The sequence below is a fragment of the Dermacentor silvarum genome, chromosome 2, assembly GCF_013339745.2.
Source record: "Dermacentor silvarum isolate Dsil-2018 chromosome 2, BIME_Dsil_1.4, whole genome shotgun sequence".
NCBI classification, from domain to species: domain Eukaryota; kingdom Metazoa; phylum Arthropoda; class Arachnida; order Ixodida; family Ixodidae; genus Dermacentor; species Dermacentor silvarum.
This window is the reverse complement of record NC_051155.1, coordinates 184,011,791-184,083,879: the sequence shown is the minus strand read 5'-3', so window position 1 is coordinate 184,083,879 and position 72,089 is coordinate 184,011,791. Positions and strand designations below refer to the sequence as shown.

General features: G+C 45.7%; 2 protein-coding genes across 2 annotated transcripts; one reads left to right on the top strand and one right to left on the bottom strand.

Moving 5' to 3' along the window:
• Nucleotides 1–32,310: 32,310 nt before the first annotated feature.
• LOC119440603 (uncharacterized) lies at nucleotides 32,311–34,492 on the bottom strand (the record flags this gene model as incomplete). Its single annotated transcript, XM_037705500.2, has 1 exon — nucleotides 32,311–34,492. A coding segment is annotated over one exon (591 nt), but the record flags the coding sequence as incomplete, so codon positions are not given.
• A 299-nt stretch (nucleotides 34,493–34,791) lies between these two features.
• LOC119442276 (WAS/WASL-interacting protein family member 3-like) lies at nucleotides 34,792–70,081 on the top strand. The gene is made up of 7 exons (XM_037707092.2): nucleotides 34,792–35,066; nucleotides 38,430–38,674; nucleotides 41,821–41,946; nucleotides 45,363–46,000; nucleotides 51,920–52,244; nucleotides 54,949–55,038; nucleotides 63,278–70,081. The coding sequence occupies exons 2-7, from the start codon at nucleotides 38,509–38,511 to the stop codon at nucleotides 63,367–63,369; spliced, it is 1,437 nt and encodes a 478-aa protein (XP_037563020.1). The 5' UTR covers nucleotides 34,792–35,066; nucleotides 38,430–38,508; the 3' UTR covers nucleotides 63,370–70,081.
• Nucleotides 70,082–72,089: the final 2,008 nt, after the last annotated feature.

Here is a 72,089-nt window from a genome sequence, read left to right as displayed (position 1 = left end):
TTCGCTGTAAAAAAAGAAAAAGAAAGAGGAAACGCACGTATATTCAATTTCGCACATATAATGGAGCGCCTAATGCTTGAACGTTTCCTGCAGGAAACGTTCTAAAAGCTTTTTGTGTGAGTGCTAGCATACTTATCACGCAATCTTTCTTTGTTTATCAACACTGATTTACACTCGACGAAGTGACATTCCACCCGCCGCGGTACCCCGGTGTATATACAGAGTGTTCACAATTAAGCTTTACGGAATTTTTAGAAATCGCCTGTGGCAGGTAGCATAATTCTTATCATTGAGCTGGGTTATTCGATGAGGCGGACATTAGTGGCACGAGAAATCGAAATACATATTTAACTAATTAACGCAAATTCACTAATTAACTTCTTACTTAATTACTTTACGACACATATTCTAATTTACGAATTGTAGCCGGAGAGTTTGCAAGACGCATCCACTTGAAATGAATTTCCAGGATGACACCTCTTTCGAGATATTATTTCCCAAAGTGTGCTACGAAATACATGGGCGGTACAGTCACTTATGTGCTTCAATGTATAAAATAGTATAAATAGTATAAATAAAATGTATAAACAAAAGTAAATGGAACAACAGTGCATTTTTGCGGTGAATTTGATGGCGCATATCTCCAAACTGGTGTCAATCTGGAAATTCATGGTTTTGTTGATGCATGATGGACCCGCCGTGGTTGCTCAGTGGTTACGGTGTTGGGCTGCTAAGCACGAGGTCGCAGAATCGAATCCCGGCCACGGTGGCCGCATTTCGATGGGGGCGAAATGCAGAAAACACCCGTGTACTTAGATTTAGGTGCACATTAAAGAACCCCAGGTGGTCCAAATTAATCCGGAGTCCCCCCACTACGGCGTGCCTCATAATCAGGTGGTGGTTTTGGCACGTAAAACCCCATAATTTTTTTGATGCGTGATGGAAAGACGCCATCCCGTTTGTCGTCTGGTATGCGTTCGACGAGCGCGTGATTTTCTCGGTAGCCGCAAGAGGAAACGAGCAGGAGTTGAGTTTGCTTTTGCAACCTGTTTTGTTCTAAGAGCTGCCGTATTCAGCCTCTTTCTTCTTGTAACGACAATTGGTTTATTGTGCGTGGGGTTGTTCCAATGAAGTTTAAATTTTTTTTAAACCTCCTTGGGTTGTTCACGCATTAAGTGCCAGCCAGCAGCGCCACCCGTGTTTCTTCAACCTTTACCCTATTCCGTCAAGATACGTGAGCTATATAAATAGCACGCCATAGCGCGCGGCTATTGCGTTTAGGCAATACATTAATAGGCAGAGAAATGTGCTTTATTTCGCTTTTTTTTATACTAGCAACTTTTGCACTGCGAGAGATACAATATACAAAACAACATTGCAGAGTGTGAGCTCGTGAGTATAAACTGCACGTTTTATTGGTGCATACGTACACAACAAAGCTTCTCGGACGCTCTTCTGGTTGACTTTCCTTTCCTTGCTCTCTCTCTCTTTCTCTTCTTAGAATAGCAAAAGATATGTTCTTTTGCATGCTTTGCGTATGACAACCTTGTAAAGCAAATCGTTTGCGTCAACAGTTATTTGTGATTACTTATGCAAGCAACTATCGGCGAGCAAGACCGCTTGAAAGGATGAAGACTGCGCACTTCGCGTACCCTGACCCAAACGAGACAGCGATTCAGGGAAAGTGGAGTTTTCCATAGAGGTAATAAGTTATTACCTTACACACAGCACAACTGCTGGAACAAATTTCAGCACTGTTTCCACAAAACAGCGCTTTCAATTTATATAGGGCAAGTCTCATCATATTTTGTTGTAAATTTTATCCTAAATATATGACAAAAAATTAACAAGCCAAGTTCTAACTTTATAAGTGCTATGCTATATTGAAGTAACAGGCTTGGTAATGCTGCTTTCCCAACAGCTGTCAGAGAATACTTGTTATCAGATTCTTACAGCTAAATTATCTTGACTCATGAATTTTTCATTCACCTCTTAAATGAGGCATCTGACGGATTAGTTTGTTCAACCTTTCTTTACCTCATGTATTCCTCGTTCGGCAGAATGCCTATATTACAGGAAGACTAGCTTCCAAAAGTTGGAATCCTCTGGTCAACAGTCTACGAGCATTTCATATTCTAGAAGAATCTGTGCTGCACAGGAAGAGCAAAACTTTACGGGAGCACCGGAGCGCGTGGGTCGCAAAGCACCGACGCCTTGCGCGGCAGTGCGAATTGCTGCGATGGTAAATTCGCTCGTTCTCAGCAAAATCTGCTCGGCTACTTAGCTCTGGGTTAAAGAAGTAGCGTAGCTTGCACTGGAGGCGCAATGCTAAAGAGGCAGCGGAACTGATGGGCACCTAACTATAGTCCTGGCTTTTGGGCTACAGCTAAGCACTATCAAGTCATCCCCAGGATTTTCCGGAATTTATTGATTATTGATCGATCATCGATTAGCTATTGATTGGCTATCGATTGGCTATCGCAAGGTATTGGCCACATATTTGACCTGGGCTAAGCACTACCAAGTCATCCCCAGCATTTTCCAGGATTTATTGATTATTGATCGATTATTGATTAGCTATTGATTGGTTATCGCGAGGTAATATTGGCCACGTATTTAGGCTAGGCTAAGCATTACCACTCAACCCCAGCATTTTCCGGAATTTATTGATTATTGATCGATTATCGGTTAGCTATTCATTGGCTATAGATCGGCTATCGATGACTGACTAAGCTTAAGTACTCCAAGCCATGCTTAGCTAGACTTAGCCAGGCTCAGCTTCGCTAGTTCACAGGGGTATGTGCCATTGCGCTTACCCCCTTTTGCACTACCGCCAGGATCGGCCCACATTTTTTGTGGACGACTAACAGAATAACGGCCGGCTTAAGCAGCTCCGCTGTTAAAACCGCAAATCGCACATTGCATATGAATATCCGATAGATAGGAACAAACAAGCAGACAGTTCTTTTGGCGACACGTAAAAAGCGCTCGGCGCCAGCAGACAAAGCGGAGAAAACAGCGCCTGCAGGTAGCGATCATCTATTTATTCCACAAGAAAACGAACAGCAGTCGACGAGATATAACGACGCGCGATTTCAGTTAGCGGGATATAGCAAGCACTCACTCGACTCGGGTGCTGCATGGAGTCGATTGGTAGTTTCAATGTCTTTACACACCGCAGACATCGGTATATATACCGCGTACGGAAGACCCTTCATTTCGTCTTATAGACGTTTCAACAACATTAACGGCTATATTCACTATACATAACCACTGCATAAAGAACGTTCTTACCTTTTGGAAGAGGATAGAAGTGGCCTTATTTTTGTCCCTCCCCGTGCTGGCCATCATAGAGCCGTGCAGAACGCATTGTGACTTTTCTTCAGTTTTCCTTACATTGCTGCAACAAACGCATGGCCGATACAGACGCGTCCACCAGAAGACGAACAGAATGGCAGCCGAAGCGATAACTAGCGATAGCGCCGGCCGTTGGGCTAACGAATAAAGCGACCAAATGCAAAAACGTACGCCAAAGAGAGAAAATTGGAGGAATCACATTTTATTTTTACACACAATTCCGTCATTTTACTTTAATTATTCGTATACGTTCCAAAGATTCAGCCAAATATACAAAGGGTATTTAATTATCCGCTGGCCACCACAAACATGGCGACGCTAATTGCCAGAACCGGAACTATAGCCCTGTATCCGCCTACCCAGTGTGTTAACCTCCCGACGAGCCAAAGCTTTCGCGTGACAGCATGCGTGCGAAAGAGCAAGAAAATATTAATAATAAGAAAAGCTATTTGCTTTAAAAATTACGCAGGTCTCACGCAATGTGGGAATCTATATGTTAATGCGAAGAATTCGATCGCAGAATGCATGTGATGAAGTGTTTTAACGTTTTCGCTATGCGTGTATAATTCACATAGTTGCGTGTTGACCGCGTCCGGTTGCTCGATCGTGTCGACCGTTTGTGTATTTGCGGCACTATGCGACTGTGTTCAAACTTCACGACACCATCCGTGCACCGTGGGGACGTATATTGGCGTTGGCGTTGCACTGCTAAGCCCGATTGAGGTCGCGGGATCAAATCCCTGCAGGCCGTGGCGGCCGCATTTCGAATGCGGCGAAATGCAAAAAATTGGGCTCCAATCCACGCTGTGAAAATGGTTGGCCAGCGAGGCTGTGGTATCACCTGATCCGTTAGACCAATGTCACGTAGTCTTGAACTGGGTCCTGCCGAGCCTGAGCACGACGCCGTTGTGCATAGTGACGTTGCTGTTCCTTTCGTCGCTCATCGTATTCGCACTGCTAACTGCCACGCAGTCCTAACTATGCGTGGCTTGCTTTGGGCAGGAACCGCCGCGTATACTGCCTAGCCTGAGCACGACGCCGTTGGGCATAGTGACGTTGCTGTTCCCGACGCCGCTTCTCGTGTTCACGCTACTGTTCGGGAGTCCTAACTATGTGGGTCCTTTCCATAGCGTTATCAAAACACAGATGAAATCAGTTATAGGCAGTTTCTTCTACTACGTATGCAAGCGTAGTGACGTCACTCCCTGCTTCGTATGCTACGTACAGCTTATAATGCAACCGTAATCTTTACCGAAAACGCTTGCGGCGAACGCTATGCGCGAAGGCGAGCTTTCTGGTTCTTTTTTGTTTCTTGCCCCCTCACGGCCGGCGCCGCCGCTGTCGCGGTGATTATGATGATTCATTGGCATCTCCTTTGAAACGGGGCGGCGACCAATAATCACCCAGCCTGCTTGAGTTACCCGGGTATGTTATACATGCTTTTCATTCTAGCATTTTTGTGCACATCTCTTTAATATGTTTTTCTCTAAAAACTTCTCTATCTACCTTGTACCACTACCTATGCCTGTAACGGATCCGGTCGCGGCTGCACGGAGCGAGCGCCATCTAGTAGTGCTACAAGGAACTCAGCCGCGCACGCGGCGCTCGCCTTCCGCTGTGATTGGTTGAGTTTTCTGTCGACAGACACGAATGAATCCCGGTCTCCTAGTCATATGCAGCTTCGCTGTAAAACACCCATGTGCTACATGTGCGTTGGGCACACGTTAAATATTCCCTTGTGGTCAAAATTATTCCAGAGTCTCCCCAGAATTAAAAAAAAAAAATCACGACACAGCGGCAGACACGTTAAAAGCGATGCTTGAAATACGAAAGCGACAAAATCTTCATACGGAGTACACGCATTGTCGCGAGTGACAACAGGAAGTAAGAATCTAAGACTGGGCGTGTTGGTTGAGCATATTCTGAAGAGCGAGGCGCGAAGACGACGACACACAAAGTGGGAGAAAACACACATATACACCCCCACGGGTGCCACTTCCAACATAGTTTATTCAGAAAAAAGAACCGTGCATAAGCTCAAACCACTATCACAGTTTTATCATTGTGCAGCCGCATTCAGGTAGTTCAACTCTTTTGATGACAGTGAAACCGAAGCCACGCTGACGCGCCTGCTTAGATAATTCTCCTGGCTTCAATGATTAACCGAACCCACTTATCGCGGCTTCTGGCGACAACAGAGCAGGCACGAAGATTTGGTTTACACTTGTGAACGCAATCTCGATCGGCAATGAATTTCCAGGTGACCCTCTGTGCCATTCCTGATGTTATTGTTGTGCTGTCTTAACTTATCATTCAAGCATTGCTCAAATGACAAATTCTGACAATGACATTGCTCATTGACAAATGTCGACTATAAGATCTTCATGAAAATCTTAGCAGCCAGGCTTCAGATTGTTATGCCCGAAATTGTAGGCGACCATCACACTTGTGGTGATGGTCGGTAAAATATCTTGGTGTGCCGCTTGAATTATACAAAGATAATGATCGGTACTGGCAACAACAAGTGAAAGAGATGCGTGAGAAGGTGGACAGATGGAAAGTGGCTAATCTATCCATCTTCTCCAGAGCAACAGTGTGTAATTTGTTCTTTATCAGTAAGAATTGGTACACAATGCAGGTGTTATACTGTTCTCAGTTAAACAGTCAGAAATTTCACCGCATATTTGCCGTGTTTGTGTGGGCCTCGAGTTGGGAGAGGTGTAGTCGGACGAACCTATATATTCAGGCGCGTCAAAGATGGGGGAATAGGTCAGGGACACCTCTTAGTGCGTCAGCTCGTAAACAGATTTATATTTTTTCGGGACGTCAGGGACCCTTTCTTGCGCACTGTGTGTCAGATGAGAATATGCAAAGCGCTGCCAGATTTTATTGTTGCCACAAGCAGTATTCCCGGAACGCTTACGGGTTTTTTTAAGGAGGTTGTCTCCACTGTGCGCTTCCTGAGCGTACGTTTTTCAAAAGATTACCTGAGTTCTGTCCAAAGAAAAAAGCTGTACAGGGATCTGTGTGACACAGAAGTTCCTGTTCGTTTATATAGATCCCTTTACAGAGGTAGCCAGGGCCAGAATGTACTAAAAAGGGTAAAGTGTATGCAAATTCCACCAGGGGTAAAAACATTTTTTCTTCAGGGTTCATACAGGAACGCTTTCAGTAAAGACAGTTTTGAAAGATTTTTTTTTTTTTTTTTTGTACCGTGGTGAACACATTGCTTAATCTGTAATCAACCCGAGACAATTGACCACGTTTTCCTACATTGTCGGGAGGGAGTGTTCTTTGGGATGTTTTACAAAGGACAGTTAAAAAAGAATTCCCTCTAATAGATCCCCACGGTATCAGATATCTAGGGATTGAAAACGACGATGGGCTTCCTTTTGATCTGGTAATGCTCGTTGGCCTTCACAGCCTCTGGCGCGCCAGAATGGCTGGGTATTACTGTGACCCAGACGCACGACCTGCATGCGCGAATGCACAGTCTGTTTCACACTTATGGGAAATCTCGGAGCGCATTGCATCGCGATGCAATGCGCTCCGAGATTTCCCCTAAGTGTGAAACAGACTGTACTTCCGAGAGAGTATAAACGCCTTTCTGGAGGTGCAGAAAGCGCATGAATGCGCCCCGGAATGGTTGTCGAGGTTCGAACCCTTGGCAACATTAAGAGATGATGTGATTTTGATGTGAGTGCAATCATGCTGGTTGGTAAATGTTACATATGCTTTTCACATGCTACTTCGTTGAACTGGGTTGTTGATAAATGAGTGAATTTTGCACATGAGACAATAAAGAAAAAAAAAATGTGGGAATGATTTTCTCGGCCGCGGGCGCCGATGCCGACGCCGGATTTTCTGTGACACGGGGCTTTCTCGCCTGTAGTTTTAAATCAATAATGAAAAAAAAAAGAACTAAATAAATAAGCTTCTATACAAACTTCACAAAGGCAAAATACAACTGAAGCCTGCTTGTATAGCACAAAATGCGACAACAGAGAACGGTTCGTCTATTCGAGAGTGCAAACACACTCGAGTGAACCTCGATCGGTAGCAGGGCGGCTTGATATTTTTCTTTGCTTCGTTCATTCATGAAGAGCGTTAAGCTCAAAGGCGTGTTACACTTTCTGAACCTTTTGTTTTGTACTTTGCTATAGTCATCTGCTTGAAATCCCGCGTATATAAGAACGAAAAAAGGTATTCGCCGCTTCCGGCTCCGCGTTCTCTATCTGCGGAAGCCATAAAAAAAAAAAAATCAGAAACGCGCGCAGCTTAGCCCTCCAACGAAGTGCACATCTCGTTCTGCGCCAAGTCGAGCGCAATATCCCGGCTGTATGGAGCGCCGAGGAGAAATCGATGGGGTTGCAGCGCATGCGCAATGCCAAGCGGCAGAAGCGCTATTCCTTCTATCGATCGCGCTCCTTGGCAGAAGGAAACAGAAAGAAGGACAAGTACGCACATTAGTCCATGATGGAACCCAGGTCAAGAACGAAAGATATAAAAGAAGGTGGAAAAGGGAGCTTCGACGCAGGAACGACGCCATCCTATGCCGCGCTGGCAAAGCGAGTGCAGCGGCGACAGTGGTTAAAGCCCGCAGGGCTATAGGCGCAAGACGGTAGGGGTGTGTTAGGCCTAATCTGGAGGAGTTGTTGGTGAGGCGAAGGAGGAGGAACGCGCCGAGAAAAGTGCGCGGCGAAGTACCTACGGCGTCGGAGCGTAAAGAGGAGGAAGCGTAATTGAAGGGTGAAAACGTAATTCCGACTCCCGCGCCCATCTCCTATTCAACGCTCCCCCACCAACGCCCTCCCTCCCTCCCTTCGGATAACTCTCTTCCAAGCGCTTGCAAAAGGGCGGCAGAGGAAAGAAAACTAAAGAGGCACATAACGGTGCTCGTATATGCCGCGCGCCTCCGACGAGCCCGCCACGATCGAGTATCTCGCCCGCTGGGGCTACTAGTGCGCTGGCAGCGTACGCACGCGCGGAAGCCGCAGCAAAACTAAAGAAAGAGAAAAGCGCAACAAAACGGAGCCGTCGTTTGGGCACGCCGCCAGACCTTCCTCCGCCCATTGGACGGCTCCCGATATGGGGCCGCCATGGCAACGTCGTCTCTGCTCGCGCCGCACGATGACGGCTGCCTGCCGAGCCTCGCTTCCTGCTCGGCAGCCGATCGATTGCGGTCTGCGCACAGCTCAATCAGGCCGCCTTCGAGCCGTTTGGTTTCGCCTCGATTATCAATGTCGTTTCTTTTTTTCACCGTTGCCGCACGCGCGCACATGTAGTCAAGAGAAAGGCCTCCCGACTTCCGTGGAGCTCGCTTTCTGGGCTAATTTAATTCGAAGGCGGAAGCGTTATTCGTGCCTGTCGTGAGTGTTCTTTGCACGGTACTCAGACCGCAGTTACGACAATGTTGAGAGGGAACGAGCGCAACTACTGCGCTGACACGATTTTTGAGCTGCTCGACGCTTGATCAGTGGTAATAACTTGAGAGGCGACTTTTCCTGTAGGCCCGCGTACAGCATTTGGAATGATTACCCTTGCTGCCGCGCACCATGATTGGTCGCTACTTGTCATGCAGGCACGCCATGGCACGCATGAAAGTGACCGGCGTCAAAAGCGGACTCAGTGAAGTCACAAGTAGGAGGTGCCACTGCATACCTTTTGAAAAGCTCCCCATACAATCAAGAACCAACTTTGAGCACCCTCTGAAATAACCGCCACAGTGGCGGTCATTCCAGAGAGTGAGTAAAAAGTAAATTTTGTCCATCTTGCCCCCAACGCAATCTACCGGGCAATTCTAATGACATTTCATGTTTGTCATTCTTCTAAGTTCTAATATGAAGTTCAGTTTTCGTACGTTGTTTCATTATAAAAAGTCGGTCGAGAGTATTTCGTAAAATGAAAAGATGTTGCTAGAGGTGTTTTGAGTTGCAGTGATCAGTGCGATAATATGAGACGCTTTCTCATACACTAGCACTTCAAAAAAATGCTAACGGTGCTAACGTGCTGGTCAACGCCAAGAACATTCTGAAAAAGTAAAGAAATAGCATTATTGACCACTTCAATTGAGCCACATGCAAGTAACTAACAGCGCCGATCGCACCTACACAAATGCACCCCATTCGGCTGAAGTGACGACGAAAGGCTCCGCTTCTACGCAAAAATAAACCGGCGAAGAGGGGAAAAAATACATAAAACGAAAGAAGAGAACACGGGCAAAGGGATGGCAGAAGGAAGGAGGAGAACTAAGCAGAACTTCGGTGACCCGCTTGTGTGAATGACAGGCAGACGCTACTGGTGGCGCCATCTGGAGGAAGGCGCCGCAACTCGGCGTATTTTTCTTCTTTCATCGTTTTGTAGGCTTTGTGCTGCGCGCACGATGCAAACAAGGCGAGCAGGAGGAAAGGGGGGTCGCGAGTTAGTTGGGGGGTGCATGTTGTGTAGCAGTCCTCGCGGGGTTCCTTTAGTTCGGGTTAGCTAGCTAGCTGCACGGTCGGTCGTTGGGAATGTATGCGCGGCGCCTAGTACAAACAACGAGGGCCGAAGTGGAATGAGAAAGCGGTGTCGAGAGGTCAGAGGGTGGGGGGGCTCGGTAGTGCAGGGCAGACGCGGAGAGGAATTCGCAAGCCGTGCGAAGCGCGATGGTAAGAGGATCCCGCCGGGGGTGTTTCGGGCGCCTCACAAAGGCCCCGGCGAAGCACGGCGGCGGTAGCCCGAGTGTAGTAAGGCCTAAAAGAGGGGGGGGGGGGGGGGGTGTACCGATCCTTTAGCGGTTGCTCCGATGAGGGAAAGGGGGGGGGGGGGGGGATCGCGGAACACGCCTTCTTTGAAGAGCGCCGAGGTGCGCCTTTTGCTTGCTGCTCCCGGCGTGGTGGTGGTGCTGGTGGTTTCGCCCACATAAGTAGGGTGCCCCCCCTTGTGCCACTGTGCTGGGCGCACATTGGAGCCCGGGGGGAGGACGCCGCCGTCGGTGGTGGGGTGGCCGCGCCTCGCGGCGGCAGTTGAAGAGCCCCATTTGACAACACTTTATGACCGCGCGAGGGGAGAAGAAAAGCGCGCAGAGAATTAGCGGGGCGAGTCAGCCCGACCGTCCGCCGGCAATAACTCACCACTCAATCGGCGAACAGTGCGTACAGCGCTTCGGCGGCGGCACCCGAGAGCACAGGACGGAGGAGGATGAGGGAGGTGAGTAAAAGGCGGTCTGTGTGGTCAACCTGGCTCCGCGACTTCTCCGTCCTAGTCGTGCTTCGCGGGACAAAGGGGTGCCCGTGGCGTTAAATAGGAATGTTTCAATATGAAAGAACTCGGACTAAAACGGCCAAGATCAGTGGGTCGTTCGTGTATGGGATTGTGGTGAGAAGATGGTGGCCTTTGTTTCTACTGTCCCTTTGTCGGGAAGTCGTTCATGATGTTTGAACGCGGTCTTGTGTAGATAACCTTGTGTACATGAAACACACAACACACACACACACAACCTACGACCGCTCGCGTAGGTTTTAGTTTTTGTAAATACTTAATCTTTCTTTGCAGGCTTAATCTTTCTTTTCAGACGTCAAAAACCTGCATTACACATTGCCACAAATTAAACTACTTACTTGCATTCATGGCGGCATTAATGAATTTGGTGCACTTTTATTTCAAAACAAAGCAGCAATTTCAGTGGAGAGGTTTTTAGAGCTCAGATTTTATTTCCCCATCAACCTTTGTAAATCAAAAAGTACCCGTATCTACAGAAGAATGGTCAAAAATCTGGAAAGCTTTTGAAGGGTCCCTGCAGCACATTTTCTTCAAAACCGAAAACACGTTGAAGTGATTGCGATGGTTTCCAAGAATACATTCCCGAGGAAACTTCTGAAGAAGGACCTATAGATATGTTTACTTTCATCCTTTTTCTCCCAACAAAAGGTTCCCTCTAACTGGGTCAGCGCCGATACCGATGCCCCGCCTATTCCTCCTTTCTTACTTTTTCTTCTTTTCGCGATGAACTTATGACAAACCTTCTAGGTTGGCGTCTTGCTAAGGGACCTGAGAGCGACAATAGAAGAGGTCGCAGGCCGTGCGATCGAGACTCGTTAACAACTGCATCTTCTCCCCATGCCAGAATGACCGGAAGGGTATATGCATGCGTGCGCGAGATTTCTCTCGTTACCAACTCGTCACGTCATGAGCAATTGCCCAATGGCTGGCGTCTATATGAGCCGTTGCGCGGTCTATGATGTCATAGACCGCGGCAAATAGAAGAGGCCTCGAAAGCCGCAGGAGAGAGCGAGCGATCTTTTATGCGATATTGTGGGCTCCCTGTTGCAGGCGTCGGAATAATAGTTGGCTCGCACGTTCATGGCAGCATTGTCATACAGATCGCGTTTTCCACACGGTTAGAAAACGTTCCCAAATTGCAACAAGGAACTGCACGAACAAATAAAGGAAGAGAATGGCACAAACTTACGTATAGTAAGAGCATAAACGACAAAGAAAGGTATGTTTTACAATGTCACCTCTGAAGACACTGCAAAGCGCAATGATACAACCAAGGACATAAAATACAGTGTTTGCAATTGACATTATAAAAATGCGACAAAACTAATCTCACCATGATTATCGATGGTAATGCAAATAGTACCATAATCCTGAAGTCACGTTTATTTAACGCGCGTAGTGGTAATTCTGAGACTTCCGTTGTTTCGGCTACCTGTCACATTCTCCAATATCGTCCCACTTTGCTATGGCACTCTGTCCCAAAAGTCGCATTATTTCTTGAAGTCTCCACGTCCCCGCCTCCTAAGCATACACGCCTATTAAGCATCGCTCCTCTAGAGTAAACCGCAAGCCTATATATACATATACACCGCCTTTGCACGTAAACGGTAGAAAACGGGACATTATCTGGCGACCGCGACAGGACCTCTAGTGCAAAGTAGTCCCCTTGGACGGATGGAGAGGCTTGGCAAATTATTTCCTTTCCTCGGAGAAAATTTTCTAGTTGAAAAAAGAAAAAAAAAAAACGTTTCCAGCAGATAATTTTTTTTAAACGCTTGTTTGCAGACGTAAAGTTTCCCTTAACCATGGAGTTAGAAAAGCTGTTATCTATCGGCCCTCAGTTCGGTCTGTCAGGAGCGGAGCTGAGGAAGTGGATATAGGAGGAGCTGGCGAAACAAAGGGAGGAGAGAGCTTTGGCACGAGAGGCAGCAGAAAGAGAACGAGAAGCAGCGGAGAGAACACATGCATGCAGCACTTAAAGCAATGAAGCGTGAGGTGGATGCGTTGCGTCTGAAACTGGAGCTTCAAAAGCTGGGGAGGGAGAATCCGGGTAATATTAAAGCAGCACTCAAGAGAAAGATGCCGACATCGGTTTGAGACTGAATGCGGGCAAGCTTCTCATCGCATTCGACGAAAGAAAATATGATCTTGACGCATGTATACATATAAACGCCATTTTGAGGGCATCGCTAAGAGCCAGAATTGGGCGTATGGGGCAGTAGTCTATATGTATGCGGTTTTGAGCACATGTCTGAGCGGAGAAGCGCTAAGCGTGTTGGGGAGATTGTCACCGGAAGACGCGTCAAGCTACCCCAGGGTCAAGGCCGCTCTCTTGAGGCATTTTAAATTCACCATTGAGTGCTTCAGAGTAAGATTTAGGAGCGCAACATCAGCGGACGGCGAGACCGCTGCGCAAATTTTGACAGGCGGATAGAGATGGCTCAGATAGTGAAGGACTACGTGCACTTCGCGAGATTTTGATTAAGGAACAATTTCTTAGCATGCTGCCACCCAAGCCTGTCGCTTTACCTTAAGGAGAGGAAAGCTGAGTCATTTGATGAAATCTTAGGATTGGCCGATGGATTTCTCGAAGCACAAGAAGGCACCTGGGAAATGCGAAGAAAGATGGCTCAGAAGACGCAGGGAGAATTGAAAATGACGACAGGAGAGTCAGCCAGAGAGCTATATACACCGAAGTGCTGTCTTTGCGGTATACCGCATAGTTGTTCTTGCTCTGCAGTGTGCTGTATGATGCCCTATCGATAGGATATATAGGGCACCATGCCACACAGTACAAGAGCAACTTTGCGGGCGAATATGTTCCTCTTTGCTTTAAGTGTGGGAGGAAAGACCACAGGGCAGATATACTTGCCAACAGTGATAGAAGGGAAAGCCTCACGCTTCACGTGTTTATGCACCTGGTAAGGTAGACGACCAGGAATTCATCCGCGACGGATACGTTGAGTTAAAGAATGACACCAAGATTCGCGTGGTAAATGCGGTTATGATATAACACGGCCGTGAATCTTAGTCAAGGGAATGCCTGTTGTTGCCGGCACTCTGGCCGGAAAATCTGTCGTCGTACTACGCGATACGGGAAGCTACACGATAATAGTCAGAAGCTTAGTCAATGACGATCAAAATACAGGGGAAAGTAGTGCAGTCTATTTATAATAGTAGTTGGCACCGCGAAGATGCTACCTGAAGCTCGAATTCAAATTTAGACCTCCTATTTCTGAGGGCAACATCACGGCTATTTGTATATGCAAGAGTATCTGTATGATGTAGCATGCTAAAAAAACATAAAGGGTGTTAGAGCACCTGACGACTCCTCGAACGAAGCAGGAAAACAGACAGGATGATTTACCGGCAGGGGAGAAGGCGGCCGCTGCAGCCGTAACTATAGAGTCCAGGCGAATAGCACAAGAATTAAATTTGAGAGGTTGAAAACGCCCGACACAGGAGCCGACACCGGAACGGTGGGCGCATAAGCCGAGGCACAAGAAAGGGACGAGTAGCTCTGACACTGATTTTTGCAGATCGGCAAAAGGCTAACCTGCAGGGATAAGGAGAGCAAGACTGAGTTTAATTAAGCAAGAAAACGGACTTGTTTATCTAGCTTACACAAAGCCAAATGGAAGGTACGTGCAGCAGCTATACTCTTTCCGAAGGAACATCGAGAAACAGTAGTAAAAATGGCCCATGATGGGATCATATGTCCGGGCATCTAGGGGCTCAGAAAACGAAAGACCGCATCTTGGAAGGATTGTTTTGGCCAGGACTTACCGCTGACGTGAAGAGGTTTGTGGCCTCTTGCGATATCTGTCAGCGCACGACGCCTAAAAGAAGAGTACCTCATGTGTTACTGGGGAAGGCCTCAATATGTATTAGTATTGGCGATCGCGGAACCAACTTTACATCAAAACTCACGAAAGAGGTCGCCCGCGTCTCTTATCGGTCCGACAGTTGCACACAACCCCGTACCACCATGGCCAGCGGCCTGGTGAAGACATTTAACGGGACTCTGAAGCTCGTGTTAAAGAGAATGTGCGCAGAGAAGCCGAGATACTGGGACCGTTATTTGGCACCTTTGCTATTGCATACAGGGAAGTATACCCCCAAGCAAGCCTCGGACACGCTATATACAATTATTACCGACTCTCAAGCAGCTTGTCGTAGCTATGCCAGAGGCAGAATATGTTCCATCGCCGCCCGACTCCTCAAACAAGCCTCTCAATTACCCGACGTTGAAATAGTATGGACTCCAGGACACGAGTCCCTCCGTGGAAATCAGCGTGCGCACGCTGTAGCCCGCGCTCATGCCACCCGGGCGCCACAAGAGAGGGATACGGCCGCATCTATGGAGCCTGTACCTTTACAATACCACGCCATATTAGAACACCACAGATTGAACAGACGACAATACCCACCCCGCACAAGACCCTCTCACGCGAAGACGCAGTAGCATGGCGACAATTACAAACCAACACATACCCCCATTTAAGCAGATTACACGCAATACACCCTGCACTGTACTCGTACAAATGCCCCCTTTGCAACGACTACGCTTCCCTATATCACACCACATGGGCATGCCCCAAAATACAGGTAGTCCCGCATATACCCAACCCAACACCCGAGCAGTGGGAGGACGTGCTGACTAGCTCGGACCCTCGTGACCAGCAACAACTGGTGCGGCGGGCCCGGGAGACAGCAAGAGCCGCAGGAGCCCTGGACTGAGGGCACCTCCCAACACAAGCAGGAAGACGCCTGCTTGTTGTTTTTTTTTTCTTAATAAATGTTTTTCCTCCTCCTCCTCCTCCTCCTCCTCCTCCTCGGATTTTCTCCCCTCGAGCACCTGCAGTGTATGGTCGCCACATCAGGGGGCCCTATAGCCATTCTAAAGGTTTGGACGAACCACGACCTCGATGAAGAAGCAAAGACTAGATACCAGCACGTGATCGACCTTCGCAATCGCTTGGAAGAAACGTGCCGATTGGCACACGAATAACTCGAGAAGGCCGGGGCCCGCTACGCGAAGCTCCACAACCGCAAAGCAAAGCAAATGTCGTTTCAGCCTGGAGGCAAGGTCCCAGTTCTCATATACTATAACCGAACTAAACAAACTGCATCTGCAGTAGAAGGGACCTTCCGAAGTAAAAGAAAGAAAAGGTGCCGTCCGCTTTACCATCGAGACTGCGGGAGGGCCCAAGGTCTTCCATGCCAACCTGTTAAAAACATATGAGGACATATATAGACGACACACAAAACATGTAGTAACACTATATTTAGTGTCACAGAAGAAGAAGGGAAAAACATCCCGGCGCCGGAATTTGTGAAAAAAATTAAATCGTTAAAGACGTGAAGCTAGCATCCTGCCTGACTACGTCACAACGAAAGGAACTTCAAGACAAAATGGAACAGCGAGCATCCATTTTCTCTAATATTCCAGGAAAGACAGACTAGGCCGTAGAAACCACGACCACGGCCCCAATAAACTCCAAACAATATCCGCTGCCGTTTGCTACGCGAGAAGATGCAGAGAAAGAGATCAAGGAAATGGAAACGCTTGGAATAATCGAAAAACAGAATCGCCTGGAAATTTGCCCCAGTGCTGCTGGTTTGGCTATGCATGCAAGTTTGGCTATACAGGTTTGGCTATGCATAGATTTCCGCCGCTTGAATGATCTTTTAATGGCAGATTCCGATCTCATGAGGGTCGATGCCTTCGCCACAGTCGGAGACAAGAAGTATATATTTCTCAAAGATAGATTTTGCCAAGGGATACTGGCAAATTTCTCATCTAAAGTAGCTCTCAAAACTCAAGGCGGTATTTTCAACAACAGCGGGGCTTTATCAGTTTAGTTTCATGCCTATCGGTATAAAGACCGCAGCCGCCGTTGATGCCAAATTGATGCGTCGAATCGCGGAGGGGTTTCCTGACGTGGAGCATAATTACGACGACGTGCTCGTCGCCAGCGCAACGAGGGAAGACCACCTTGCCTCGCCAAGCCAACTTTTCGAGCGGATTCAGACAGTCTGTCTGACTGTACGCCCGAGCAAGTGCGAATTTGGCTTGGAGGAAATTGATTTCCTGGGACACCGAGTTGGAGGATGAAAGCAGCAGCCACTGGCGAAAACTTCAACCAGGATAGAAGCAGCTTCACGGCCGAAGACGAGGCTGCTTTCCTTGGACTGACTGCAGCTACTTTGATGTAACAACAACAACTACTACTACAGGCTTTATCCCTGGCTGGTCACGCCGAGATCAGCGCAGCGCTCACGGAGCTAACCAAAAAAGAGAGAGAAAAATGTAGTAAATTGGACACACATGTATACAGGAGATCGAATACATTTAAGGAACTGAAAGGCAAGGTCTCCAGCGCTCTCATTTGCGGCTTCCGAATTTCAGCATGCCGTTCGTGCTCCGCGTGGACGCCTCCGACACGTGCCTCATGCAGTATTATCGCAAAATCATGACGGAAGCTCTACCACTGGAAAAGCTGGCGGCGCCGTCGGCGTGACGGGTATGACGTGATCCCTCATACCACGTCACGCCGACGGCGCCGCCAGCTTTTCCAGTGGTAGAGCTTCCGTCATGATTTTGCGATAATACTGCATGAGGCACGTGTCGGAGGCGTCCACGCGGAGCACGAACGGCATGCTGAAATTCGGAAGCCGCAGAGGTTGCGTCGAATGCTTCGGAAGCGCCGAAGCGAGCTGAAAACGAAAGTTTAAAGTCCCACCTGCGCTGCGGTTCTGATTAAGTGGGGAGGTTTTCCCTCTTACAACACTTGCAGAACAGGTAGCAGCCGCCTTTGAAGGCGTCCAACATGGTAGGCTACTGCTCGGTGCCGCAGTGCCGGACGTATACGCAACGGAGCGCGGTGTCGCACGTAACCGCAGTACAAGAAGCTGCGTGAAGCTTGGATCGCGAAACTTAGAACCGCAAGCAGCCATCGGCTGCAACTATAGGGTAGGCGCTGCAAGCACTTCCGCCAGAAATATTTCTGCTATAGGGCGTCGGGGCTGCGATATTTGGTGAGTATATATACAGGAAGCGCGCAGTGAGATGCTCACCCACACGCGCTGCCCGGCGAATGTCAAAGCTCTGGTCTATGGACTTGTTGATGCTATATATACTGGCAAGTTCACCAGAAAGGAAAGGGAACGGTAAGAAGCACATTTAAAACTAACCTATCTAACGAAAAACGCGCCCGACACGATTATGCGTAAGTGTCAAATGACCCATTGAGCGAAATGCAGCTCCACTAACGTGAAACCTGGGGAGGTGCGAAGCATGCAGTGATGCACCGCTAATGGGGTCATACTGCCTTAAGCAATGGCTAAAAACCCCGTAAACGCAGCGTATGCCCATTACGACTACAGAAGAGGAGTGAAATTCTACGCTGGAATGATGAGCGGCAACGCAGCCAGCTGTGGAACACGACGACGAGGAACGCGGGAGCAGTGGCACGAGCGCGTGCCGAGCGCGAGCACGAGCCGCTTGCTTACGGATGGATAGTTGGGCGAGTTGGTACGGTGACATATTCTTGGTTTAAGCGCGAATGAAACACGGAGGATGTCAGAAGAAGACAGGACAAGCGCTGACCTGTCTTCTTGTGCCACCGTCTGTGTTTCTTTCGCGCTTAAACCAAGAATATGTTACCGCTTGCTTACTGTGACTACGACTATATACGACGACGGCTACGACGACGACGATTACGACAGGAGACGCCGACAGCCCGGGCGCATAAGGTGCCTCGCACCTAAAAAAGGCATGGCATATGCTCATGTTTGTGTAAACGTGCACCAAACAATGAATGTACTGGATTAACAAAAATTAAGAAGCAGCGAGAAATTCCTCGCTGAGAAGACCGATAAACATGCATACAGTGGACGGAACTTGAGGAATAACGATATTGAAATGACCAAGAATTTAGAAGAAAATAAAAAAAAAATGATTGAATCGTCGCGATGGCACATCACGAGTCGCCGTGTCTCAATAGCGTCGAAGTCCCTAGTTATCACAAAATTATTTTTTAACAGCTCTGACAGCGTCCGTACACGCAGTTGCTTGTGTACTGTCGCAGCTCATATATGCCGCAGCGCATAGGCCTCAGCTCATATACGCTGCGGCCTTATAAAGCTCACGGCACGGTGCGAAAACGTGCTCGCAGCGTGAAACATTTGTACGCGGACATGCATGCAGACACGCAGTCTATATAGGTCGCTGAGAACCCGTGCTATCGCTGCATTGAGGCTTCATTCTGTTATGCTTCATTTGCTTATACAGACAGCCCGCTATATAAGCACATATTTGGCATAGTTTGCTCTCAGCGAATACCTGCCTTTCACTCAAGAAGCCGGTTCCAGCGCGGCGACCACGCGCTGTGGGCGTTCACTATACATGTATATACGTATATTCGGTAGAGAGATAGCGTCTGCGCAAACCATTCTGCGCTTTCTGTTTGCCCAAGATTATTATTTTGACAGCAAACAGCTTTCCTCGTTTTGAAAGCACTTACAGAAATGTCCAGGAGGGCTTCCGCGTGGTGTTTTTATTGAGTATACCGAGAGCCAAACCTACGAAGAGCGCGCCGCGTTATCCCTCATATACTACGCAAGCGAGGCGCTTCCGACAGATGGCGACTCTGTAACTGCTCGCCCCTAATCTATATAACAGAAAAGAGCTCCATAGAGAGACAGCCTATAGCACAATTGAAGGAAAATGCCTCGCGCTCGCGTGGGGGATACAGAAATTCTTGATGTACCATCTAATAGGGCCCCCATTTATCGTCCAGATAGACCACCAACCTCTCAGCTATTTAAGACAGGCAAGACAGTGGAACAGTAGAGTTCTTTGTAACTTCACTGGAATTTGCTGATCCAAGAGTACCAATTCACCGTAAAACACATAAAGGTAAAAGAAAATGTGGGAGAGGATTATCTGAGCAGATTGCAAGAGAGACATTTCGCAGCTATATATATACTTGAATGCGTAACCATCAATGGATGTGAGTTTTCTGTTGTTACCGAACAACTTTTGTGGCATGTTGAATGTTCTACCATAATACTCTAAAACTGGGGGGCAAGTTTTACAAAAGTCGTATTATTTCTTTAAGTGTCCACCTCCCCGCCTCCTGAGTATACACGCCTATTAAGCATCGCTCCTCGAGAATGTACCGCAAGCCGTGCACCGCCTTTGAGCGTAAACGGTAGGGAACGTGACACACTTGCTTGCCAAGTTTGCCCATGAGCATGGAGGCGTGACGACGACTGTATGTATGACGCCGACGCAGTGACGATGGATTGACGACGAAGGATATCGATGGAACGACAAATGCGTGTAAGGACCACGGCATATGACGACAATGAGATGTCGATTCTTAAATGATGACGATGGTATAAGGACGACAAAGTGACGACATGAGAACAATGGGATCACGACGTCCTTCGCGCGCTTTCACTCGCACATAAAGCACACGGCGCGCGGCGACGATTTCATCGCCGTTGGACTCTATACGGAACCTCGCGGCGACGACGACGGCGACGGCAGAAATCCGCTTGGAGTGTCCATATAATCGCAATAAAAGGATGTGGCCGTGGCGCTGCAAGTTGTTAATCAATTTTTGTGCACCTCATCTTCAACGTGCTAGTTCTGGAAAAAGAAATCCCAGATGGTGATGTGGCATCGCGGTGCACCGAGTAGTTGTATCATACATGCGTCTGAGACACACACCTACGCACCATTCTAAGCTCTTCTACAAACGCATGCATGCATACCCAATTCACGAAGTACTATAAGTTAGGCTCTTTCGTTTTAGCACCCCGAACAACTTTTATAAAAAAACAAAAACGAGTTAAACCAGATTTATCCCCGAGCTTGGCCTTTTCATAAAAATGCAGGTGGTACAAAACTAATGAACGCTGCCCCTTTTTGTATTACCGTGTATATATATATATATATATATATATATATATATATATATATATATATATATATATATATATTATTCCGCGGCTGCTTTAAAAGAACGAAAGCTTGTTGCCCTTTTAGTATCCACGCTTATACATGAATACCATAATGGCGTATTGCATCGAATTACTCGCCCGTGCACGTCGGATACAAATAAACAGCGGTTATGCGCTAGAAGGCGAGGCAGTCAAATAATATATTACGACAACAGACATGCACGAAAGACCCGACAGATGTGATGTACAAGGAAATGCTCAAATGGCGTATGATACTCCAAGTCAAAAAAGGCTTGTGAGATAAGTAAAAACATCACACCTCTTGCGAAACATGTCCGTCTGTTTACTACCGTTCAGGGTTTCTTATCCTTCTTCTTTTTTTTTTTTTCTTACAGAAAGTGCACTGAACAAGATGAACAAGGGATCGTGAATCACGTCTCCCTATTTGTTGTTTCGGTTTATGTGGTTTCTTTTAAAGGTGTAACGCCTGCCAACGAGGATTTGTATACGCTTTAAATCTCACCACGCTTATAGACTAACGCTTAAATGTCATTTCGGTGTTAAACACTTCGAATTTTCCCGTTATTGACCTTTTTGTTTATTTTGTTGAAAGCATACGCGTGGAGAAGAAATCCAAGCGTTCCCGTTATTGACCCTTTTCGCGGCGATCCCGTGGGCGCTGCCATGTTTGATCACGTGGTGACGCGTCCATTGCTTGCCTCAACTGCCTCCGTTGCCTCCTTGTTTACAATGGAAGTGCATGACGCCGGCGCGGCTTAGAAAACCTATGTTTTCGGAGATATCGTCGACGGTGACTAGGTGGACGACACGAAGCTTTAAACACAGCTTCAGAGAGTTGTTGTTGTTTTTGAGGCAACAATAAGAACAACAACAACATGCAAAAGCGCTTTCGGAGCTGATTAAGCTATGTCCAAACGGCGCAAACAGCGTATATGGTGCTTGTTCTAAAAGCGGGGCTAAATATGTATTCTAAGCTATCCAAGCTTTCCGATTATGAATTCAGTCAGGATTAGTGTGTTTTGCTCTTTGTTCTTAATTCGGCAAATATTTTGAAGCAGTGGCTAGTCAGTTTTTGACTCCGTGAAGTTCCTCGGTGCGACCACTATCTGATTATTTTCTGTCTAATCGCTCGCGGGTGTGCTCAGTTCCGATAGATTTGTTCTTTCTGCACACAAGGCTTGAAACGTAGCTGTTTTGTACATGTTTTGTACAGATATATATTACAGTTACATGGCTTCAGAATGGCGCAACAAGAAAGACGAAAAGACGAAAGAACACACGAACACAAGGCTTGTGTTCGTGTGTTCTTTCGTCTTTCTTGTTGCGTCATTCTGAAGCCATGCATCCGTACCAACTCGCCCAATTGTCAGTGATATTACAGTTAGTAACTTGCTTACTCTTGTGGACCGTCACGAAACATTCAGCTTCGGCCATTCGTGCGCCATAGGTGTAGTCCGTCATTTATTGTGCGTATACAGTGCGCATATATTCAAGTGTGCGCCCATTCACTTATTCTTGGTACGTCGGCGATAGAGTGGGCGTGAGTTTTCCTGCCTTTGGGACAGATGTGTATAGATAACGTGCGCGAAACTTACTATGAGAGGAAGCGGCGCTACTCCCTTTGTCATTCTTTAACGAGTGGTACTCACTGCTGTCGAAGTTCTGGGGATTAAGCCCTTTCTTTGAAGGTTAGCGATACAAGGCTGGCGGATGAGCAAATGTCCGTACCATCGAGGAAAACCGTACATCACTAAGTGCCGGTAACACGTTCGGACAGTTGCAACAGCGGTCGGCGAACTTGGCCACACAGATTCATTCTGTTCCTTAACATGCTAGTCGCTATTTTTGCAGCCAACTATTGCACACGTCTTCAATCCACATGATTCAATCTAGCATGATTGGAGCACAGTGTGTTAGCGAAAACTCAGTTGCATTTCCGACAGCTGATCGCACAGAAGCAAGGTAGAAGCGGCAATAACACGTTATGCGGAGCAGCATCAATCGACGCCATACGAACCGCAGCGAAAGCACTTTTATTCAGCAACGTTGAAATAGCGCGTCAGTTTGCGCTGAACTTTCTTTTTTTTTTTCAATGACCGAAAAAAAGTTCTTCTGGAAGTTTAGAAAAGAAAAAAAAGGCCGCCGTTTCCTGCCTCAAACAGCGGCGCACCGCCACTCAATGTGGTAGCAATGCCGCAGCAGCGTTTCCGCCGCCGGCGCGCCGCGTGCGTTTTTTCTGCAGTGTGGCTGGAGGAAAAAAAAAGGAACTGGTTACAATTACAATTTTCTTTCAAAAACGTAATGAATTACATTTGCCAGTTGCAGCCCCACGAAGATAACTGAGCAATTTATAAAAAGTAATCGATTACATTAACGTTACTTTCCATCCCACATGTATATTAACATACAGGGTGTTTCAGTTAACTTGGGCCAAACTTTAAAAATTGGAGGACGCTTAAGCTTCGCCTTAAACGCGATAGCGTTATCGGGACCCGTTCGCATCGCATCGTTCGCATACGGCAAGTAGGCTTCATTCACTTCAACACTGAACGTGGGAAAGCCAGCTTACAACGACCAAGCTTACACCGATCCCCTTAAAGTCGGCTTCACTTTTAAACTGAAATGCATTGCTGGAAAGACGTTTTTCCAGGGACAATATTAGTGGTCTTATATTAAAATGTGAAGGCCCTAGCACCTCTTTTCATTATTTTATTGTTTGCTATTGCTCCGACGCGCGCAGGTCTGGTAGAAATGCTGGAAAAGGGGTTTGTGTTTGAGTTTTCTCGTACATTCAAATTACAATCCGAAGCCGATTGGTAAACAATCCGACGGCGAATCCGACGCCGAATGGCAAAGTTTTTCTGTTTTTCTGACGGATTTCAGTGTGAGAAATTCAATTTTTGTTCACCAAAACCTTGCACCACGTGGAGGGCCTGCGCGGTCGATGTGCTGGCCTTAATGTTCCTACGGGGCTGGGTATCCATAAATTGAAACACGAAAAACATGAGAAAACTTACGATAGAGCTTTCTGTTGCTCAGTACGTGTTACATAAAAGTGTTATAAGCCCGCGAATTAGGGAGCGTACATGCAACGCCGTTTTACAGCGTTGCATGTAGGCTCCCTACCGCGAATACACGCAACGTGCCTCGAGCGGCCAGTCGCGCGGGCATTCGCGGTCTTCTTTCACTCTGGGAAAAACACTTTTATGTTGCACGCATTGAGGCAACAGAAAGCTGTATCGGGAGTTTTCATAGTGCTCTACAATTTTCTCATTGACACTTTTAATCTAATTATAATAATTAATTAATTAATTGAGGCTAATTATGTAAATAGGCGGAATACAAAAACATGTCACAGTTTCGCCCTAAGGGCGAAGCAATGAATGCGATAGTAACACAGCAATGTCATACGAAGTAATGTGAGCGGCTTTGGTAGCGATATGAATTGTATAGTAAACATGAGCTGATTAAGTAAGCAGGTGTGCTGCGGCGTAAGTAGACCGACATGAAGAGAGACTCGATGACCACGAGAAGGCGCATGTGAAACGGTGGTGTTGATGAGAAGCGCTTCCCGTGGGCAGTGCGTGCGAAGGGACACACCTGTAGCGCTGCACTGCCGATCCGGGCAGCATTGCATGTGTAGCGTGCGTTGGAAAATGTGGCCCGACTATTACTAACTGAATTAACAATCGTGGTGCGAGCGTGCACAAACAAACATGAATAGATCACACTGAATGACTGCAGACAACGACTGTCAAAACGCTGGCAGCAAGCGCATACGCCGCAGCAACGGGCGAAGGTACGTGCGGTCTATCGCTTCAACGGAAACTGAGCGGCGAATGCACAGCGCATACAAAGGTCAGAGCCGTGTGGAGATATAAGAGACGGTGCGGACGAGCGACGAGACCGGTTGTTGGTAGAGTAGAAGTGACCCCCCACTCCCTTGCGCTGGCTTCCCGCTTCCAGATTGAGTGCGTTCGCTCTCCGTGATAGCGCGCGTCCCCGCACGCTTCCGCTCGGGCATACGGCGCGCGGTGAAGATTTTATCTATACGGAACCTCACGGCGACGGCGACGGCAGAAATCCGGTTGAAGTGTCCATATAATTGCTATCGCAGTAAAAATAGTCTGAGTATCTCCAAGCGACGCCAAACAGCATTACCTTGGTTCTGTCCAACTACGTAGCCATTTGCATATTTTTAAAGTTTGGCCCAAGTTAACTGAAACACCGTGTATAGCACAAATACAGTAAATAGAACAAGCTGGACTGGCTCTTTTAATGCGTCCTCTGCAGTCCTTCATACGTTGTTTACATTCGCTAAAATTTTGTTTTCGCAGTTCTTTTCGGTAATAGTCCATCGTTTTCTTGTGAAGACATCTGCAGCGACACTGAAAACTCACTCGATGTGCGCCCTGGACTAAAGGCTTGTGTTGTAATGCACGAACACCTTGCTCACGAGATAGGATCTGCTAAGCATCATGGTTATTTAAGATGAGGTGTATCGATTCTCCAAACTGCACTGCACGCGAAGAGACAGGAGACAATAAACACTTTCCGTGGCCTTGCCCAAAATACCGAGATGAAAGGGGCGCTCTGTTTGAGAAGCTGCAAAAGAAGGGCCTTCCGCATGCAGTCCTGAAACACCTTGTGTTCCCAGAAAAGTCACTTATAGCCCGCAAACAGCTTCAAGTCTTCGTGCATTCATATACACATACTGGTTTGATGGACATGTGGTGACATAGAACAGTAACATTGTAAGAGACGCTCAGGTGGAGCGATTGTCGCCCTCGATCGCCAGGCTAAACCCGCCTATTGCTATCCACGACAATCGCCACTACCACATCAGAGAAGTCGTAGACTGCATGCACTAAGCGAAGAGGAATTGAGCAGCAGCTCTTACCACCTATGAAGGCCGCTTAAAAATGCATCCAGGAGAGAGAAAGATAGAGAGAAAAAAAATTATTATAGGAAGAAAGCTCGGAGGTCGGATTTCCAAGTCAGGTGTGAAAATCCGCAAGTCTGCCTTGTTCAGTTGACCGATGCGTATCTGACACTGATTGTGGGAAGAAGCTAGCCCATCTGCATGGTTTCATCCATTTTAACCCTATCATCATTATCATCATCATATGTTTATGTCCACTGCAGGACTATAGTGTACTAGAATACCTGTTCTAAAGAGTACACTGTAGCAGGACGAACGCCTGTCCAAGCGATCTCTGATTGCCCCTGTCTGGCGCTAGCTGTTTCCAATTTGCGCTTGCAAATCTGCTCATTTCTTCGCCCCACGTAACTGTACTTTACACCGCAGTTCCCGCTAAATTTAAGTGCTCAAAGCTGAAAAATGTAACTGGGTACATGTAATTGGTTACAGAAATAAGTAACTGGATTACAGTGAGCGCTACCGAGTAAACAAAGCAATCGTTCAATTACCAGATTACAAAAAAGGTAACTGATTACACGTAATTAATTGCATATAATTCGTTACGTACAAGTCTGGTGTCTACAGGCGTGCGTGCATGGTGTAACGAGCTGCCCGTGCGAAAGTAGCGATTGTGACATGCCGTGAATGTATGCGAGATGCGCGTGGATTACCTGAAAGCGTCGACGGTGCCTGTCAGGATGGGAGATATCGCGGCGTCCATCTCCGACCCGGCTGCGCAAAAGCAGCTGGTGGGCTGGGCTTTGAGAGTCGCCGAGGGTCATAAGTTCACGCCCACCCTATGAGATCTAGAGCCGACCCATTCGTAGGTTGTATATAAGACTCAAGTATTTGAATAAATGTTTTCCACCACCACCACCTGTCAGGACGGCTGATACAGTACTGCAGCTATCCGTCTGCTGTGCATGGACATCTGGTGTACACAGGTAAGTAAATTAATATTTATTCGTACAGCTGTGACACTACAGACTGCAGGCTTCCTCGGTTAGTGCCAAAAAGAATCAGAATGGTATATGTCCGCGTTATTGTGATAATAGTATAAGACTGCCAAACACAAGCGCGCGCTGCCTTTCTTTCTTTTTTTTTCTTCTTCTTTTTTTTAAATGGAGTTTAGCCGAGATAAACGTAGTACTTACGGGATGTCACTTTTGTGAGCCTGCACATGTTTGGTTTACGAAGCTGCTTTGATATAAGCATAGTGCTGAGTATAGTTTTAAATGGTTCATCAGGGTGTTGGCAATTGATAAATATCGTATATCTGTAATAGGTGGTTACTTCGGTGCCGTGCCTATAGTTCTCTTTCACTCTCAGTTCTCTTTCGGCTGTTCTTTTCTTTTGTTATTATTATTATTGGTTTCTCACGGCACCCGCGCTCCCTTGAGCCGTGCCCTATGGGTCGGCTGTTTCAAGGTCTTGTTTGTGACAAAGGCTTTGCCTGCGTTGCTTGCTGTCTTTATATATATAGTACCGGGAAGAAACCGCAGCTCCCTTATATGACCGCGCCATAGAAGGGAGCAATAATTAGCGATCTGCTTCACTAGTTCGCAGCACGCTGCGAGCGAGCGAAGCAGATGTCGTGAGCGAAGAGTCTGGCGCTTGCATTGTGTCTGAGCCCGGCTGGCCGCTTGAGTGCATTAGTGAGAGTGGGTACAAGGTAGAGTGTAGTACAAGGATCGACTTTGGTGGGTATACGTGAACGGTATACGTACTCGAACGTAAAGCATGCACATAGATAAGGCGCAGTAGGAAGCGATCTGTTGCCAAATTATACAAAAAAAAAAGGGGGAGGAAATGACAGCTAGGTTGGCAAGTGGCATGTTCATCGAGCGAATACTCCAGTTTATTCATGATTATTCAAGCGAATGCTACGAATGCTGCGTGTAGGCAACAAACCAATAAGCTTTTTATACACTTTAACGCTGTTTCACATTTGCGTCTGCTTGCGTTTCGCGCCCATGTGCGTCTTGTTTTGTTCATTTATGCCATGGAGGAAGGAAACAAAACAGGAAGAGGCCCTGACGTCACTTTTTTGAAGCCGGAAGTGCAGCCATGTTGGTGTGCCACCTCTCTTTGCGCCTCCAATCAGGGGTTCTGCAGCTCGCCGGAGCAGATAGGCGCGAACTTTGAACTTGCATTGTTACGAGCGGCCGGAAGTGTGTGCTGCCGACGCGCGTCAAAACAAAGCTTACGACACTTCTGTAGCAGGTTTAGTGAAGCAGACGCGCTCCTGTGTTTTTCCGTGGCACGTTGAAGAAGACGACGAAGACCCGCGCCGTGATTGCTTGAGTGTATCTATTGCTGGCCGACACTCACACCCACAGACCCAAAACACAACTTTCAAGCTTACACACCAAACCCCAAAGTCAGCTTTTCTTGCGAACAAAAGGTGCTGCGGGAAAGACACCGGCGGAAAAATCTTATCTCACTTTTCAGAGACCGAGAGCAGCAGCGAAGCTTCAGGAGCGCGGTTGTCATGGCAACGTTGACATTTGGGGTACCCATCCCAGTGCTCCTTTGCGAAAAACAGCACGTGACTTCCGCCACACCTTCTCCAATACGCTCGTGCTGGCCAGGGCCTCTCCTGGGGTTTCCTTCCTCCATGATGTATGCCAACCCTCCATATACGAGTGACGCCTCTACTTTATATATATATTGTATAAACACTGGAGACATGAATCCTATTCGTCGGCGTCCCTATCGTGTATCACATGCTGAACGTAGAGTAATCCAATCAGAAGTGGACAAAATGCTCCGGAAAGGGGTCATCGAGCCATCAGCCAGTCCTTGGGCTTCGCCAGTGGTCCTTGTAAAGAAAAAGGATGGTACCTGGCGTTTTTGCGTCGACTATCGCCATTTAAACAAGATCACGCGAAAATACGTCTACCCATTACCAGCATCGATGACGCCTTGGACTGCTTACACAGAGCCAGTGGCGCACCGACGGGGGGGGATTCGGGGGTTGTAACCCCCCCCCCCCCCTGAGGCCGCCTTAACCCCCCCTTTTGTTTAACCCCTTTTCTTTGCTTACGCATTTGAGTACTGCAACTAAGATGTAAGACGCGCAACCGTCTGCACACTCGCAAAAAGCGCATTTTTTTGACAATTTCCCGTGAAGAAATCGAAATTAGTGCTGTTTAGATGGTATTGGCAAACTGTCAACCCTGGCAGGGATCCTGGGTGCGCTACTGCACAGAGCTACATACTTCTCGTCCATTGATCTTCGATCCGGCTACTGGCAGATTTCTGTTGATGAAATGGACCGCGAGAAGACTGCCTTCATAACACCTGATGGTTTCTATCAGTTCAAAGTGATGCCCTTTGGCCTATGCAATGCTCCTGCGACATTTGAACGAATGATGGACTCTCTTCTGCGAGGCTACAAATGGACCACCTGTCTTTGTTATCTTGACGACGTTATTGTTTTTTCTCCCACGTTCAGCAGCCACCTTACGCGACTCGCTGCAATTCTTGCGGTCTTCCGAAAAGCCGGCCTTCAGCTGAACTCAACGAAATGTCAATTCGGGCGCCGTCAGATTACCGTGTTGGGACATCTCGTTAACGCAACCGTTGTATACAACCAGATCCGGATAAAGTTCGCGCAGTTCGCAGTTTCCCTGTGCCTCGTTCTGCTTCTGACGTGTGCTGCTTCGTCGGCCTGTGTTCTTACTTTCGGCGTTTCGTCAAAAACTTCGCCGACGTTGCTCGCCCTTTGACAGATCTTCTCAAGAAGAATACGCCTTTCTCATGGGGCCCGGAGCAGGCTCACGCGTTCTCCGCTCTCATCGGTTTTCTGACCACCCCTCCCATACTTGCCCACTTTGATCCATCTGCACCGACCGAAGTCCACACTGACGCCAGCAGCCACAGCATCGGTGCTGTTCTCGCCCAGCAGCAGAATGGTACCGAGTGCGTGATAGCTTACGCCAGCCGCCTGCTGTCACCTTCTGAGAGGAATTACTCCATCACCGAGCGTGAGTGCTTGGCCTTAGTGTGGGCTGTCGCCAAGTTCCGGCCATATTTGTACGGCCGCACGTTTTCGGTCATTACAGACCATCATGCCCCAGTAGCGCACCCAGGATCTCGGCCAGGGGGGGGTTGACAGCTTGCCAATACCATCTAAACAGCACTAATTTCGATTTCTTCACGGGAAATTGTCGCAAAATGCGCTTTTTGCGAGTGTGCAGACGATTGCGCGTCTTACATCTTAGTTGCAGTACTCGAATGCGCAAGGAAAGAAAAGGGTTTAAACAAAAGGGGGGGTTAGGTCGGCCTCAGGGGGGGGGGTTACAACCCCCGAATCCCCCCCCCGTCGGTGCGCCACTGTCATGCCCTCTGCTGGCTGTCTTCCCTCCGGGACCCGACTGGACGGCTTGGTCGCTGGGCTTTGCGGCTCCAGGAATTTTCTTTTATTGTCATCTACAAGTCTGGACGTCTGCACAAGGACGCTGACTGCCTCTCTCGTCATCCCGTGGATCCTCCTGATCCTGTTGCGCATGATCCGGAGACCTGCGTGTTGGCTTTCACTGACATGCGCGACATGCGCGCTGAACAACATCGCGACGAGTCCTTGCAGGCCATCATCGCCGGAGTGCAATCTGGCAGCACCGACGGCCCGTGCCGCATGTTCGTGCTGCACGACGGCATCCTCTACCGTCGCAATATCAACCCTGAGGGCCCTGAGTTTCTCCTTGTCCTTCCTCGTCATCTACGATCCGTCGTTCTCGAGCAACTTCACGATGTACCAACGGCGGGACACCTTGGAGTTTTGCGCACATACGAACGCGTACGACGCCGGTTCTTCTGGCCGGGACTCTACCGCTCTGTGCGTCGTTATGTCGCAACTTGCGAATTGTGTCAGCGCCAGAAAAAACCTCCCCTGCCACCTGTCGGACGACTCCATCCAATTGAAGTTCCCTCTGAACCTTTCTATCGCGTAGGCCTTGACCTGCTTGGCCCTTTTCCGACGACGACTCGAGGGAATAAGTGGATCGCCGTCGCTACCGATTACGCGACACGCTACGCGATAACCAAGGCGTTGCCGACTAGTTGCGCAACTGACGTCGCAGATTTTCTCCTCCGTGACGTCATCCTCCACCACGGTGCACCTCGACAGTTACTAACCGACCGCGGCCGCTCGTTCTTGTCCCGAGTTGTTAACGACCTCCTCCGCTCTTGTGCCACAGAGTATAAGCTGTTCACCGCCTACCACCCACAAACGAACGGTCTTACGGAACGGAACGTCTCAACCGAACACTCACAGAGATGATGTCGATGTACGTTTCCAATGATCACCGCGACTGAGACGCCACGCTGGCCTACGTGACATTCGCATATAACTTGTCCAGACATGACACCGCAGGATATTCACCCTTTTATCTTTTGTATGGTCGCGACCCCACATTGCCATTTGACACCATCCTACCTTCTGTGCCACGTGTTACAACTGAGTACGCTCGTGAAGTCATCGATCGCGCTCACATGGCGCGTCAAGTCGCCCGATCTCGTCTATTGGCATCGCAGGATATACAAAAAGAGCGGTACGATCGCCGCCATCGCGACGTTAAGTTCGCCCCAGGTGCTTGGGTGCTCCTCTGGTCACCATGTCGTCGTGTCGGTCTCTCCCAGAAGCTTCTCTCTCGCTACACAGGGCCTCATGAAGTCCTACGTCAGGTTAACGACGTCAATTATGAGATCTCGCCGTTACAGTTTGATCCGTCCTCAAGTCCGACGCCAGTTGACATCGTGCACGTTTCGCGGTTGAAGCCATACTTCGCTCGCAGTTCTTCGCCTGACATGCGCCGAGACGGCGCTTCAGCACCCGGGGGTCCTGTTACGGAAGAATAGGAGGAAAGAAAGAAGAAGATCGAGAGACACTGGCTGCTTCGTGTTGTTGCTGGTCAGCTATCTTGACCGCACTAACTCTACTTGTGTATATATTGTAAATACATCCAGCCTATACTCCCAGCATCCCGTAACATATCTCACAAAAATCGCCCATGCATAAAGGCGCAGCCATAAACAGCAGTTGTAAGGCCTGCAATTAATTTTCAGCTGAACGCAGATAGTTGAACACATCGAGATGACGTTGAAAGTATATAATAATAATAATAATAATAATAATAATAATAATAATAATAATAATAATAATAATAAAGCTGAAGACAGTGCTATAGGGACGGCAGCAAAACTTGCGCCGCTGAAGGAGGCGTCTTATTTCGTTCTGCGACACGCACTCGAGGCCACAACTGGCGCAGAGCAAGTTGATGACATTGGTAAGTATACCGTTCTAATCCCACATGAAAAATACCGGGTGTTTCAGCAAAGTGAAATTTCGTTGCAGTTGGCATTGAATACACTGCTTGACTACAACTTCATTTACATTCCACATGTTTGTTGGATCTGCAATTTTTTTTTTTTTTTTTTTGTGAATGTGTTTTGTCGCTGGACGGAGGGGAGCAAATGCCAGGCATAGTGTTCTCGCTCTGCCTCAATTGTTGTGCTAGCTGTTTTCATGAATTCACTAGAGGTGACTTCACCCATGTAAACTACCTCTGGCTGGTGCGTTAAGGTGACGTCTTAAAACATCCTCCCTCTTCACACGATTTCAAGATGGAATGATGATGCGATGCACAAATCTTGCATTCATGTCAACACAGCTTCTGATGTCAACGTGGTACAGGAGCCCACTAGCTGGTGCTGAGGCATCAGTTGTGTGAAGGGTAGTTAATTACAGCCAAAACCCCACACCAACACAAGGAACAGGTTTAACAAGGGATACATTTTTAATGCTCAGAATGCCCACCGAGATTTGAATCTCTAAGTGCAGTTAGTCATACCAGAAGGATCAACTAAATCTATCCCAATCCACCCGTTACTGCTGCATTTTCTTTATGTAGTACAAGAACATTTTACTATTCAAATGTTTGAAATATTACTGTAATGCTTCAGTACTCTTGTTCTCTAATATTCATGCATTAAAATGCTTTTGCAAGCAACTGAACTGCACTGCTGATGTGTGTACTTGTCTATGTAGGGACCATAAATTATGTTTTCATCTTCATATGATGTGACAAATAGCTAAGGTGATTTGAAAACCACATACTTTCTTTTCTCTAGCCCAAACAAGGCTATCCCCCTAACCCTTTCAAATAAACATCTGGCTATACAATACGTTTTGTTGTATTACCAGCATGGACTAAAATCCCCAATGGGCTCAAATAAATGAAGCCATCTTACATGCGAGTTCTTGGAAGCATAATATGGTGTCACTGCAGAAACAGTTGTTAGACAGCCTCTAGCAGGAAAATTTCATGTCTCAGCCTGAACCATATCATTGTTGCAATTACTGATGATAGCTAGAATGCAACTGACAATTATCTTGTTTATGGTGGCCAAATTATGTGATCAGTGTAAGCCAACAGGCCATGTCTGCATGCATTAAATGACATTTGTATCAAGCAGAGAACAAAAAATCTGACTGATTTAATAAAATCCACACAAGAAGCACCTGCAGAGCATGGAATGGCGGTAGCAAAATAAGATCATTACAAGCATTACGAATAACACTAAATACATGTCACCAAAATTCCAGAATTAAACTTGCCATGTTTTGCACATTTTTAAATATACAGCATAGAGGAATTACACATTCCCAACAATAAAGATCAACATAGATGCCTCGCATGTTTACAGGAACATGAGAAGCAATCTCACCTTAGAAATCACACACAAGACATGCCTGACGATGTTTCTGAATCACTCATGCCAAACTTCTTATGCGAGATTGTAAGAATCATCAGATATGACTTAGATATTCATACAACAATGCTTGTGTACAATCATGTGGGACAAATACTATTTTGAATATACAAAAGCTGTTGCTTGTCTTGTGCATGGGATCAAGGGTTGCGCAGTAACACAAGTGCATGACAGTTGCACATTCAGAATATTGGTGCCTGTGGATCACGTCAAAAATTTATACATGTGGTTTATTGAGTGCAGTGTCAGTACAAACGGCCGTACGAAACCTGCCGAATGTGTTAAAATGCAGAATACAATATGAAAGAAAATGACACGTGAGATGGCATAATGTTGTGAATGAGTCGTGCGAAGGTAACATTCACTTTTCAAACTTTTTATGCGCACGACACATCTGTAAGTTCGACCAAATGAGTAGACTTAAAACGATAATGCAAAAGTGCGCATTGTGAAGAAATGCCACCTGGTCCGTCAAACACAATAAAAGCGCTCGTCAAAAACAGGCTTGTATTGACTGAGCCATATCTATTGCATGTCCGGTCGTAAATAAAATAAAAAAGAAGAAATCGATACAGGAACACGGCAGTCAACTTAAACACTGGGCTTTCGCAAGGGGGTATATTTCATACGAGCTTTCTTCACGACCGGCGGTTTCGCAGCCTCCGCCTGCTGTGGCACGGTCTCAGGACTCGACCTTTTCAGGCTCTCCACAGGCGTGCTGCTTTCTTGTCCGGGTTCCTCTCCTTTCTCACCACTCGGCCCAGGATTCGAGGCTGTCTCCTTACCCTTGTCGTCGCCTTGGTGCTCCTGCCTTTTAGACTGCTTGTCCACGAGGGAGGAAATAACCTCAAGTTCAGAGAGAGTCCTGTCAATCAAACTGCCGATCATGTTCGCAAATTCCGGCGACTGGTTTTGGTTCCGGAGCGATTCGATCGCACTGGGCCACTGCTCCAGCGCGTACAAGGACTTCCGGAAGGAACTGTTGGTAATTTGTTGGGATTTGGCCGCCGATCCTTCGCCCTCTGCCATGGTGACGCCGTGTGGTTTACAAATCCCTTCAGCTTCTGTAGCGAGAATTGGATTGAAAGCCTGAGGAGGCGAAAGCTCTCGAGTCCCGGTTTGCTGCAGCTGCTCTTCGGGGCGTTTTTCACAAGATTCCGCCGCCTTCACACAGGAAAACCATCATCGGCAACAAAACGACATCTGCAACATCTGCCACAACATACACAGCGTTTTCTTTTCGGGGCGACTTCGGCTGGCCTCTGGATTGGCCTTGTATGGCTTCATTTTAACTTGTTTTAATGATGTCGTTGTCGATAGGTTAAAAAAAGCTTACGCTAAGAATAATTGTTTTCATAAGCAAAAAGAAAATATTCAGTTGAAAACATTATTCTAATTTACAAAGTATGCTTTTGTTTAACATTTGGTAATAATAATGCATACTCATTTTCTGGTTTGCAAAAACAAGAACAGTCCACGAGGGGGCTTCTCACTGGCCTTCTGCTTCAGATTTGTTAACATTAATTATAAACAACTGCGCCTCGCATATGTTTGTGTTGCATATGCGAAGGTTAGAGCTTCTATTCTTCCTAAAGCATCGCTAACTGCCAATACGGATTTTCATCTGTTTAACTGTGGCGCTGTGTGACCCAGCTTTAGTAGGTGTAAGCAGCCATTTTATCATCAGGGTGTTTTCCTTTTTCGCGGAAAGTTGGTCACCGCCGACTCATCGCGGCCGAAATGACATAACGATAAGGTAAGTTCGCTTCCTGTACGAACACTCCTGCGTCACTTGCGCTGCAAAATACTTTAAGAAGCAGCTTCGGTACCTGTACATAGTTCTAATGGTAATAGAAACCGTAAACACGCACGGACCAGTTCCCGTGCGCACCCAATGGGTTGAGCGTCGAGTTATCAAAACGTACTAAGGGATTCGTGATCGTCACTGCTTCGCATCAAGCCGTATTCTTTCAGAGCTTCTGAAGAGTTCGTTGACGCTCGTAGTGACGTGAAAAAACGTTCGCCGCTAGCAGTGAGCTGAGGAAATGCGTACGGCTTCGTTTGCCGGATGTAAATACGTGACATCTTTTCGTGCTCTGTGCGGCATGAAGGGTCAGTTCGGCCTAAAAGTGCGAAATCGCAAGTGCGTAACAACTTCTTTATTGGACTGTTGACGCGTAGGCAGCCGCTTGGAGACATTGGTCATCTGTCAAAGCTTCGTCTTGTTGGCGGCCACGGATGTGTAACGTGTTCACAGGTGATCCTGCTAATCGCGCGTCATCTTTCGTTTCCTGCTTTTTATTTTCGTCCGTGTGGTGACGTAATAAAGTAAGGTGATAGTGCAAACGCTCAACAGGTACTATAGTCTTGTTATCTGCTTGAAGTTAGCGACGGAAGGGGCAATGACGCCGAGTAAACATAGCTGCGGCAACACTCCCTGTATGTCCTCATAGATCGCCTCCGTGAGCGTTTCGCACCGCTTCCGGATAAACTGGCCTTCGTCAGTATGGTATGATTAGTTGCAAGAAGTATTTCAGTTCTGTGTGGCTTGTCGTAGGATGGCATTGACCCTGCTATTTTAGGTTATTGTTTTGGTTCCGACGATGCATGGTTCTGCGGCCTTGAGTGTTACTGTGTGTTTCGATCGAGGGTGGCAAATCTTCACTTGCGAAATGAATCAAGTGTCATCGGCGATTCAGCGCTGTGCTTGACTGGTTGGGTACGTTTTCAGTTTTCTAACCTGGCTACTGAATTTTGGAAGCATATTGGCCTCGTAACTTCGTTAGGATAATGCACACATGGGATTTGCATAGAGGGTAACAGCAAGTAACGTTCAAACTTGCAGGTCTGCAGGAATTGTTTGAACACATGTCAAGTCGAGTGTCACCTTTCATACGGTGCACCATTTATGCACAATGTTCAGCGGATATTCACTCAAGTATGTTCTGATTGATGGCTTATAATGTGCCGTACAGTTAAAGGGACTGCCTAATTAGTATTTACCGTAAGCTGCGCCGAAAGGAAGTGCTTGATGCCGCAGATCTCTAAATGCAAAAAGAGGCCTTCTCCTCAAAAGTAAGCTGCAGCCAGTCTTGAAATACTAATTTGATGTTCTCTTTGAGAGTGGACCGTACTAAACATTTTTCAGCTGATCATGTATTGTGGGGCAGTAATTGCATGCAAAGTGAGGTTGGCATTCCACATATTGCGCTAACATAACATTTGATTTGTTGTCGCTGCCACATGATTTCAGGTGTAATTTTCTGTGCCATTCTGAGGCATTAGATAAACTTGACAAAGTATTTTTTTTTCCAGCTTTCTATTATGTTGGCACTTATGCTGCTGTGGTCAAAGGATGTACTAGGCTGGCTTATCATCAATTTTGACACATGGGTGCTGGATAAATAACAGCAGCAGTATTTCTATGGTATAAATGTAAAACTTCTTGCGAAACGAAATGCAGCTGTTCGAAAAAAAACTGATTAAATACTGACCACGCAAACAACTTGTGGCTGGCTCCCTTAAAGCAGCATTTCCCACAAATTAATCAAATAGTGTGAGAGTTATGTTCAGTGTTTTTCTCACTTAGTGTGCAAATCCACTCCAAAACCACTGGGATAAGTGAGCAAACCATACGTATGCGTGCAAGAAACACATGCAATAAACTTAACACTGGGAAATCTTCCCGAGATATACACGCGCACTCTGCGCCACCTAACACAAATAATCAGGCTCTCTCGTGACCCTCTTCATTGTGAAGAAGGGACCCGTAGCGGGCCTAAAATGCCAGTTATGTTTGTTTTCTTTCAACCTTAGGCCGTTTTATTTTGACCATATGTATAATAGGTGTATGGGCAGGGGCATTTGGAAAAGATGTGCTGGAAGGATTGGCAATAAACACTGCACACTCGAAAACGATAGTCAACAATGATAGTGATAATTACATTTTGCTGTGTTCTTTTTCACTGAAGCCCATGTCTATGTGCAGGCAACTTGCAGGTTGAATGCACCGAATGAGCAGGAACTTGCACGTCTTTCTGGTACCTTTGCAACACATTTCTAGGCAAGTTGTGCATATTGAGAACACTGCAGTATGACAGCATGCAAAGCAGATTTCTGACGAAGTTTCTGCCGGCTTAGCAGTGTCTTGGAAGTGCACAGCTGACCTCTGACCCTAAAACAAGTCTCACATCAGAAGCCTTCTACCATGTTGCTAAGAGCAATGTTTATCTAGGCTTGGCTATTAAGAGGGTGAACTACTGAAGCTTGGTTCCAACTATTCAAACTATTCACCAAACATGGTGTAAATAATACTACATATACAAATTGACATGACTGTAAGAGCACATTGATTACATCTACTGGCAAATCTGCATTTTATTTTGAAGAGGTAGTTTTTCTTTAAGTAGATTTAGCTGACAGATATTTTGACCGGAAGCACATTACTATTTTGGTATTGTGCCATCAGTCGGAACAGAATTGTAACTTCAATGTTAGAAGTGTGTATTGCATGTTGTGATCACAACACATATAATGTGCCAAGAATGCAGGAAGTAGCTTAACTGTATGCTGAACCGAACACACTAGTCTGACACTTTTAGTCTTCAAGCTTTGCTGTCGTCAATCCTCATATACATTGAGTTTAGGTGGTCGAGCTGAAGTATCATCAACTGGGCGACTTAGTGAGGTGTCACAGCTTTTTTGCCATGTCAAGTGGTATAAATGAAAGCTTATTCCTAGTGATTGTAGTGATTGTAATTATTTTCTCTTGCATGAGCCAAGTGTAAACTCGGTTTTAGGAAGGACCTCGTGCATTGATCCCTCTTTTCACAGAGATATGTGCCGCACTTGCCACTGATCCTCTCTCTGCACTGAAGCATTTTGCATGAAGACTACGCTTTTGTTGTTAAAGAAGTTAGCGTAACCTATGGCATGCCACAGTGCATGGTGCTGCCGTAACTGAGCAGTTTGGTGAAGAAGTCAAATGACACTAGTCATTGTTTGTTGTCTGTCATGTGTAGCTTCTGAATGTCACACAGATCTCCGGAGTTTTTTTTTTTTTTTCTATTTTTCTGTGAACAATTCAAGTCTGTTTACTTACTTATTGTTTTACTTTCAGGGGCACACACATTAGTTAGTACACATCTTTAGTTGCGTGACTGCCACCCTAGGAGCGACAAGCTGCTGTCGCCAGCACCATGCCTCCGCCACCACCTCCCCCGCCCCCGATGGGGGGACTGGGGCCACCTAAGCTTGGGAACACGATGACTACGCCAGACCGGTCTGCCCTACTGTCACAGATTCGTGGCGGTGCCGCGTTAAAAAAAGCAGTTACCAATGATCGGAGCGCACCTGTCATTGATGGTAAGGCATCCACATTCTTTTCGTATGTGCACTTGCCTTGCTCTTTACAGATGTAACTGTTTCATACCGTGCGTGCCAAAAAAGAAATAAAAAAATCGCAAACAAAGTTGTGGGAATATCAGCAGTGAACTGCCTTGTAATGATATGGCTGCTTCCATCAATCTGTGTAATTCAGTATTCATAATGGCAGTCGTCTACAACATGCAGAAATAAGTTCGAAACAAGTTATTGGACTTGAAAAATTTTGCACTTTTCATTTCGCATACAACTAGCTCTCACTCTGCAATGCCGTAGATCTTTTATTACCCAAGGTCAGCAACATTTGAACCCCCATTGTCGTTGTCATCATCGTCAGACCTACTACAGGTGTCTTGGGTGGCATTTTGGGCTTTCCTTTAAGTGGCCTTGTACAATCTTTTCTAATTATTTCTGCGGTGGCCTTCAGGCAACTATATATGTATGCCACTGATGCCAACCTAATGGATTATTTTGCCTAGATCTAGGGATTATCAGCATTGTCTACAGATGAAGGGAACTATCTTTGGAATCAAGGGAATTTTAAAGACATCAGCAAGGGTTATTGACCTCATTTCAAGTTGCCTTGTGAAGTGCATCCGGTGAAAATGTGGCTCGATGCAAGGCACATCGGCATTGTTAAGACCCTTTGGTGTAAACCTGGCCTGTCGGCACAACTTCTGCCGACTGACTTTGCTAAACAAAGTAATTATGGATTCGCACCAACTAGCCCGCCAACGCATTGTGCTATTGCAGTTTTTCATTGAAGCTATAAGTCAAACCCTTGCAAAATTTACATCAAGGAACCAGCATATGGAAAGGCTGGAGGCATGAAGTGCATGGCTGCTTGGAGCAACAAAGATTACCCACTAGCTTCTCCACTATCTGGCCATATTTTGTTAAAGCATGTTTTAGTGAGCATTCATTCTGAAGATCCGAGCGTGCAGTAAAGTCAAAATGATAGACCTTTGACACTTGCTGTGTGGCTGTGTTACTGCTCCTTTCAATTCCAAAACTTTTGCTGATGGGATAAACATTTACCTAAAAGGGATCCTACAAAGATTTGCTTAAGGAAAGCAATGTACTAGAGAGAGTTTTTCGTGTGCATAGGGCACCAAATTATGCATAGATAAATTTTCAACCTAAGATAATTCACGAGACTGAAGATTTCAGAAAAAATTATTTTAACCTTGCCAGGCCAAATTTAAGCTTGCCACTCAAGAAGCCAAATTTGTCCAATTGTTTGAAATATTTGTGTTGTATCTTTATGCGAGAGAACTCAATTAATTGATTTATTATGCAAGAGCTTCCCTAAATACTTGCACACAAACTGTCTGAATGCACTGGAAATTGCATTTTTTTATTCTACATGCTTTCAATGTTTCATCACACTGCAAGTTCATAAATTGTCTCAACCATCTCATCTCACTTTTTGATTAGTTAAGCATAGGTGTGATTAAAAGTTGACAACTATGTTGATTTATGTGAGACATAGGATTCCATAACGTCCAGGCAGGATTACACTGTGACCTGATCTATAAGGCACACATCCTGCATTTTACTGTATCGACACTGCTGTCCTCACAACATTGTGATTCACCCCACTTTGGCACCTCTCACAGACATCAAGCTGGAATACAACTTGGCACAAACCTGCATTTATCCGCATAGTAGGGTGTAGGCACCAATACCCTATTCTGCAGTGAAACTGACAATATCGTTTGGCTCAGTTCCTAAGAGGAGGCCAGGTTGCAGATGCTATGAAATCATTGTCAGCTTGTCACAGAAAGCATGTTTGCTCACGAGCTCCGTCCACAGAACCACAGCATGAAAACTCTCATTTAGCATGCACAATATGTAGCCCTCTCATGTAGCATGCACACTAATTAGGGCACCTGGCAAGCATGTGTGAATTTAGTTGCTTCATTATAGTCAAGTTGTAGTGACAGTAAAGACCCAAACACCACGAAAACTGTAAGTTAAGAATCTAGCTCTTTATTGGGCGATATTGCGCCCAGAAAGGCAATCAACACTCGAGTCACAACAATACTAGGTTGTCAAATCCGATAGCACGAATTGAGTTCGCCGCTATTTATACCTTTCTCACTATATATTCCAGATTAATTGCTTGTGCTCACGTACATTCTAGAATGTACAGCCGCATTCAATATGAGCTGCAACATGCAACTTCTTTGGCACACGCTCTCACTTGCAGCTCATATTGAACGCCATTGTACAACACTTTTTGCATTGCATGTGCAGTCCGATTAGACAGGACCCTTAGGTCTACGAATCAGCAACAAAATTAAAGAAATTTTGGATCCAGTAGCATGTCTTGCGCTTATATCAGTGATAATCTTGGGAGTAGTGGTCATGGCATAAAGTGCAACAATGTTTTCCGGACAGTATGCTCGCTAAGCTGTGAATTTGGCTATTTGAATATGAGAACCTGCCATAGAAATGCTCAAGGAAACTAAAACATTACCAGAGAGCAAACATAAAGCACATATTTGCCCAGGACTCCAAGGGCTACTGTACTCTTTCACCAACTACACAATACCATTTGCCCTTTCCTCATTTGGCTTTGCTGTCAAGGGAATCTGATCACTCTGTCATAAAGCTCCTCTTGGATACTTATGCAGCATTTCACAGTGAAGTTGTTGAAATGGTAGTTTCCTGTTTTCATGCGGTGAAAGCCAGCGTGCGGTGATGTGCTCGGTATCAGCCAGCTACACAACCTGTGTCACAGTCCTGAATTCTTGCTTTGAAATGTAGCTATCTGTGATTCTAAACTAAAGGTTACCTTGTGTATACCTCATTGAAATAGGCAAAAGCTTGTTTGCTAGGTTTTCTTAAATGGTAATTCGTAATTTTTTTTTCTTGCACTGCGTTTTACCAGCTAGGTGTTTGTACGGCTGCAGCGGTGGAAACTGATGGCATGGTCAGCAACACAGTTTGCGTGGGAGCCCTGCATGAGTATGACCAGAGCGTTGCATCGCTAAGAAGTCGGCTAATAGAACCCTAGTACTTAGAACTCACTTATACGGCTTCACTGTCTTTGACGTATTGCTTGCTTAAATTGGCGTGCAATTGTTGGCGTGTCAACAATTTTTGTTGTGTTTCTGCCATAGGTACCAAAAAGGGAGGCTCCTCAGCATCATCAAACAGCTCTGGAAAGCTGGCTGCTCCTCCTGGGTTGGCAGGGCTGTTTGCTGGAGGCATGCCAAGGTTACGACCTACGGGAACTGCAGTGTCTGGTGAGCCCATTTGTTCACTGTGCAGCAGTCCTGTGATACTCCCCTGATGTACAGGGATTCACTTTTCTTGCACTCATATTTTTTTCCTAAATTGAAATTGTGTTTTCTGCACCTGATATTTATTTATTTTGTAAAGGAAATTTATTACTGTTAGTCGTATTTAAGAAGCTAGTGCAACAACAAGTCTTTTTACCATCAGCTCGCAGTCGACCGTCATGTCATAGCAGTTACAGTGCTTCTAGCACTACTTTCATGTTCTTCATTACAATTCATTACAATTTATTTAACTACTTACTAACTTATTTGAATCACAGAACCAGTACCTGCAAATAAAAGAACTAGAAAATGTATTAGAACAAGCGTAAAACAAGCAATTAAACATGACATTCAGATATTAACAGCCTAATTATCAAAACAAGGCACAGAAGTACAAGGTAAATAACTGGCAAGAACACAAAACAATGTTAAACCCTGACAGCTACTTATCTCATCCTAAAACAAAGAAGCAACTTTAAAATGCTTGTAGAACGGTGGAAACCTCTACAGGCAAATGGCATGCGTGTCTGATCACGTGGCGTGAGTGGGGCTAAGGTAAAGGTTGTGTATCTATGACATTGATGACATATGAAACGCCAGATGCGTTTTAGTTGCACATCGATCGTGCTATGTAAATGACCACCAGCACTAGAATAACAGTAGGAACAGAATGCGATGACTTGTGAGAGCTGACGTTCTCCTGTTTGAAGATCTTGATTTGAAAGAAATGAATGTCATTGCTCAAGTGTCTACCTTTCCACTGTTGATGTAGAGTACAGTTCACTGTTAAGTAAAACACCCCAATATGCGGCTTTCACTTATATGATGCTCTTGCAGCAAGTTCCTGCTGAAGCTATGTAAATGCACTGCATTCAGGCATAGAAAGGTGTAAGTGCCACCAGCGGCAAGTCATCAGCTGCAAAGCGTGGCGATTGCATAATTGCCAGAGGGAAGAATTTATATGTGCTCCACAGTCACATGTTACCTTTAACAGTGGACTGCACAGTACAGTCGATTGCAAGTGTTGTTGGTGCGCGGAATTTGCAAAAAGTTTAAATCTTGTTGCTACGTTGCCACTCAGTCTGGAATTTAGGCAAGCAATATGGTAGTCATGTGGGGAAGTATCCTCTGCACCTTTGAATATGAGGGCGGACACAGAGGCTGTGACAGACTTTAGTCTTTTGCTGGGTCTCTGGCCTTAAATTAATTAAATTCTGTGGTATTACGCGCCAAAACCATGATCTGGTTATGGGGTACGCCGTAGTGGGGGACTCCGGATTAGTTTGGACCATCTGGGGTTCTTTAACGTGCACCCAATGCATGGTACACGGGCATTTTTGCATTTCGCTCCTATCAAAATACGGCTGCTGCGGCCAGGATTCAATCCCGTGACCTCGTGCTTAGCAGCGCAACGCCAAAGGGTCTTGTGTGCTGAAAACTTTCATGGTTGGTGTGGTTGGTGAAGGGGGTACACGTACATACCAGGAATGTTTGTGAATGCTTTCTTTACGTACTATCGACCAAAAAAGTTTACGGACCAAGGGATCTGACAAAAAGCTCAATATCTCTGTAACTTTAATACGCAGCCTGGTATTCCCATTTCCAGCCTCTACTGGTATATGCGAACAACATTGTGATATACGGTTTTACTGGCTACATTTAAAGGCTGCTCAGATATTTAGCGTTTTCTGAGGTCCCGTGGTCCGTAAACTTTTTGGGTCGATAGTACATATAAGCATGCAATGGAAAAGCAGTTGATTTTGTTTAAGTATGTGTCAGTTGCAGAGTGCACTTTTTTTTTTTTTCATGCTCTCGCTCACTTTTACATATTCCTGCCTCATTGGCTGTTGATGTCGGTCAGTTTTGTCAGTGATCTTTCCTGACTGGTGTTAGTGGTAGAGTGAGCAGGAGTCTATGATCTTGCTGCGTTGCTGCCATTAACTCTTCCTTATTAAAGGCCTGTATGTTTTCACTTAACCCATTCTACTGAAAATTCAAGAAAAAAATCCATAAGTGCAAAATAACCCTACATAATGCCAAAATTTTCATAGTATAGTCTAACTAAGATATATCGAATCTGAAAGGGATTAAAAAAAAGTTCGATGTATAGGTAATTCTATATAAAAATAAAAATTTATACAAAAATTTTCAAGGGGATATTTACTGCTGTTCAATTTACACAATAATTCGTTATATGTGGGTTCTATATATCTGGGTTTGAATGTAGTCTAATCTTATTCAAGATATCCTTAAGGGCATACTTTGGCCTGTAGGCCTTTCATGCTCTGATAACTTCATTGGACAGGTAATGGTTGGTTCAGAAAATTAGATGCTTAAGCTTAGGGACATGAACAGATTATTCAACAGATTGTGGTTCTGGCACGTAAAAACCCCACAATTAAATTAATCAGACTATTCAACCGTATTTGTCTTCACTTCCAACATTCTAGGTAGTATTTGTTTGTAAGTCTTGCTTTTCATTCTGAGGTGATGCACAATAAGGAAGTCACAAAAAAATAAAATAAGAAATTGGCAGTGCAGTTTTGAGAATTTGCAAGAGCTTTGAAGAAAACTGCACAGAGACCAGATGTTTTCTTTTTCTTGTGCTGGAGGACTACCATATTATTAAGTGAATACATAGGTCCTTCAATTGTTTAAGTGCCTAAAACCATGGGAAATATATATTCCCTGTAGATGTCAAAGGGCTAATATGCATGAGGAGTCTGGTGCGCTTGCACAACAACCTGCTTACTGAGAACAAGTTGCCTAAAACTCTCATGCAGAGTCCAACTCTTTGTGGTACTGTATTGCTTGCAGTGTTAAGTGCCTGTTCTCATGGCTTCTTATAGGTGAGTGGACACATCTGTGTGCGCTCATTCCTGTTTTCAAGACCTGTTATTGCTGGCGGACTTGAGATATGATGCGCGAACCACTGGAATAATGGAACATGTTCGTTGTTCTATCCCTAAGAGAGTTAGTAACTGCCCAGCATGGCTGTGCTTGACTGGTGCTTTGAGAAGAGATAGAAAGCTGCGCCTACAAAATAACTACTTCGATGAAGCTGCTGCACGGCACCTAGAGATGTAGAGCAGCTAGGAATTTTACTTGGTCTCGCTCATTCCTTCTGCTGGGACTGAGCCTCCGTTTTGTACATACATATAATACATTCGATTGGTCACTTCAGAGCAGCCTTATTACATTCGACAAAGAATCATTCTGGCTCTGTTAGCACTATAGGAGCGTACTTACTGTCGTAGTAAAGCTTAGTTGCACTATTAAACAACTTTTGAAACTTTTCAGGAATGCTCAGAAACAGCCAGCATAATATGCCATTGGTGTTGACTGTAATGTAACCCATCACGTTTGCATCTGTGATGCAGGGACAGGACAGCAACCAGCAACCAGTGCACCTTCTTGTGGTCCTCGACAGCCCCCTTCTTCTAGTCCTGCCGTGGGTAGCTCGCACAAGCACTCTGTACAGCCACCGCTGCCCAGCGAAACCCCACCTGTGCGTCGTGCGGCCCCCTCACCCTTCCCCGCTGATGTGAGCCCTCGTGGCCCACCTCCTGCCCCTCCCCCGTCAAGCCACAAACCCAGCCTGAGTGTCGTGGCCCCCACATCAGACGCCACCCCGGTGGCTGGCCGTAGCAGGACGGGCCCTCCACTCCCGAGCAAGCCCCCGGGGGTGACAAGGTCCGCCTCCCAGTCGAGCCTCGGGGGAGGCGCCAAGCAGCGGCCGCTGAGGGCACCCGCTGTCAAGCCTCCACCACCACCCAAGAGCCCTGCAGTGGTCACCACGGCAGTCAGTGCCGCTGCTTCCAAGTTTGGCACCATGGGACCGTCTCATCACAGCAATCGGTTGGCGGTACCTGCTGCCCCTCCCTTGGCCCGTAGGCAGAGCTTCGGTGCTCCGGACTCGCGGGACGGTGAGGTTCCGGGGCCCCAGCTCAAGCCAACGGGTCCTCCACCCCCTCCACGCAATGTCAGCGTGCCTAGCAATCTTCACCAGGCGCACAAGGTAGTTGCATCGTCCCCGTCTTTTGCAGTGGAGCTAGCCCACATTTCTTCTGGACTGTACCAAGTTATTTAGTCAGGAGGCTGGGGACTACAGACAACATCCGGTCTTCCGGACTCCCTAGAGGCCATGAAAACGTCGGGAAAAATGGGCAGTCTGAAAAAAATTAATGTACGCCTTTTTTACTGTACCAGATGTTGAAATCACCACGGGCCTGTCTGAAATGGCTCTGAAGGCATGGCAGTATACTTCTTAAAAAATATCGGTGCTTGTAGTGTGACAGGAGACGGCGAGTGCTCTGTGTCCGGCAACAGTGGCCCCCTTCCACCCTCAATATGCTTCGCCGCATAACACTGCCGTACTACGGCGAAGCTGAATTTTGGAAACTGGCTTTATGCATCGTTTGACCATTGCCATGCTTTCCGCACTTTGAAGCCATCGACGAGGACTGACAAAGATGGAGTGACCAACACTGCACTGAACCGCAGGAAGCTTGGTAGTGAATGTCGCAGCAGCTAGCTTTCCCTAGCATTGCCACAGTGGTGGCTATGGCTGCCACCGGATCAGCATGCGAAAGCACTGGTTTGAAGCTGCGAGATAGTCAAAATGGCGGCAGTGGTTTCCTTCTTTGATGCCATTTTTGGTCCTGCGGTCACGGCAGAAAGTCGGGAAAATAGGGACATCGAAGGTTTTCAGCATCCATAATTTCACATGTTACATACTTTGGCTATATGGGGTACATGGTAGTGCCACGACGGTGTCCGAATTATCAAGTACAGTAAAATACTACTTTAACGAACGTCATTTAAACAAACTATTCAATTGTACGAACATCTTTAAATCCCCCACCTAAGCGCCATTACACCCAATGCAAACACCATTCAGTTTAACGAAATTCAGTGTAGTGCGCATTTCAGTTCTATGAACATATTCTGCGGCATGTTCATGCGGCATATTCTGCCATGTCTCCCAGGTCATATTGATCACTTCAAGTACAACCCGCACTTTTGTAGCATATTTTTACGTTGAGAACCACTATTCATAATTGGGATATGAATAATGCACCCTATTAAATTTAGCTTTGAACTGGATAGGCCAAGGTTCCTTGGATTAGCTACCTACATAAGCTTGTAGCCAGCCAAAGCCATAACCACAGCTATAGCTTTAGCCCTACAACCACAAAGAAAAGACATTCGCATGCTGGTTAATCATGAGTGCCAAACGAAAGTGCCTGTGTCTAGACGAAAAACGAGATGCTTTGCGTATGCTGGACTCCGGGCAGTGCCAAATCGACGTTGCGAAGGCATTTGGGATCCCGGTGTCGTCATTGTCTACGATTAAGAGCCAGCACCAAGCAATTGTGACCGCACCGGAAAGTGCGCAGCTTGGCGCATTTTCCACTTGCAAATGAGCAGAGTGACAAATAAATGGGCTGAAATATCATTTGAACACCAGGTGTTTCCTTTAGCTCGTGATAACCAGCTGCAACATACTTATTTCAGTTGAGTGAACTTTCACTTTAACAACATTTTCCTGAGGTCCCTTGGAAGTTCGTTCAAGTCAAGTTTCACTTTATATTCGAAAAATTGATCGTTGACTGTACAATATAGAACACTCGTAATGTAACCGTTTATAGTGCAGAACTAGCTACAACATAGCCTTTCCTGACTCCCGTTTTCGTGACTCCAGCTGCGTGAGACGAAATACGGGTTATAATGTGGCTTCCGTGGGAAAATTCTGCCGACAAGCACGGTCGGGCGCGGTAGTGAGCACGCTTCTCAACAAGGTGCACCCTCCGATGGGAGAGGAGAGCAACGAGAGCAATGTGGAGAAGGAGCATGAGACACGGAGCGAATGAACAAAAAAAAAGCGGCGGCAGCGCGATGCGGGCGTGCGGTGGTTGCGGTGCACTTTGCACTGAACGCGGCTTCAGTTTCTGTGCACTCGTCGCGATGCGCGTCGTGAAGTGCAGATATTGCGCGTGCGGCGCTGTCAGTTTAAGCAGTGTTCCGCAAAATTAGTTTGGAGCTATTACGCTTTATGTGCACTTGTGAGCTTCTGCCATACCAGTGTGCACACAGACAACTTGGTAGGCATTCGTAGTAGTTGCTGCGACTGATTGCCCGAGGAACCAAACTCCGCTTCGTACGCGTTGCTGTCAGTTCAGCGCATGCGTGTGATCACATGCAGTCTCTATGTAATCATCTACGGGTACGAACATATCAAGGGTGAGCTTCTCGCAACGGCATGCCGCCCAGCATCCCCGCCGGCTAGGCCTAATCAGTGCGCCTCATCGGCGACCAAAGTTGTGGTTTGGTGCCGAGTCGAAGAAATGCGTTGCAATGGCTGTACGACACGTGGAAAGCGGTGAAACCACCTTGATAACGAATGTGAGGACACGGGCAACACTCGAATGGCGGTAACTTGGTCCACGGTCACCATGTTTTCGACACCATGCATACGCCAATCAGTCTGAGTGATCGAATGAAACACTGTACTGTGCCTGAAATTTTGGTTGCCGTCATTTTTAAAAAAAGTTATTATTACTTTTTCTCCTTCGTGCGAAGACCCCAGGTACTTGGACATAAACCTTTCAACGTGCGTAAATTTAAACATATGCAAAACTCCCGGTTGCACGCGCGGCTGCTTGGTCTTCATGTTTTTCGTATGTGCAGGCCTTGAAAATTGTTGTTTTGGTTATAGTGCGGATAGTAGCGACTCCGGCAACTTACATTATAAGCGGTCTACACTATATTAGAAATGAAGTGTCCATCAGGTCAGTAATGTAGTGTGTTTAATTTGGCAAGCACATTCACTTCGCCTCATCTGTAGCTCAGATTTAGCTTTGGGGCAATAAAGTCAGTCTGATTGGGTCGAGCTGGTTTGGCTGGTCAATCAATTGCTAACTTCTGAAAATGCTTTGGTTTGTATGACCAAAAGGCAGGGGTTAAGAGATGTTGTGGCATCAGGGAGTGCTGCCAGTTTCTAGTGTTAGTGAGCCAACTTACTAGCACAAATGTGCGGTAATCCTGCAGCTATCAAGCTAGGTGCCATTCGCTAGAAATGGCACATTGATGGGAAAAAAATCTGATATGTTTAAACTGAATTAGGTTGTACTGATAAGGCTTGGAAATAGTCACACATCTTGTGAAAGTGTTTACTTGTACTTACGGAAACTGTAAAAGCCAACATAGGTCAGCCATTGTATACCTGTTTGAATATAAAGACACTAAATGGCTGGCGGTTCCATAGAAATATTTGTTTTGGGATTTTCTCATAGCTGAGTCAAAAATTGGCACATGTCTATAAAGACACCAGCGTAGTGTCGGCACTCTGATGCCAATGTTTGTGAAGTGCTCAAAAGCATGTCCCATGCTACCTTTATTACGTTGTTATACCCACAATCATCATTTGTCCATATCAAGAGTCCGGACACCAAACCCACGGATCGATGCAGCGCTCCCGTAAGCTCCCACAAGTTTACGTATTCTGCCACTCATTTTTTCTTTTCCATGACCATGAATGGAATGCACCCAGAACGGGTGTCGACAATATGCTGAGCTGGCAATGGCATATGTCCTCGCCAAGGTGCAATGTGAAAAGCTTTCGTTAAATTGAAACTGCAATGCAAGGTTACTGTGCTAAACCAAGAAAAGTAATATGCATTTGAACTTCGATATAATGAACAAATGTTACAAATTATTGGATACATTGAAGTAAATCTAAAATTTGGTTGGCCATGCTTTATAATGAAGCTGAAATGCACAATCCAATACCGTATTCGTTATAGCAAAGCATATTTTTGTTTGCACATGGGTCAAATTATGTATCCTGGTGGCAAAAATATGAAACATAGTCACCAACTGATTTTTCAAGTGCCTGATTTTTGGACCAGTGTGATTACAGTAGAACCTCGTTCATATGTTTTGGAAAAAACTTACTAACCGGGAACATGCGATCGAAAGTCAGTAAATCATTTGGCACACTCGACTGTAATTGACATCTATGTAATGCGAAGCGTTGCGCTGATCTGGTGCTGGGGCCAGAGAAGCACATTGACGTTTTTGTGGTTTCGGCATGCTTACGTGCGATTACGCTCCTCGAATTCGGCTTGGGTCAGCAGCTTACCCGGGCTGAGCATTTCGACGGGAAGTTTTGACGTACCCATTCGCTGAAAATCATTCTGGCACGAGACGCTGACACGCGTTGAGCTTGTGGGGCCTGAGCAACCCAAGATCTTGTGCACCGGTCTAGTGTAGCCCGAGACGCGTCTTGACATTCTTGTGGTTTTGGCAAACTTACATTCGTGTTCCTCGAATTCGGCTTGAGTAAGCAGCTTCTTCGGGCAGGGATCATTTTGGCGGGAAGTTTTAATGTGCCCACTTGGCGAAAATCGTCGTGGCACAAGACGCCGACGCCTGTCGTGCTTGTGGGGTCTGAGCGACCAGAGACGCGCATTGTCAATTTAAGATGGCGAGGTGAAACCAAACCGAAATCGAGCTGGTGTGCAATGCTGAAACACATTGCCAAGATGCCACCGGAGCAAAATATGATGCTTCACTTTGCACCACCTGCAGCAACAGTGGCGTGTTTGGGTTATCAGCCTATTAAAAGTGTGCATTACGCTTTCACAGTGAAACAAGAGGGGATCTACTGCAGGGCGTGTTGATGTAAAGTGGCTAGTGAAAAGACCTGAACCTGTTTCAAATCTTAAGTGATATTCACTGGTCGTAGGCACGCGCTGTGAAACAGTTAAGCAAAGATGCCTATCGCAATTGCTTGGCGATGATAACTGCTAATGGCGACATGCGACAATCCGCGAGCAGATTTGCTGGTATCGGAATAGAAAACCGAGTGTGTGGTGGCATTTTCACGTGACAAGGGCAGACGAGTACCGTGGGGAAGCGGCCGTTGCGGGCACCTACGGCTTTTGGTTGCGTGTTCCTCACACCTTTTCTTGTTTACAGCGAACGAAGTTGGTGACAGCGAACGAAGTTGCCGCCATGTCAACTAGGCATCAAATATCAACTTTGGTTGCCAACAAAGCAGTGCTTGTTAAGACTGCGGGGCTAGGCAGTATGGCTGTAACAAAAGTTTGCTGACAACCGGCGTAGTGAGTGGTGACAAGCCGTCACAGGAACTTTGCTATTAATATGTTGGTACCAGTAGACCTCATAACACTGCGCGGGTAGCAGATTTCAGGTCTGCATTCAACCTCCTTCATGTGTGAAAAATCATTTAGTGACTGTGTTCACTTAAGGCAACTTGAAGTACCACATTCTGGACGTGCATCTGCATTTCAGCAAGCAGCTTGGACTGGTTGGACTACCGCCATCAAGCCAATGTGCTGATCCTGTGTGATCAGAGATTGCACGGTTGCATATTAGCAACTGTGCAGAATGTGTATGTAATTTATTGCTGTTCCCATGTCATGTATCGGCACCCAGCAAGCTGCTGAAAATTCGCAAGCCATGAAAATTGGAAGTAGACCCAACTGCTCTTCTATTTTTTTATTTCTTTTTTGCCAATATAGCGTTCATGCATATAACGAATATTGTATATAAATAAGGCATTGTCGTGTTGGGTGCGACTTCATTTTAACGAGGTGCGACTATGTGGAAGGCATTCCAGGGGAAGGAAAAGGCTTTGGTGGTCTTAAAGCTTCATTAAATGAAGATTTGTTAAATTTAGGTTTGACTTCTCCTTGTGGCAAATGCAAGTGGCATGGAAGTTCCAGCAGCAGAAGTGTCTGTTGATTCTGTGCTTTCACAGTGAAACAAGGGGGGATCTACTGCAGGGCATGTTGATGTAAAGGGGCTAGTGAAAAGACCTGAACATGTTTCAAATCTTAAGTGATATTCACTGGTCGTAGTGGTTGCTGTTGGTTGACACTCTCTGGTTCTCTTCTCAAATGACCACCAGGCCCGTGCGGTCCCTCCTGCGCCCCCTGCGCGTGGCCAGGCACCTGTCGGGCGCCCACCGCCTCCGCCAAGGGGCCGAGAGCCGCCTCCGCTGCCAACCAGTGCGCCTCCCCCTTTGCCCAGCAGTGGGCCCCCTCCCTTGCCGACCAGCGTCCCACCCCCTTTGCCTACTAGTGCACCGCCTCAGCTGCCCCAAAGGGGTGCCCCTCCCCAGCCACCCCACCAGACGGCAAAGCCCACGGCCATGGTGGCCCCCACGCGGCCATCGCCCACACCCCCGCAGAGGAGCTCCTCGGTCAGGAACCCTGCCTCGGCCTCCTCTTCAGGTGAATGCAAAAGCTGTGCCATATTGTTCTTGGAACTTGAATGCGAGCGTGACCACCTTATAAACTGCATTCCCCATTTTACAATTGCCATCGAAGTGTAGCGCAAGTCCACCACACCAGATCTTGCTCATTGAAGTCAAGGAAACAGTATGAAAAAAAAATTATGTAAATCCCACTCACTGTGGGAGCCAATGTTCTGTGAAGGATCAAAACGTACCACCCTCGCCTAGTCCGGCCTACTCCTCTCACCGTCAGGATTGAAAATGCTCGCCGGTATTTCCGTCCGTCCGTTTGGCGGTCGTCTGAACTCAGTTTAGCGTAGTCAGTGTCAAATCTGTCAACATTGGACGGATTGGCATGGCTATGATGGCATGTTATGGGCTTGAAGCCACGTGTGTTTTTGTTATGCGGCTACAGTGGTGCAGCAGTGACCGCATGTACTTTTGTTATGGTGCAGCGGGAAAGGTGAGTCGTGATTGCACGCATTTCTATTTACTCAGACCGCGCAGCCTGCGTGACCTCAACATGAGTGAGGTGCACAAGAAAACGCTAAGTGAAGAGGCAACCGTCACTTTTTTGGCTCTTGTTGAGGGATTCACAGCGCTATGGAATATAGAGCACGCCGATTATGCAAATGCGCAGCTGCTAAGCGTTGGAGTCAAGAGTAAGCACACGGATTCCGCAAACGGGCGCTCCAGCTGTGGGGATGCGACCTAACTTGGCTGCGCCAGATTCAAGTGATCACGTGACTGTTCGGCCCGCGGAGCAGGCGGGATTTTGCCCTCGCGTGTGTATCCACCTTAAAACGTCACCAGATGGACCAATCGCACCCCCAGCCAACACTCATGCATTTCTATGGGCCCAAACTTCAATTATTTTGATCCTAGAATGGGCCTTCGCCGTATAATTTGAACCTGACCAATCAGCATGCATGTGCGTGACTCCTATGCTGGCCCAGTAGTGACCCCTTCAGTGGCAGCATGTCTCGATGGAGCTTAGGGGACGGTGAATTTGTTGAACAAACATGATTAACCCATCGAAAACACCTATTTTTTTTTTTTGAAACACACCTCCAAATCGAACGTGCCCCCACTTTTTACGGGTTTACCATAAGCGCTGCCAAGACGGGGCTGCTGCTATTGGACTTAGTGCAAGGGTCATAATTACGGTAAGGCACGTACAGTGTAGACCGCTTATAACGTAAGTTGCCGGAGTCGCGAATATCCGCACTATAAGCGGTACCGCACTATAACCAAAGCAACAATTCAAGGCCCGCGCATAGGCAAAACATGTGCACCGAGCCGCCACGCGTATGCGACAGTCGAGGAATGCGGCTAGAACGTTTGCATTCAATGTACAGTTGAATCTCATTAATTCGAACCAAATCACGTGGCGGCGCCTCCGACCGGCATTGCTCCGGCACCGCCATAGAGTAAAAGCTTAGGAAAGACCCCTCAATGTCGCACGCGAGCAAAACAAAGCAAGAAACGTGGCGGAAATTTCACTTTCCCTCAAATGGCAAGGTCGCCGATTCTGCGTTGCGCCGGAACATGCGTGTACATACCGACGTCTCAGCCACGCTACCGTAGCCACGTGTAGAAAATGGCAGTGAACCCTTCTTTCTCCTTTATGCTTTCTTTTCTTTCTAGTCACGTGTTGTCCTTGCACGCTGCGGCTACGACGAAGTGGGAAGCAGTGGCGCTGTCCCAGGCTGGCCAATGAAACTGCCCACGCCGGCAAACGCCCGCTTCCCGATAACGGCAGAAAACAAAACTTCGGGGAGCTGGCGCCGGGCCGGCCGGCGGGCGCGCATGGTGACAGTCGAAAGTGAGGGAGCTACAAGGGAGGGCGAGGGGAGCCACCGAAGCGGCGGAGTTGCCGAAGCGAAATCCGCTTCCCTGTCACCCTCCTCCCTCACATTCCACGGTCTCCGCGTGCGCCCTTCGCCGTGCTGTGCCGGCGCCGCCCGCTCCCTGAAGTTTCGTTTACTGCCGTTATCGTGAAGCGTGCGTTGGCCGGCGTTGGCAGTTTCGTGGCCCTTGCTCGCTATGCGCGCCGTGATAATTCACGACTTGCACTCAAGATTCTGGTTTCAGCCTCACTGGCTGTTCGTTCGCACCATGTGCCCTTCTCCTCCACTTCGTCTCTCTTTCTTCCTCGAGCTCTCCTTGGGGCGCCTGTTTGAGGGGAGCGTTCGCCGTCTCCGTTGACTTCCGTACTCCCAGGCAGCCGCACTGTAACCGGTATTTCGTTTCCCGCAACTGCACTATAAGCGATACGTGTATTCATGGAATGCTATGGGAAAATTAACGGGAGTCTGAAAAAGACCGCGCTATATCCGGTCCTGCACTATAAGCGGTTACGTTATAAGTGGTCTATACTGTGTGTGGTGACTAGCCAAGTTTGAATTATCCGGCAAGGGCTAATTTCATAATCGAAATAACAAATGTTTGGGTCGAAACGGAATGAATTAAGTGTAGGTCGAATTAATGGAAGTATACTGTCGTTGTAAATTTTTTTATTTTTTTTTCCTTCTTTGTTGCAAGCTTCATGAGCAACCGGGCAGTCATCAATATTTGAGTGACTAGCGCTCATTTTTCTGTTTGCATTAACTGGTCAAGAAACTGCATTGCATGTTCTAAAGGATCTGTACCAAACACACCAGTTGTATATTTGTAAAGCATGCCTTTTCTTTTCTTTTCAGCATTTGAAAGCCGTTTCAGGTTTAATTCCATTGACCAGATTCCTGCACCTCACTATGTTGCAACAAAAGATAAAAGGTACCCTAGTAAAGGTAAGCAGATGCTCTGTTTTTAATTATTATTAAGGTGAAAGCCTCAGGTCTATGTTGGCGGTGCCCTTGGTGGTGACCTTGCAGTGACTTATTTATTTATTTATTTATTTATTTATTTATTTACATATACTGCAGCCCAATATAGGGGCTATAGCAGGCGTGGGAACATTATACATTACTACAGAATAAAAACATACACATACACACACAAAAAAAGGAGGCGCTTTACATGTTAGCGAGGTGCTTAGTGGTGGTAGCTATAAAATCCTTTAGTGATAGTGAATGAATGTCGCCGGGGATAGAATGCCATAGCTCAATTGTACGTGGAAAAAAACTGTATTTGAATGTGTTAGTACGGGCAAAGATGGATATTATGTTCAAGGGGTGGGGAGCTACGGGTACAACTTGCGTTTGTAAATGTGATGTAGTTAAAATCAGAAAGACCACAGGTGGAGTTATTAATTGCATATAAAAGGTTTAAGGCTTCGATGCGATACCGTGAAAGTAATGGCACGATGTTCAGAGATTGTTGAGCCTGTGTCGGCGAGAAATTGCGGCTGTAATTTTGGCAAATGAAACGGATATATCTACGTTGAACATTATTGAGCGAAATTATTTCACATTGTTTATAGGGAAACCAGACAACAGATGCATATTCTAGAACAGGGCGAATTAACGCTTTATATTATAACAGTTTAGTATTGCGAGGGGTCTTAGCTAAAGTGCGGCGCAAATAACCTAATTTTTTTAGGGCTTTCCCATTTACAGTGTAGACCGCTTATAACGTAAGTCGCCAGAGTCGTGAATATCTGCACTATAAGCAGTACTGCACTAAAACCCAAACAAAGATTTTCAAGCCCTGCACGTATGCAAAACATGTAGACCAAGCAGCCGCACGTATCCGAGACTCGAAGCGTGCGACTGGGACTTTTGCATCCGTTTAAATTTGCGAATGTTGAAAGGTTAATGTCCAAGTACCCACGATCTTCGCATGAAGCAGACAAAGTAATAATTTTAAAAATGTCTCAGTTTCGCCCGAAAGGCGAAGCATCAATCACGATAGCAAATTAGTAGAGAGCTATAAGGAGTAGGGATAGTAGTTTTATCGGCTGCATAAACTTGACACATTCGCTTACTAACTGAATTAACAAGCGTGGTGTCAACGTGCACAAGCAAACATGAATAGACTCGATGACCGTAGACAACCGCTGTCAAAACGCGGGCATGGGGAAACACGAAGGTTCATGCAGTCTATCGCTTCAACGGAAACTGAGCGGCGTAAGCACAGCGCATACAAAGGTCAGAGCCGTGTGGACATAGCTTTCAAGATATGGTGCGCGCGACAACACCGACAGCCGGCACAGGCGCGAACGCATTTGTTGGCACAGTAGAAGCCGCCTCCCCCTCCCCTTCCTCCCTCCCGTGCTGCCTTCCCACTTTGCTCCTTTCGTGTGGGAGATTGCGTCGCCAGTTCCCCTTGCACCCGGTTGAAAGATATTGGGGCCACAGCGCAGCGTCGCCCCTCCCTTGCCTCCCTCCCTCCCTCCCATACCCCCACGGCCTTTCGTGTAGGCGACGATTTCATCGCCTTTAGACTCATGCTCCATGTCTCATGCTACTCATCTGCATCGCCCTCGTTGATCTCCTCTCCCATCGATGGGCGCACCTCGTTGAGAAGCGTGCTCGCTATATACCGCCCTTGTCGGCGAGATGTTCCCGCGGAAGCCGCATTATAACCGGTATTTCGTCTTACGCGGCTGCACTGTAAGCAGTATGCATATACATGGAGTGCTATGGGAAAATTAACGGGAGTCTGAAAAGACCGTACTAATATCCAGTCCTGCACTATGAGCGGTTACGTTATAAGTGGTCTATACTGTATGTATTCGATGTGTTTAGACCATGAAAGATGCTCTGTTAGAATGACTCCTAAATATTTATATTGAAAAACTCTTTTAAGTGGGATGCCCTCTAGAGAATAATCGAATGAAAGGGGGCTCTGTCTGTTGTCAAATGACATCATGACTGTTTACTGCAGTTGAAGTTCATTTGCCAAGTTTTGCACCAAGTGCGGAAAGACATAAGGGATTATGCAAGACGGTGATGGTCATCATTGGAGTTAATAGATTTGTATAATACACAGTCATCTGCATAAAATCTGATTTTAGTTGAGGTGCTACAAGGCAAATCATCAATATATATGAGAAATAATAGAGGGCCTAATTCGGATCCTTGAGGAACGCCTGATGCGATGTCAACAGGAGTTGATTCTACTGAATTAAAAGAAACAAATTGAGAGCGACAATGAAGAAAACTGGCTATGCAAGAAACAAGACGGGGATTATTGAATATGGCGTTTAGTTTTACCAGTAGCTTAAAATGAATCACAGAGTCAAAAGCTTTAGAGAAGTCAATGAAGATGGCATCCACTTGTTTACCTATGTCTAGGTTAGAAGCAACATCATGAACAAAATCGGCTAATTGCGTTACTGTGCTATACCCACGACGGAAACCATGCTGAGCAGATGTTAGAATGTCATAAGAGTCAAGGAATTCGATTATGTGTTTGGGAATAATATGTTCTAACATCTTGCCAGACTGGGCTGTGAGAGAAATCGGCCTGTAATTAGAGAGAAGTTGTTTATCACCTGATTTATACAAAGGCAGGACTTTGGCCGTTTTCAATTTAGTTGGTACTTCACTGGAGTCTAAGGATTTTTGGAAGATTACGCTAAGGTACTGAGCTGACCATAGGGAGTATCTAAAAAGGAAAGAATTTGGGATACCATCTGAACCGGTACACTTTTTAGTGTCGAGACTCAAGATCAGGTTTAAGAGACCATCAGAATTTATTACGATATCGTTTAGCTTATTAGATTGTGTGTCATAATTAAACTTTGGAACTAGTGCATGGTTATCGAGAGTGAGAACAGATTGGAAGTACGAGTTAAAAGCATTCGAAACTACGATGGGGTCGTTAGTAACATGTGTCATTTATCTTGAAAGAGGTACTGCCCGTTGCACTAGGTAAGATTGATGTCCAGAACCTGCGAGGATTTGATTTAAGTAGTATCGGAAGTTGCACTGAAAAATAGACATCTTTAGCGTTTTTAGTACTGATACGAAGTTCCTCCTTGGCTTGTTCAAAAGGAGCGTGAAGCGCAGGATTGGATTGCTTTGATTTACGTAGTCTACTGACACGGCGTGACAGGATATCCCAGTTAATCCAAGGAAGTTTATTATTTATCTTTTTTTTTTTATGGAACGTAGTTATTGATGCAAGATTTCACCAAAGACGCAAAGCAATCAGCAAGACTGTCAACATGACTTTCGGTACTGAGTGACAAAAAATAGTGATAGACGTATTGTCAGCCTTGTTAAAATCGCGAAATGTGGAATAGCTAAAGCGTTTATGTGGGATAGGGCAGTTAATGTGTACGAGAACTGCGTTATGGTCCGAGATTCCTTCCAAGATATCGTACTTAAAACCTAGATGAGCAAGACTATCACTGATAAAAACTAAGTCAAGTATGGAGATCTGCCGCATATTCTTATCAACTAATTGGATCAGGTTATGTGACAAAGAAAATGTAATTAAGTCTCTACAAATAGAGACATTAGTGGCATGTGAGCGAAGGCCAATGAATGCCGGGAATTTTAAAGTCACCAAGAACGATTAAGGTTGAACTGTCGAGGCTATGGTCATGTATGAAATGCGAAATATTATCGAACAATTCACTAGGACTATCATGGGGGGCGATAAAGACCACAAATTGTGAAATCCTGTTTATGCACTAGTAACTAGCACCAAACCGATTCCACATTAGGAGGACCTGGTAAAACCTTAAAGTTAAAATCGGAATTTAGAAGCAGAGCAACACCACCACCTTTCTCATTCTGACGGTCATACCGGACAGCAATGTAACCAGGAGGCGTGAATTCTGAATCGTGAATATCTTCATGAAGCCATGTTTCTGTGATGCAAATAACATGAGGAGAACATGAAGAAACCAGCGAAAGAAACTGTGGAAATTTGTTAGTTTAGTTATGCTTCTGGCATTAACATTCAAAAGCGCGAGATCAGTGGCAGAATGGTGGAAATGTCAACCTAATGATGAAGATGCCTTTGGAAATTTTGCACTAGAATCAAAACCAGGAGCTATTACTAAACTGTTGGAGGCAGTGTCCCAGTTATGACGCATGTTATCAATAAATAAATGATCAAACCTCATTTTAATAACTGAGCCGTTATTCCGCTGCTCAACCGAAGCGTCCCACAGCTTTTTGCGAACTGCGCGCACTCTGGCCTAAAAATCTTTGGAAAGTTTCATGCCGGTATTTTTCAGCTTATAAGCGTTTTTCAGTACTACTAGCTACTAGTCGCGGTGAAACTGCGCCGTGACGAAAAATGGCCTTCACCACAAAGAATAAAAACACGTCTAAAAATGCTCGGATTGACATCACATTTCTCGGGGAGGTTCCTGTAAACAAAGTAAATTAGTGTCCTTGAAAAGAAAATTTGCTAAATTTCGGTCTGGGTGGGAATTGAACCGCGGTGCGAGACGAGCATGCTTCCCTGAAGCCACGGCTGCTCCACGGTTGTGGTGTACTAAAAGTGTGCCTAGTGCGTGCCTGAACGCACAAAAGTTCACTTGCTCTTTGCGCACGAAAGTTGGAAGTCGCTCCCACTGCAGAATAGTCTTTAGATGTAATGATTGCAACGCTAACCTTAAAGGCCTGCATTGCCCGGCCGTGAGACCGCGATGCATCTCATGTGCATCGAAATGCTGGTTGCGTATTTTATTGTGATAGCAATTATTATGGACACTCCAAGCGCATTACTGCCGTCGCCGTCATCGTCGCCATGATGTTTTGTATTCACCCTTTTCACGGCGATCCCGTGGACGCTGCCATTTTTCGGTCACGCGTCCATTGCTTGTCTGAGCTGCCTCTGTTGCCTCCGTGTTTACAATGGATGTATATGACGCCCATTGCGGCTCAGGAAGCCTCTGTTTCAGGAGATATCGTCTGGGTGGACGACACGGAGCTTTGGCCACAGCTTCAGGGGACATGTAAAAGCGCTTTCGAAGCCGATTAAGCTTTTGTCCAAACGGCGCGATCAGTGTGTTCTAAAAGTGAGGCTAAAAATGTGTTCCAAATAATCCAAACTTTCTGCTTATTAATTGAATCACGATCAGCTCTTCTTTCTTTATTTGGCGAATACTTTGAAGTAACGGCTTGTCACGTTACTGACTCAGTCGAAGCTCGCCGGTGTGGTCAGTATCTGATTATTTTCTGCCTAATCGCTTGCAGGTGTGCTCAGTTGCAGTATATTTGTTGTTGCTGCACACAAGGCTTGGAACATACGTAGCTGTTCTGTACTTTGTAATAGCTTGTAGCAAAGATGTATTATCGCTAGTAACCCGCTTACTCCTGTGGACCGTCGTGAAATATTCAGCTTCGACCATGCGTGTGCTGTCGGTGCAGTCGCTGTCACCTATGCTTTGGCGCATTGATTCAAGTGTGTGCCCATTCACATATTCTTAATACGTTGGCGATAGAGCATAGGTAAGTTTGTGTGCAAGTTGGGGTAGATGTGTGTAGATAACGTGCGCAAAACTTACAATGTCAGGAAATGGCACTACTACCTTTGTCATTGTTTACCGAGTGGTACTCACTCTTGCCGACGTTCCGGGGTTGAAGTCTTTTCTTTGGAGGTTAGCGATCCAACGCTGGCAGATGTGTTATTTTTTTTTTATCCATGGGGAAAATCATGCATCGAGAAGGGCCGGCAACACAGGCTGTCCATATATGTAACAGTGGTTCGTGAACTTGGCCTCACATATTCATTCCATTCCTTAATATGCCAGTCACTATTTTTGCAGCCAACTACTGCACACATCTTCAATTCACTGCTCCACATTTTGCAGCATAAATGGAGCACAGTGTGTGAGCGAAAACCCAATTGCATTTCCGACAGCTGATCGCACAGAAACAGGGCAGAAGCGGTAATGGTTTCGTATTCATGTGCTTTCGCTGAGGCAACGTGCGGCAAGTCGCCGAAAGCGCCATCTCGTTTCTCGAGAACAAACTGCTCCGCGAAAAGGGTCAATAAAGTCCAAGGGCGATAACACCATCGCCGTGCGCCATATGCTGTATGTACGAGTGAAAGCGTGCGAGGGGAGCTGGCAACCGCAACTCAATCTGGCATGCGCGCGGGAGGGAAGCTGACAGGAAACACGCCGTCTTACGTTGTGTGAAAGGCTGTGGGGGGATAGGAGGGGAGGGGGGTGTTCTCCGACAGCAACTGCGCATTTCGCAACTGCGCGCATGGGGAACCGCTGATCGCGACTCAATCTCGCGTGCGCAGGGAAGGAGGCAGCGCAAGAGGGAGGGGGGGGGGAGCAGTGTTTGACTCTGGCATCAACTGCGTACTTCGCATGGCAGCGCGCAGTCTCGCACGCCTTATCTTGAAAGCAAACTGCAGGCGGCTCATACCGTTATGCGTGTGGTGTTCTCGTCGCTTAGTTTGCGTTGTGATACACAGCACGAGGGTCACTTCGCTCGCTGCTGCTGCCGCTCTTCTTGACGCCAGTGTTTTGACAGCAAATGTCTGTGGTCATAGAGTCTGATGTGTTCATGATTTTCTCTGAGTGCTGACACCATGCTTGTTAATTTAGTTAGCAAGCGAATATTTCCAAGTTTATACGGCTCATAAAACTGCTATCCTTACTTCGTATAGCCTTCTACTAATTTGTTGTCGCAGTAAATTTGCCTTTCGGGCGAAACTACAGCTCTTTTTTATTCAGGATAAGGTATAGATGGACGCAGCGCAGAAATCAAACCAGCCTGTGTGGATAGGCACTATGCCGCTATCAGGGCACTTGTACTGCGAATAGCGTGTGAACGGGCTGTTACAATACGCCCGTTCCACGCTGTGGAATGTGCCCGTTACAATACGCTGTTTGTTTTTGACCAGTGTCAGACGTCAGCCCCGAGTTGACCGGCCAGTCTATTATGTCGGGCTTCGGTTCTGGAACTGACTTTCTGTTTCTCACATGCCCGTCTCTTGCGTGCTGCTTGCCGTTTCGGGGCTTCCTAGTCCATTCGTTCTTGGCCCTTGCCCTCTGACAACTGTGACTGCCAGCACTATATAGACGTTAGATACAAGAGTGGCTTTCAGCTTGCAGAAAATCTGAGACCATTCCCACTCATGCATAACCTTGAAATCACAAATGAAACACACTCAGTGCCCGCTGTGTGCCCGCAAATCATACATTGATGAGTCTTGCGCCCCACTGCCCTCGATGGTCTTTCCGTGAAGTGCGGATGGGGTGTGCTGAGGTTTTGTTAAATCTAAACGGTACTTAAAAAGTCTGTCCAAGTGGGGATTGGTGCCAACTTTTGTTCTGGATGCTCGTGGAACCCTAAAATTCTGTTTGTGGAAATCCCTGGTCTACAAGAAGACAACCCCAGTGGCGCAGACATCTTCAGTTCGGCATGCTAAGCCCGCGGAGCCACTGAATAAAAAGATAGTGTCATTCACGCTTTCTTGTGCAACACATATCAAATCGAGGGGCCTTTCTTGTTCTTAAAGCAGATTGGCAATCTGCTCTTGCCGATTATGAATGGCTGCAGTTTGTGCTAGTCATCCATATGGGCAGTGAGAAAAACTAAAGCACCCACCATGCTCATTTTTCCTCCATGGCATGTACCGCCTTTCAGATTCAATGTCTTTTTGGGCACATCAGCCAAAACAAGGCTGTTTCGAATTTGTTACTATTAAATATTTCCAGCGGTACGAGAAGTGATTGTGTACTCCTAGGAGAAGCGCACTTGCAGGAGCACGGCACAGTGTTCGATATATCGAATGTGGTGGTGAATGGGAGTTCGATGAGCGCGTTGTACAGCGTACTTGTGTATGGGATTTTCAAGGTATGTAACAACTGTTTGATATTGGCAATAACTCAATATATCTGAGTTAAATGTAATCAGGATCGACTATATGCACTATCGACTATATAGCACTATATATGCGCGATCACGATATAGTACATGCATGATGTAGCACGATAACAAGACTACTATATGCAGGATCGACTCCATAGCATTAAGCATCTCCAATGCTTACTGCAACTTCCATGCTATCACTCTGACTGCTTCACTGCGGGTAACATAGGACTAGGGTGGGGTTTTTTTTGTCCATCTGTACTGACTTATCACTTGTCTTCGATTACAGTCGTGCAGAAGCAGAACCATCAACGCCAGGCTCCCCTGCCCCCAATGTCGCTGCACGCAAGTGGTTTTGTGGCCCACCAGACCCCTGTCTGACCGCAGGCCAGGGGCCCTGGGCACAATGCGAGTCACAACCACCCAGAGACGGCATGCAAAATGCAGCGGCCAGGGCAGTCCCTTCTTCACCTGTCGGGGGCTCGGGAAGCTCGACGTTACGTTGGTCCCGCTCTGTTGGACGCCACAAGGAGGGGGAACCACAAGGATGTCCAAGAACAAACGCACCCTGTCGCAGACAGTGCACGCTGCTGGCATTGCCACTTTTTGCTGTGACACCATCTTTTCAGTTTTTTTTTTGCAAGTGTCGCAGCATCGCTGTGTTGTGGTGCCAGGTGCTTTGGCCTTCTCATCTTTATAGGTTGTATGACTCCCCCTTTTTCTTTTCTGCTTTCTTTGATGGTTTGCTTCTGGCCTCTGAGTTGCAGTATCACAGTGAAGAAGGGAAAGGATGTTCGTTTGGGTGCGCTGTGGCTGCCATCTTCTGCTTAAAGGAAAAATATTTTGCACGTGGCGTGCTGTGTTCAAGCACGTATGACCGCATTGTTATGCTTGTGTATTTCTTTTCTTTTGAAAAGTTTGCTTCTTGGTCGGCAGCTTTGACCGAATTGAGGCACCTCTAGAAATGAGGCGTAAGCTTAAGAATATTACTGTCAGTGTGCCACTGCGAGCTGAAATATTGAGCGAGACATCTTGTATTCAGAACAGCACGCATTATCCAGCTAAACAGCAGAGAGAAAGAGCTGATCGTTTTGTGTTATTGGCCTATTGCTGAGGCCTGGCGTTTATACGCGAAATCACTTTTATTATTTTTATTATTTTGTAATGCAATAACCAAAGCAGAATATGCACTGTGCCTGACTGCTTTGTCTTTTCGTGTAGACATGCTGGACATTTTTACAACATCTTTTGCGTAATTTTTATGTTTTCCTTTTGTTTTTCCTTTCCTTTCAAAGTATACTTGCTCACGCTTTCTGCTATTGCGATTTTTAATTTTTGATATTACGGCAGATGCATGGAAACACGTGCGACCTGGAGTTGCTGTTCCAGTTGTACATACAATATTGATAGTGCTACACAAGCTGTATGGAATCAAAGCACAGGCCTACGATGTACATTTGTCAGCAAAGGTCTGTTTCTTCGCTGTACATAATTGTTATGTAAAAGAACCACTGCACTGATAAAACAGGCTTGTAACATCTACAGAGAGAGCACTATTAAGGTAGTGCTGGCGTTAGCTGTAGTTTTTTTTTTTTTTTTTTTCAATTACACACTCGCTTCGATGTTGTTTAGCTTGCGTTTTCTTCCAGATTTACCGTAGTATGTGGAGTCATCACTCACTCACCCAGCCCTCCTCCCTCAAACTTGAAGGGGCTCAGCAGGACTGCTTATTGGCTTGGCTTTTCCACCATTTTGTGATGCTTGACCAGTCATGAATAGCCTTGTTTAAACGCACTTTTTAATTTATTTATTTCTCGCCAGCCAGTCCTGTTGAATTGCTTATACCAACATATTGATGGTAGCTTTATATATTCAATGATAGTGTAGAGTGCTCTCCTGAGCAAACGTATACGGACCAGAAATTCTGTGATAAAACCGATTTTTCTTCTCTGCCTGTAAATGTAACTTGAAATTTAAAACTGCAGTCCAAACTTGCATTGTGAACTTTCCAGTGCACTCGTCAATTTCAGTTTGCGTGTCGGAATTGCGAATAAATTCAGTTTTTTTCGGCCTGTGGTTCGTACACTTTTGCTTACCGTGTTCATTGTGAAGCTGTGAGAAAGAAGTGGTTTAAGAACTAAGCCATAAGAAAGGGTAAATAGGGGTTCTCCGTGGCTCCTTTAATTTGACAAGGGGGGATAAGCAGGGAAACTACAGTAAATGTTCATAAGCCTAGTGAAATGAATCGTCCAGATCCGATGTAGTTTGTATCACTCACACAGTTTGTGAACACATGACTGCAGTGGTGCTCAAAACACATTACTAGCAGACACGTTCTTTTGTGAGAAGCATTGAGTATAAAATATTGTTCATAGAACTGCTGCTAGTATGGCATGGTCTGTACGACTTTTCGCAGGATGAGAAATATCTCGTTATTTAAGACATTGACGCCTTAATAGAAAACGCAGACGGGCTGGGTGTTGATGGGTGCAGACTCGGGCTACTGTAGTAGTAGATTTCTTTTTGCCCCTTGCCAAGCCTTTTTATTTTTACACAGATGGTAGCGAACTTTTGTGCAAGCAACAGTCCTTATCAATTGTTTTTGATTAACTGCATGCTAAAGAAGAGCTTTTCACAAATAGTTTTTTGGGGGCTCTAAGATGCAATCCCTGGAAACCTTTTCCTGTGACTTCACTTCAATGTACATTAAAAAGAATTTAAGTACACACTATGTTTTCAGCTGTATCCTATTCTGATTTTCGTCTTAGTTTAGTGTTAGTGCACACTTTGCATTTCATAGGGGGAGCTGGGACACTGCATCGCGTCACGCAGTTCATTTAGTGGCTAGTTGGTTTTTTCGTGCAATAAACCTCTACTGGTGCCTTCCTCTGGACCCTATGAAAAACTTAGCTTGTCTTCCCTGCACAGCAATGCTCCTTTTGTTGCCATGGTTACAAAGAAAGTGAAGAGGAAATTTGCTGCAGTAGTGGCTGCATCAAAGCATGAGACAGACATACGTGATTCTGCCATTGCACCAAATCTTCTATCTGTGCAGATGTTGGGCTTCACAGATAGTTCTTGTTGTTTGCTTTAATGGCCAGTAAGTCTAGTTTATCAAATCATTTTCTGGTATTTATGTAGCATGGGGGATCTCCATGGCTGCAGGAATTTAAAGATATATGCTAGATTGTGCAAAAAAGATAAGGCTAGGAGATTGCATATTCTCGCGCCTTTCCAACAACAGACCTACAGGACACTTAATGTAACAAGCCCTATTAAACTAATGCACCATCATTTTTTCGTTTACATTCGAGTGAGGGTATCCATCGTTGACTTCCACCGTAGTTGGTAACCGCAAATGCAAAAGCAGCAGTGTGAAGGATTGGAGAATTTCTTTAGTCAAAAAATGTGGACTAGAGTACACTCGTGATGAATTGTACAAGGAAGATCGGAGGATATAATGGTCCTCACAACAAATATAATGTTCCTCGCAACAGCACAAGTTCTACACATTAGTGGACCATGGCATAATTCTGAATACTGAACAGCTCCAAAATCACCCTTTTACTTCTAAATTAACGCTTGAGCTTCTCTGAAGGAGTAAGTGTTTGTTTCGTCTATAGGAGCTCTTATTGAAGACATACAGGCAAATAGTGTTTTGCAGAGAAGGTCACTACTAGTGCTTGAATATGGCATAACGGCACACCTATGTGCATCATATAGGGTATTATCAGTAACATTAATTTATTGGAGGTCTCTGGGGAACTGTTTTAAAATTAAAAAAAAAAAAACAAGAAAACGGGGGGGGGGGGGGGATTAAATTATTCGCAAGTCTTGTATTCCAGCTCTAAATAAAGAAATTTTCTGCCTAAAAGGCATAGGCAAGGCTATGTACATCTTTAGCGCTCTCTGTCTCTCTCTGTGTGCAGGCGACTGAAAGGCATTAGATGTGCTGCACCTAAGTTTTGCCTAGATGGTAGGCCGCATCACCATGCTGGAGCACTGTGCAGGGAATTCTTCAGAAAAATTTGCAAAGTGCTGGTAGGCCTAACTGTCGAGGAGTGGTTGTAGAATTGAACAGCTTTTCAGTTATGCATAGTGTGCCATTTTGCAAACTCTTTGTGAACATGTTAACCATGACTCCACTGAGTCATGTTGAAGAGGTAATAAGCAGTGGAGGTTTACGTTGTCTAGCAACATTTTTTCCCCCACTTTGCTTGAAATTGACTGTCGTTGTGCGCATTAATTTTTACTTTCACTGTGGTCACTCCGACAGGTGTGTAAAAAGCTTTTATACAGCAGTGTCTGTAAAAACAGTGAAGTACCTAGGCACATGGTAAACTAGTGAGGGAATTAAGAAGGAAATATTAGCTTGTAAAAACAATTCTTAAGTTCACAATGTACGTGTTAAGATACTTAAGGCGGCTTCGGGCAGATGTGGAGACTACCTTCAGCGCACAAAATATGCGTGCAATTTTGCAGGTTGTGTATTTCCATACTTTGCCCTTGCTTAGAATGACCTCATGCTGGATCACTCATAAATAAATATTCATTTATTGATACTGCCAGAATTCTGCTCTCACAACTGCAATAATGTAATAGCGAAAAAAAAAAATTGTGTAAGCCTGCCAAAGCAAAGAAAGTGTCAGCCAATAAATAAAAAGAAAACTAAAGGCCACACTTTTTTCCATAGTGTGTTAAATCCAGTGCAGTAGAGGCTAGCTGGCATGTAGTAGCATCTGTAAAGAAGAATGACAGAATTTCATTAAATTTTGTCGCAAGCTTCGGGAAAAAAAAAAAAAAAAAAAAGCTTTTGACAATGCTGTAGATTTTTCAGTCGTCAGCAGTCAACCAGCCAAAAGAAGAAGTTATCTAGATGCCACCTCCTTTAAAAACACCTGAATTTGTAGTTTTGTATTATACTTTATGTAAACAGCACATAGCTGGCGCAAGATCACACACTTTATGCTATTGAGTTTACTCAAGTACCTTCTCAACTTGATTCGAAAGATGAGTTGCTTTTCCTGCGAGAAACCTGGCAGTTTTCATTACTGCCAGTTCACTCCAACCAAAAAGTACCGATTTAATTATTTTCTTTTTTTGTCTTCTTCTATGCATTATGCTCCATCTCAGCTGTTTCCAGGGTACAGACTTATTTGGCTGCCATGAAAAAATAATGTTTTAATTTTGGGAAAGTGATTATGCGATGCGCTGTGATTCTGAAGACGCGGCGTGGCTTTTCTTTGATGGGGGAAAAAAAAATGTATAAGCTCATATTTTTCAATTGCGAACATTCTTTTTGTGCTCTTTACCTCAAACTGCAAATCCTAGATCAGCTTGTGTGGGTGGTAACATGCTGTGGTAACATGCCATTACCTGTGTGAGTGTTTTTGAGAGAGTTTTAACTGTAAAGCTTGTGTATATATACTATATATAATAGCACAATGGTTTGATGCAACAAGGGCTGCTGTAAAGGAAGAAAAAAAAAAGGGAGGTCCCCTTGAAACAACGTTAAGATGATGTGCCTTTTTGAGAATCGCATGGATTTTTAAAGCCAGGTTGAGATTTCTGCACTTTCAACGACATAGAGAGTATATATACTGCAATCGTGCCAGTGCATTTATTCCCGACTTCTTCCATTGCCACTGCCTGCTGTGAATGCTTATTTAGCAGAACAACCCTCTCTCTCTTTGTATCACATGACTGCTGCTGTTGCTGTAAAGAAACAAAGTGTGCGCTGTTGTGAACTATTTGTTTCTGCCAATTGTGACAAGTTGTAGAAATTTTCTTTTGGAATATTGATTGATTGACCCAATGCTTTGCTTGAAAATGTCATATAGTCTTCCATGATATTACTAATACTGTAGTGCAGTTCGTGCAAGTAAAAACAAGTACATAGGACACATGTCACCTTTTTATTGCTTTGCATATCTAGTTCATTGTCCTTCTGAAAATTAAAAAGAAAAGGAATTGTCACACTTACCTGTAGCTGGGATTCCTGTTTGCTACCAAAAAATTGTAAGAAAATCTCTGGTGCAGCAGTTTCAAAATATTGAAAGCATGCCTGTGCATTCTAAACCTCTCCGCGCCTCAACTTTGGAATTTTCGTTGTTTGCCTGTGTAAAGAACAATCTCAACATTTCAGCTGTAGATGGAGAGAATGCTCACTTTATAAAATGCATAGCAGTAAATTAACGCTTAAGTCTTCAGGTACGTCTCGGCTCAATATGTTACGTCGTGTCAGTACAGCCGCGCCCTTGGCGCAGTCTCTCCCGAGGGCAGCAGTTACGTAGACTCTACTTTCACTCTTTTCACTGCTGCAAGCACGTGCAAAAAATGGACTGCTTAGAAATTTGCACTTATAGCTGCGCAACAGAATTAATATTCTCGACAAATTATAATTGACCTATTACTGGTCACGCGAGGTGACGTAGTTTGTGCCACATTTGGTCCTTTTTTCTTTATGTAGAGTGACACTTTGAGTCTACTTTCAGGACAATCTTATGTGTGGAAATGACAATGTCAGTTTGGCATTTCACCTGTACTATGTTTGAAAAATGCAACTTGCATTGTACTCTTGTGCACTATTACATTGGGCTAAACAATGGAAGAGGCTTTCTTTGATCATAATGTTGCCTTGATTCTACATTGGTGTTACTTCATGTGCACACAGTCACTTAACCAGTGTTAGATGAGTGACGAAAAGAGGAATGAATGTTGAAACAAATTCAGCACAGTTCTCTTGACAACTAAATTTCCTCTGTTACAGCTGTTAGTGAATGTTCAGTATCGTGCGAGCTGCATGCGATCGTGACTTCGCCCACTTAGTTCTGTTAAACATTTCAGTGATGTCAACTTTCAACTGAATTCAGTGAACAGGTGTTGTCCCTGCTTTATATTATGTATGTGTTCCTTTGTGCTCATGGTGTTCGGGAGTGCACACCATCAAAATTGTTCCGTACTATTTGCCAGTGAACTGGTGGTTAGTGCTATGTGGCTGCATGCTTGTTTTTAGGCTAATGATTGCGATTGTGAGCCTGCCTCGAGTCTGAATTGAAACTTTTGGCTCCAAAATAAAAATGATTGACTTGTACAGGCTTGAGCAGCAGTGTTTATCGAACTTCTAAATATATTTCGTTGAGGGGCCATATTTCGTAACGATTCTTTCCATCCGTCATGCCAAGGGGCTGGTGGCGACAAAAACATTGCGTGATAGTGTGAATGTGCCAATAACAGTTACACCGAGTGGCTGATTTGGGTGAAAACAGCATCTGGTGTCGTGTGCAAGCCACTGACAAATGTGGGAAAAAAAAATGGATTAGCTGGAGAATCTTTACAAAATCTGGCCCCAGCATTAGATTTACAATTGTCCGAGAACTTCCATATTTATTGTGACATGTTTTAAATTATTGTTTTTATTAGAGCTGCATTAACGCTAGAATCTCGTATGGGAATCTCTTGTAGAGGTCAAGTTTTGTACAGGTAGAGCTTTCAGTATCTGTACTTCCCTAGTTTGACTGGCAGTAATTAAATGTGACTGCTGTTCCCAGCAGTGGCACTTGGAAAGGCGAGCTGAACATGCCAAAACAGATTGTTGCTGTCTCCATAAGTGCGCTAATGCTTCAAAGGGGCCCTGAACCACTTTTTATCGAAGTGGAGAAAGGCATTTGAAGTGAATATAGGTTATTTCAGAAATACTTCGCCGCAAAAAGTACTTCAATGTGTTCAGCAGAAGCGGAGTTATTGGCAATGAAACACGGCCTCCTCTGTGCTCCCGTTCCTTCTTCAATGCCTTGCACTGCGAAGGCTACAGCAGAGTGGAGCGATACCTTCGAAATGTCACCGTGGCACGCAGTTAAAATTTTATTTTGGATGTTAACGTAGACACGACTTCCTATTTTGATGCCTACACGCGCTAAACCTAAGTTAAATGCCTGTTGTCCTCAGCAAGCCGCAGTGCGCTTAGCCAGTGAACTTGTGGCGGCACCCCGTGGCGGCCGCGGTGTAGCTGATCGCAGCGACAAATAGCAGCCACATATGGGAATGTGCTTTATTACGAAATAAAGCACACGGAAAAGAGTGAGGATCATGGCTTCTGTTGAAACGAGAATGTTTGAGAGAAAAGTAACTTCGCGCTCCACTTGCGAGCTCCATGCACCGAGTATGACAGCAAAACTTGGCCGAGATGTTCACTATGTTATTTCACCAAGCCAGAGGGGTGGTTCAGGGCCCCTTTAATTTTCTGGATTCCCTCACCTTGTAATATTTAGATGCCCTCCCTTGCCCTCAACTTGCAAAAAATGCCATTCCTCGTTCACCTACAGCCCCGTGTTAAAAAACAGAGAAAAAAATCTTCCGCCTTCTACGCGTATTGACATGCTGGTGAGTATGCATACAGTAAAACATTGTGTTATTCAAGAAAAATAATATATTAACTATAGTCTGTATTACTTTGCTGGCAATACTGCGAAACATAGGCAAGTAGTTTGGTCATAAAAGTATTAGTCCACAAGTTTTGCAAAGCAGTTTTTATTTTTTATCTGCGATGCTTTCTATGGAATAATTACTTTATATATATCATAACAGCAACTTGTGGATGTACGAGTACATTGGATTGCATATTTGCGCTTGCTTGTGTATCCAATATATGGCTCACCATGTTATTGTCGTAAGTGCAAGTGGTGCACTTAGGCCGCTGGTCATAGAAACGTGCCAGTCCAGTCGTTTGGTGGTAAATAGATTCATATCTTCAATAACTTGCGCATAACAATCGCGTCATATTTTACAACGTAAAAGTGTGAGACGTAATGTTACATCAAATTATATATCTTTGGGAGAGTTTGCTGTTGGGCTAGTTGGTGCATGATTTGGAAAATTTCTGGTACTGTTTTTAAATTTCGAAATCTATCTTTCATTTTAAGGCACTATTTCTCAGTCGCAAATGCAACCAAAAAATATAGCGTTGCCTGCTATGTATGAAACTGAGTGTAGTGGTTGGCAACTTACGATATCACAAATAATTTTTGTGATGTTCCTTATGCATTGCTCTTTTTGCCTGAAGACCTTAGAGCAAATATCTGGGGGGTGCAGCCACTGCATTT

Coding starts and splice junctions, on each gene's coding strand:
- LOC119442276 (XM_037707092.2), top strand. CDS start 38,509: ATGCCTCCGCCACCACCTCCCCCGCCCCCGATGGGGGGACTGGGGCCA. Junction 38,675..41,820: donor GAGCGCACCTGTCATTGATG/GTAAGGCATCCA, acceptor TTTCTGCCATAG/GTACCAAAAAGGGAGGCTCC. Junction 55,039..63,277: donor TAAAAGGTACCCTAGTAAAG/GTAAGCAGATGC, acceptor CTTCGATTACAG/TCGTGCAGAAGCAGAACCAT.